The 72,089-nt window shown below is 46.2% G+C and overlaps 3 long non-coding RNA genes and 1 other non-coding gene across 4 annotated transcripts; 2 read left to right on the top strand and 2 right to left on the bottom strand.

Annotated features, from left to right (window-relative positions):
• Positions 1-12,206: 12,206 nt before the first annotated feature.
• On the top strand, positions 12,207-12,311 carry LOC131515669 (U6 spliceosomal RNA). The gene has a single exon (XR_009263705.1). It is a non-coding gene; the product is annotated as a U6 spliceosomal RNA (small nuclear RNA).
• Positions 12,312-25,745: 13,434 nt separating this feature from the next.
• On the bottom strand, positions 25,746-33,899 carry LOC131513756 (uncharacterized). The gene is made up of 2 exons (XR_009262768.1): positions 33,377-33,899; positions 25,746-26,346 (listed from the first exon to the last, which is right to left on the bottom strand). It is a non-coding gene; the product is annotated as an uncharacterized LOC131513756 (long non-coding RNA).
• Positions 33,900-42,097: 8,198 nt separating this feature from the next.
• Positions 42,098-57,982, bottom strand: LOC131513759 (uncharacterized). The gene is made up of 3 exons (XR_009262770.1): positions 56,495-57,982; positions 46,295-46,384; positions 42,098-42,979 (listed from the first exon to the last, which is right to left on the bottom strand). It is a non-coding gene; the product is annotated as an uncharacterized LOC131513759 (long non-coding RNA).
• On the top strand, positions 48,031-49,558 carry LOC131513757 (uncharacterized). The gene is made up of 3 exons (XR_009262769.1): positions 48,031-48,126; positions 48,364-48,589; positions 48,629-49,558. It is a non-coding gene; the product is annotated as an uncharacterized LOC131513757 (long non-coding RNA).
• Positions 57,983-72,089: the final 14,107 nt, after the last annotated feature.

The raw sequence follows: 72,089 nt of genomic DNA, 5'->3' as shown, positions 1-72,089 counted from the left end.
CTGGGGCGCCTGGGTGGCTCAGTCGGTTGAGCGTCCGACTTCGGCTCAGGTCACGATCTCGCGGTCCGTGAGTTCAAGCCCCGCATCGGGCTCTGGGCTGATGGCTCAGAGCCTGGAGCCTGTTTCAGATTCTGTGTCTCCCTCTCTCTCTGCCCCTCCCCCATTCATGCTTTGTCTCTCTCTGTCTCAAAAATAAATAAACGTTAAAAAAAAAAAATTAGAAAAAAAAAAAAAAAAAAAAAAAGAAACCCACCCTGCCCACACTTGGCTCTCTGACTTCCAGCCTCCAGAGCTGTGAGGCAATAAATTTCTGTTGCCTGAGTCCCCCTGCCCCGCCGTCTGTGGTAACTTTTGTTATGGCTGCCTCAGGAAACGAATGCACCAATTGAAGCAGAATTTCTGGGAATGAGACCCAAACATCAGTATTTATGAAAGTTTTCCTAGAGTGTTGACTCTGTGTTGTAGAACTCACTCTTCTAGATTACAAATTCCCCTCAGTCTGCTAAATCCAGGGCTGACTCTTAGATGGCTTCTCCAAGAAGCCACCATGCATGAAACTTAGTGTGACTTCCTTCCTTTCTCCCTCCCACCCTCCCTTCCTTTCCTTCTCCCTCTCTTTCTCCCTGCTTTCTTCCTCCCTCCCTCCTTCCTTCCTTCATTCCTTTCTTCTTTCCTTCCTGGACAACAGAAAAAACAGGACAAGCCACGGCCCTCATCTCAGCCTCAAGCTCGACAGACACGAAGTCAAGTCCCGCCTAACATCTTCTGTTAAAATCCGAACCACTGAGCGGCCCCTAAGAAAATCTTTAATAAAGCCAAGGACCTTGAAAAGGCTCTAATCTGATGAACGACTGACTCCAGGGGACAGACAGACCCTGCTGCAAAGGCTCACAGGGAAAACTGAAGGCAATGCCTTCCCTCTCTGGGGCGTGCCCCTGTCAGACAGAATCTTTTTTCTTCTTCTTCTTTAACTCGTGCCTCATTCAGCTTTTTTTTTAATTTTTTTTTTAACGTTTATTTATTTTTGAGACAGAGAGAGACAGAGCATGAACGGGGGAGGGTCAGAGAGAGAGGGAGACACAGAATCTGAAACAGGCTCCAGGCTCTGAGCCGTCAGCACACAGCCCGACGCGGGGCTCGAACTCACGGACCGCGAGATCGTGACCTGAGCCAAAGTCGGCTGCTTAACCGACCGAGCCACCCAGGCGCCCCTCATTCAGCTTTTTCAGTGGCCCATTGTCCACGGCAACCTCTTCCTAGGACCTAATGGCTACGACGAGTGCAGGAGGAAACCCACACAAATCTATGGGAACGGCCAGGCCTCATTTTTCTGCTAATGGTTGGTTCGAGATAAGCCACCAGCGGTGACCTGGTCCCTGCACGTCTTTGAATAATGACAGCAAGGTGGGCTTGAGAGTTTGCCAGCCTCCTCTCCTTCCCCGTGTCTCTGTTTCCCCACCTGTACCACGGACGTGGGAGATCCGGACATCTGAGCACCGCTCGGGTGGAGGTGAACGGGTACAGCTTTAATCAGCCTCCTTTTCAGCATCCGAACGTATCCACATATGTTTCCCCAGCCGCTTGCCGGCCATCCCCTCCCCCTCTTTTTTTATTCATCCCTGAAAGCTTCTATTATCGATCACTGCATGGGGTAAATTTTCAAATCAGCAGTCAGAGTTTTTAAGCTGCATGACTTCTATTACAGCCAAAGGAGGCAGGTGACCAACACCGATACGGTCTCAAAAATCCACTCAGCAGCTTCCCTTCTTGTGTTCGTTCACTCGTTTTTCAGGGCCTGTCTCCAGGCTGGTTTTAACATAGCCTTCTCTGAGGAGGGGTCTGTCCTTCACAGATCCGGGGGGAAAGTCAGGGGACACACTGAGCTGGAAGAGAGGAAGGAAGGCGAGTAGGCTTGCAGAGCGCTTTTCTTAGGGATGGGATCACGTTTACCGGAACCAGCGAGGGTAGGAAGGGTCACGTGTTAAGACGGGGTGTCTGAAGCTCTCTCTGCCATTCTAACTTCCCCTTCCCAATCGTGCAAGTGTCCCAGAGCAATGCCTTCCACCCACTGGCCAGGCCATCGTTAGACAAAAAGCGGAGCCCTCTTGGCTCTGCCTCTGTCCACTGCGGGGGTGGCATCTCGGCCCCCTCTACTCTGGCCTCCTGGTTCTTCTTCGCGCTCAGCCATTGGGACCAAACACGCACTCGCATTCGTCTGGTGTCTGAGGCCATCTTTGCATCCAGACACTGCCTTTAACGTGGCATCCAGAGGTTGAGTAAGACCTCCCGGTCCCTCAGAGATATGGGCAACCTCTGGCTCACCCCGTCCAATTCCAGGCCACCGAATGTCCAAAGTCTTTGCTACAATTTCAGCCTGCTGCTTCTGGTTCCCACACCTTCACGTACCAATTTCTGGGCTGCATCACACGGCGACCCTCCCACACCCTGTGTCCAACACCACTCCTGCAAAGCCGTTAATGGGGACTAGAGACAGGGGGACAGACGGAGGATTCGCATCGGGCACAAATTAAGAATCCATGATATGTGCTCTTGAGTTCCTCTTGGCCACCCCCTAATCTGGAGGAGGGGGAATCCTCTTTTCCCTCCTCAGACCCAGCACCCGGCCTCTCGAGAGCTTCCCTCAGAAAGTTTAATCTTCTTCCCTCCGTTGCGCAAAGATTTACAGACACAAGTGCCCCTCACCGATGTCTCCTCTTTCCGAGAAAGGCCCGTAGCCTTTCTCTGAAGAATGGGCTCACCGCAGGTGACGCTTCATGCAAAGGTCAAGAGCATCTAGCAGCCTCCACCCCCTCATCTGATGTGAGGAGCAGCCCCTGAGTCCAGCAAGAGCGGGCCGGTGGCCCCCGACAAGATGGGGCAGGACGAGGCAACGTCCATGTGGTGTGGAAACCAACCAGACCCCCGGAGACCTTCTCCTGGGCCGGGTGATGAGAGTCAGACTCCGCCAAGGGCAGCGGCCGGTGTAGCCGCAAGGAATCTGAGAGACGTCACAGGAAGCAGCCGGCGGGCAGAAGCCCGGGGGGCACAGGCCGGAGCAGGAATCGTGTGGTGTGAAACAGGAGGCGGGGGGTGGTGGCAGTTGACGCAGGGCAACAGAGAGGCTGTCCCACAAGGCCAGTCAAGGCCCTTGGGAACGAGAGGAAACACCATGCTCCCCACGTGGCCTCAGCAGGCCTCAGTGTTCCCTGCCTGCTTGCTTAATCCCCATGTGTGCGACAAACCCCCAACGCCTCAGAGCTTCAGAGGCCTTCTCTGCTCCACGCTCACCGGGCCCCCCACCCCTTGCCCTGGGGGTCAGAGGTCAGTCTTCCTCAGATGCATAAACTGGCGTTCGCAGCCGCTAGCACAGAGGCGAAGAGTGATTTCCTTCTTCCTGCCTTCCTTCCTTCACTCCGAAGAGTGATTTCCTTCCAGCCCAGCCCTCTACATTATGCCCGGGACATTAGCCTGGTTTCCTTAATTCCTCATATGGCGTTACACAAAAATAAACACTATATAAAAATATATGTCCAAGGGGTGCCTGGGTGGCTCAGTCGGTTAAGGGTCCGACTCTAGGTCTCAGCTCCGGTCATGATCTCACAGTTCGTGAGTTCGAGCCTCACGTTGGGCTCCGCGCTGACAGGCGGGGGGGGCCTGCGTGGGATTCTCTCCCTCCCTCTCTCTCCGCCCCTCCCCCACCTCAAAACAAATAAATAAACTTAATATATGTTTATTAATATACGCCCAAGCATGAGACCTTCAACTTCCTGCTTCCAGGTTGACAAGCCAACTGCAAGGGGCAGTTGGAAACGGAACAACTGCCTGGGCCCGTGGAAAGAAAGCCGAGAAAGACCTTGAGGTAAAAACAAGAGCTGTGAGTTTACCTCTCCCGACACCCAGGCAGCCATCCCGCCTCAGTGGCCCCAACCACAGAGCCATGGGACTATCGGGTGTTGATTCAGATCAACTGTGGAAGGGTCGAGCTTGAAAGTCCGCAAGTGAAGTACAAATGGCCCAGTTCTATTTCACCATCGCGATTCTCCACACACACACAAAATCTATGGAGGAGTTGATTCTGTAACACTCAGAGAGCAAGAGAACCAATCAATGAAAGCTATGGAGTGAGGAAAAGAATCTGCAGGGGTGGCCCTTTCTGCTGAGTGCAGACGATGCCTCAGGAAAAACATGGCAGCCTTTTCCTCCCGTCAGAAATGGCTACCTGTACCAAAAGGGCAGACTTTAGCTATTTTCTCCGATGGAGGCCTTTCTTCTCTGCTTTCTTGCTGAAAATTTCTGACTCAGTTAATAACCTATGTCTGAATATAGCTTATAGAGGTTCCCTTTATGTGGCATTTAAATACATAATAATAACAATCTCACTGGAGTCTCCACCTCAGAAACTCAGATTGTGATGGGGGATTAAAGTATACAGACCCCATACTCTACTATCATCCTCTTTCCCTACTCACCAGTAACTGGAGTGGTCTAATGGGCCTCTCTCCAGTGGAAAACAACCATATCCTCTGAAGGTGTGAGTAGCACAGGCACGACTTGTGACCGCAAGCCTCCAGGTTTCTTCTGACCTACTTCCCAACCCAGATGATGCTCACACCAATATGGCCCCATAAGCATGCCCACGGCCCAGATGCATACCTACCCATTTCTCTCCCACTCAAGAAAGGATATCAGAATGCAAGAACCTAAGAACAACACCCTTATGGGGGCTCTTTCTGGAATGCATTATAATTTATCAATAAAGAAAATTATTCAAGCCTTTACTATTTCAACTCTTTTTAACACATTCCTTCTTACGTGCGGTGTGGACACCATGGTTGAGAACACGGACTTCTCAGACACCCTAAGATGCCTACCACTGGAATTGTTGACATCAGACAACTGAGCACAAAGAATAACTGCCACTGTTAACTGACTCATAGAAGATTCCAGCACCTTGAAGGGAACCAAGGCACCTCTGCCTTTCTTAAAATGCACTCACCAAATTTCCATAATCTCCAATGACAATAACAATTGTGTAATACCCAATAAAGGCCCTATTACCCTTGAAACAAAGGAAATGATAAAACATGACAAGTTTATCATCATTACGGATGATTACTATTTTGTGTTGTTGCATATACTTCCTAATTCCCTAAAAGTGAACATCCACCATTTTTTAATAGGATATTGTTCAAAATATTATGTAAAAAATGTATTTTCAACACTAGGGGTGAAAAGTCATGGGATCTGAGGAGATTCTCCAGGGCACAGGCTAATCCCCATAAAACATTTATTTAAGAACCTTCTTAGGGCAATGAGGAGAGGGGGACATTTTCTAAAATATCTCCAAAGGGAGAGGGGGAGAAAGGTAGATGGCTATCACAGTTTCACTAAAAGTTTTCTCCTTTTGTTAATGTTTATTTATTTATTTTTGAGAGAGAAAGAGAGAGAGAGGGAGACAGAGAGAGAGTGCATGAGTTGGGGAGAAGCAGAAAGAGAGGGAGACCCAGAATTCGAAGCAGGCTCCAGGCTCCAAGCTGTCAGCACAGAGCCTGATGAGGGGCTCGAACTCACAGACCGTGAACCTGAACCGAAGTCAGATGCTCAACCGACTGAGAGGAGAAAAGCAGCTCCACACTGTCAGCACAGAGCCCAATGAGGGGCTCAAACTCACAAACCCTGAGATCATGACTTGAGCCAAAATCAAGAGTCAGATGTGGGGCGCCTGGGTGACTCAGTCAGTCAAGCGTCCGACTTCGACTCAGGGCATGATCTTGCAGTTCACGAGTTTGAGTCCCACATCTGGCTCTTTGCTGACAGCTCAGAGCCTGGAGCCTGCTTCGGATTCTGTGTCTCCCTCTCTCTCTCTCTCTCTCTCTCTCTCTGCCCCTCCCCCACTCATGCTCGCTCTCTCTCTCTCTCTCTCTCTCTCAAAAATAAGTAAAAACATTTCCAAAAAAAATTTTTTTTTAAAGTTCAGACGCTTAACTGACTGAGCCACCCAGGCCTCCCCTTTACTGAAAGATTTCTTGACTGCCTCCCATTGTGATAGGGATTATAACACCACTCCTACCTTCTCAACGAACAATTAGAAGACAACTCTTTCTAAGTGTCTGTGAGACATGACCTCTAGGATCTGTTACATCAAATAGACGTTATATCAAGTCATCTGTCCGCTAAGCTTCTATGAGTGAGAGACCTTGGTCTCTGGAAGAGGAGTGTCCCAGAAATGGAAATGAAAATGGATCAATCGTGCGTATCCCACTAACCAACACCAAAACTTACTTGATCACTGGGAAGACAAGGGCTTGGGCTTATTTCTTTCCACCTGTCTGGGCAGGTGAACCGAGATCAGGGGTTATGACGCTGAAAATCCAGAGGACCACCGGACAGCTTTTCTATATAGCTCACCATGTCTCTAGCCGAAAAGCGTGAGCTTTGAGGGAGGGTGAGGAGAGAGGGGGGCGCCTACCAGGGCCGTGGAGAGACCGTTACACAGGGGGTGGGTAGTCCCTACAGGAAGAAGGACACAAATCAAGAGGAAGAAAAAGAAAAGGGGTCCGGGAGGAGAGAGGTAAAAAAATGAAGCCAAGGTAGGCCAGCGTTCTTCACCACCAATATGGGGGAGACGATGGAGGTTTGCTCTTTTTTTTTTAACGTTTATTTATTTTTTGAGACAGAGAGAGACAGAGCATGAACGGGGGAGGGTCAGAGAGAGAGGGAGACACAGAATCGGAAGCAGGCTCCAGGCTCCGAGCTGTCAGCACAGAGCCCCACGCGGGGCTCGAACTCGTGAACCACAAGATCAAGACCTGAGCCGAAGTTGGACACTTAACCGACTGAGCCACCCAGGCGCCCCGAGGTTTGCTCTTTGAGCTCATCAGGAGTGCAAGCGATAGTTCACGAATGTCAAAGGACAGGGAGAGACCCCCCGGGTGACCTTGGCTTTGCAACGAAAACACACCAGGGAAGCAGAGGGTGCAGACGTTTGTGCAACAGAGCTGGGGGGGGGGGGGTGGGGGGTGCCTCCATCATGCTTCTGGGTCTCAGTCCTGGCAAATGACCAATGTCTCTTTAATGTGAAAACAGCGTCGGAGGCAGTACCAGAAGCCAAAACTCCGGTGACATTGATTTTGCACGTTCGTGGGGTTGCTTCTAAAGGGGAACTCCCACGGCAGCCGGACAGTTTCTTCACCTAAAACACCGCAATTGTGCAGCCCCTCAGAGGCCAACGGGAACAAATCCATTCAGCCCTTTCGACAGCGCCACGTTGACACTTCAATTACCTGATAACCGCGGCAACGTGTTTCTAGCCGAGCAGGAAGACTCCAAAAGAGCTTAACCTCTTTTCCCCTTCGGCTTCCTCGAAACTTCCACCTGCTTCTGTTCTCTCACGGCTCAATTTCCGTGGCCAGGTTGTGATCAGCGCACGAAGGGAGTACCGAAGAAGGGTCCCGGACCTGGATTCAAATCCTGGCTCTGCTGTTTACCGGTGGCGTGAACTTGGGCAAGTCGCCTAGATCCTATCAGCTTCGGTTGCCTTGCCTATAAAATAGCGGTTGCTATGGAAAATCAAATCGGGTGATACCTGTTTGGAAGGTGCTGTGATGGTTGTTGTAATGCCAACAGTAATAAGTAAATAGGGATTCGGCTTACTCGAAAAACTAACGTGGAGGGGTGCCTGGGTGGCTCAGTCAGTTAAGCGTCCAACTCTTGGTTTCGGCTCAAGGTCACGGTCTCACTCACGGTTTGTGAGTTCAAGCCCCCCGTTGGGCTCTGCGCTGACAGTGTGGAGCCCGCTCGGGATTCTCAGCCTCTCTTCCTCTCTCGCTCACTCTCTTTCTCTCAAAACTAAATAAATAGACTTAAAAAAAAAAAAAAAACTAATGTGAAAAGTACACTTCTTCTCACAAAAATGCTCTTGAGCACCTCATGAGCAGGTGGTAAAGTAGCCAATCTGTCTTCAGTTTCACGTAAGGATATTCCGCTCCAATTATACCGAAAGCTTCTCAAGAGAAAATTAGCGTTTGACCTGATAACATCATCCTCTGATATAAGAAAAAACACACACACACAAATTTTGTGCATCTGGGCGATAATTCTGGGTGATTAATATGATGACAGTTTTTAGTTAATGATAAAGAAAAATATGCGACAGTCAACACCCCAAATTCACTTATAAAAGTTTTTTTTTGTTTTTTCAGTCTAAAGATGGCAGCAGAGAATATTGTAGATGGCTCTGGGCTCCAGATCTATACAGATTTCTACTAAACTAACGGGAGTCCCTTTACGGTATTGATTTGTGTGTCCCTCACTGGAAGGGGACTACCACGTTAGCCTTCTATGGGCACCGGGTGCTGCTACATAGTGGGCTTAAGACGGATAAGCAGATGGCCAGTCTGCCTACGATAACAGGCCAAGCAAGACACAATCTTAAAAAGAAAGCTATTCGGTAAGTTGACATTATACTTGTATTGGTTAACACGAAGCTCGGCAGCCTCCATCGATACCCTAACGAAAAGGACTTAATCAATACAAGTGTGTATTTCTCTTGCACACAGATGTCTAGAGGGAGTCTGTCCACGGCTCCCATGTGCCTGCTCTACTATGTGCGGCTTTCGTTCCCAAGTTTACATCTTGGTCCAAGACGGCTCTGAAGCTCCAGTCATTATCGCCACGATCCAGGGAACAGGAAGGTTAAGAGAACGGTAGGGGTGGGTATTTGAGGAACAAAATGGGTGGCCTGTGTCAGAGGATGCTATGTTCCTCTCGATATCGATCTCTCCACTTTTCAGTACCAGAACCTCAATTTTTATGCCAGTTTATTGCCACCCATAATAAATACTATATCCCCCCGCCCACCTTGCAGCTAGCTAAGTGTGAACATATGACTAGGTTTTAGACAATGAAACATAAGCAGAAATATTACGTAGAATTTCTGGGAAGTTCCTCCTCTTTAAAAGAAACACAGGCATGATGGCTGGAGCTCTAGCAACCACCTTGGATCATAAAGACCATAAAGACAAAAACTGCATCATTTGAATGACAGACGAATGAACTAGAGGGAAACTCTGTACCTGCAAACCTCATAGAGGAACCATACCAGCCCTGGACTGCCCACTCTGAACATCTTTTATGCGACAGAGAAATTAACTTTTATCTTTACTTATGCCACTGTTACATTGCTGGCCCCTATAAAACTGAATCTAGTCCTAAGCAGGACACAACTGAAGTAGTGAATATTTTTCCCCCTCCTGTCTATTTATCAGTTACCAGCAGCACTATTCTCCACTAACATGGCCATTCCTGAACCTTCTTTCTCTGTCTCAACCTTGCTCACAGGCAGTAGCAAATAAAGGACACAAAGCCCATAACTTTTAGTTTTGCAAACTATGAACATTTGATAACAAAAGGAAATAAAACATGAGCCATCCACAATTCCCTGCCCAGCTATGGTGAAATTAAAAAGTTAAGAGAATCCCCCTCCAAAATCCCAGAAGCACTTCCGTCACTGCTCGACATCTATGGCCGTGTTCCCAGCCTGTACTAGGTGAGACAACATATCGTTAGGTAAATGGTGCCTCATTCACTTATGTACTTAAAAATAATAAAGGCAGCAGAAAAGAAATAGTTATTGTTCTATATCAAACAGGCAGATCGAGACCTCTTTCCCATTTGGCCTGAAACTTAGCTAAACAAGATTACCCCATTTTCCTTCTTACAAATCCCTACTATATGTGTGTGTATGTGTGTGTGTGTATATTATACATATATTATATATATGTCTATATAATATATATAATATATATAATATATGTATAATATATATAATATATATAATATATATAATATATGTATAATATACAATATATATAATATAATATATATAATATAATATAATATATATAATATATGTATAATATACAATATATATAATATAATATATATAATGTAATATATAATATATATAGTATAATATATATAATATATAATATATAATATATAATATATAATATTTATAATATATAATATATATAATATATAATATATAATATTTATAATATATAATATATAATATATAATATATATAACATATAATATATAATATGTAATATATAATATATATTGTATATAATATATAACATATAATATATAATATATATTATATATAATATATATAACATATAATATATATAATATATAATATATATAACATATAATATATATAATATATATATAACATATATATTATATATATATATAAAAGTTTCGAGCCACATACATTATCAAAGCAACTTTACAAACAAGCTGTTGCCAACACACCCATGAATACTAAAAATATTTTCCTGGCTAATGGTTGTCTTCTCTAAGATTGCATTACCACTTGGCCTCTTCCGATAGCCTCAATTCTTGAGAAATTCATTGAGAAATGAGTTCACTGTACCCCCCAAAATAAAATCAAGTCTTTTACCAATCGACACCCATGGAGAGATCAAGATTAGTAAGTTGATGAAGAGGGCATGTGGGTAGCGTCTTGGAATCTCTCTGCAAGGTGGTAGCTGGATGCCAATGATCACGACAGACCCCGTGACCCGGAAGAAAAGATCGGTGGACAAAGCCTACTTTGAAGACCTGGGCTCCTGTCCCAGCTCCCGTTTCCAACACGTAGTGTAAATTTGGGCAAGCGTCTTAGTCTCTCCGGCCTCCTTTCTGTTAATTGGGAATAAGACCAACTTTAAATCACTGGGGTGAGGTTCAACACTATACGAAAGCAGTTTATAATGGTAAAGAGTTGCGTAAATGTACTGTCTGCATGTTTGTATGAAATAGTAGTGTTTGGGTTCTGAGTAATAGAAACTAAACTGTGGACTTTAAGTATTTGTGTGTATGTATGTATGTGCCTCAAGGATACAGAACATTCTGGAAGAAAAGGAAATGAACTGTTAAACAATGGTTACCTTTTGGGATAGGGTAAATATTTTTTTACTTTAAACATGGTCAGTGGTGGCTGTATATTAGTTTTAAAATTAAGAAAAAATGTGTACTCTGACTAAAGTTCTTTCCACGATGAAAAGGGAAGAGGCCAAAGTTAACGGACTTGAAAAGAGTAGGATATTCTTGTAACCATGAGTCCCCTAAATCAGTCCTGAAGGCCCTTACCCTGATGACCCACAAACTGCGTCCTTCAAATGGACACTAATGCTAGGCTGGCCCTAGCAATGAAGCATCAAGATTTAGAAAACAGAAATACTTAAAATTGCTTCAATATTCAATACATGGGTGTTTCCCGCATTAAGAGCCAGCTCTAAACTCACACCCTAGCACCTCTGTTTCTAAGGAGTATCTTTTTCATTCAAATAGCACCCTTGTCCCCACAATTGACCAGGCAAAAAAGTGTATGGGTTCCACAATTACCTTATCTCCCGTCATTTCCCTTCCTCTTCTTTACCATCTGTCCTATAATTATTCTAAGTCTTATACCTAAAGCCTGAAAAAAGATTTGGAGGTGATAGGGCGAACAAGTATTGGGTCTCCAAATACCCGGCAATCAAGAACCTCCTTGCCTCCCCCCCAGATGAAAGCACACATTATTTGTCTTTGGCCAAATCCCACTCTCTTTATTGGCGTCTCCAAATACCCACCACGATTGCCTTGTCTCCAGCCCACCTGCCTCATTGGGACTAAATTCTCTAGACAGGCCCACATAGAGTCCTGACCTCCATCCTAACATGGCCACCGCCTCAATCCACACACCAGGCTCCTACCAATGCCATCTGGGAGGCTAGTCAGGAGGAAACAGTCCGGGTGAAAAGGACACCAGAATGGTGGGGCCATTATGAAAACTAGTATGAAGGTTTCTCAAAGAAATTAAAGATGGGGGGCGCCTGGGTGGCTCAGTCGGTCAGATGTCCGACTTCAGCTCAGGTCATGATGGAGCCCCACATGGGGCTCTGTGCTGACAGCTCAGAGCCTGGAGCCTGTTTTGGATTCTGTGTCTCCCTCTCTCTCTGCCCCTCCCCCACTCACATTCTGTCTCTCAAAAAGGAATCAGCGGGAAAAAAAAATTTTTTTTAAAGATAGCACTCCCATGGGATCTAAGACTGTTCACAACAGCCAAAAGGCAGAAGTGACTCAAGTGTCCGTTGACAGATGAACAGATCAACAAACTGTGGTACATACATTATTACTCAACATACACAATATTATGCGCCGGCTTCGGCCGCACATATACTAAATTTGGAACAACACAGAGAAGATCAGCATGGCCCCTGTGCAAGGACGACACGCAAATTCGTGAAGCGTTCCATATTTTCATATACACAATAGAACACTACTTGGCAATGAGAAAGGATGAAATCTGGTCTCTTGTAGCAACATGGATGGAACTGGAGAGTGTGATGCTAAGTGAAATAAGTCTTACAGAGAGAGATACCATGTTTTCACTCTCAGGTGGATCCTGAGAAACTTAACAGAAGACCCTGGGGGAGGGGAAGGAAAAAAAAAACTTAGGGAGGGAGGGAGGCAAACCATAAAAGACTCTTAAAAACTGAGAATAAACTGAGGGTTGACGGGGGGTGGGAAGGAGGGGAAGGTGGGTGACGGGCATGGAGGAGGGCACCTGTTGGGATGAGCACTGGGTGTTGTATGGAAACCAATTGGACAATAAATTTCATATTAAAAAAATAATAAAATAATATATATGTACAATATTATCCAGGCTTAGAAAGCAAGAAAATTCTGGCACAGGCTACGATATGGATGAAACCTCAGGACATGATGCCCGGTGAAATAAGCCAGTCACAAAAACACAAATACTAAAGAATTCCACGTACATGAAGTCATTAGAGCAGTAAAATTCCTAGAGACAGAAAGTTGAATGGTGTTTCCCAGGGGCTGGGGGGAAAGAGGAAGGGAGTGTTATTGTTTCATGGGAACAGGGTTTCAATTTGCAAGAGGAAAAGAGTTCTGGAGAACGGTTGCACACCTAACTGGCTAAGATGGCCAGTTTTATAGCGTGTCTATCTTTACCGTAACGTTTTAAAAAGGGAAGCCAAAGCTTCGAGCAGTGGTGGCAAAGCAGCCAATGAGGTTTATCCGGGACACGACTGGTGCTAATTAAAAAGCGACGCCAATATCTCCTATGTCCTCCCCTTCAGCCAAAAGCATCACACACGCCAGCCCACCTGGACCTCCTAAAGTCCAGCCTTAGAAGGCCAGCCTGGGTCATGTTAAAACCCTGCCATGAGCAAATCCCTTCCAGCTAATGGGAAACTTTCCATCTCTGCATTGCTGTAGCCCCGTAATCAAGACTAAATCTCAGTCCCAGACTGTGCTGCAGAAGAATGGTTTTACATGTAATGGGGTCACCACATAGGGAGAAATTCAAAAAAGCTTCCAGCTGTAGTAATATTATTTCTTGATCTGGGTGGTGGTTACATAAGTATGTTTACTCTCTGATAATTCATCGAGCTATACAATTAGGATTTGTGCACTTTTCTGAATGTAAATTAGGCTTTGATTTTTTTTTTAAGTTATTGAAAATTTTTCCAGCCCTGCTTTGTTATTGCTTCGTTCGTTTGTACGGTCGTTGGCCTCTCACAAGATGATGAGTTCCCGAAAGCCTCGGAGAGCCTAGCAGAGTGCTAGACTTTTATTACAAGCTTCATATTTGCCTAGTGACTTCATGGAAGTGTGGAGATCCAGGGGTTATCAGAGGGAAGAAGGTAGTGGGATCGTTTTCTGAAATCCTTTGACATCAGTAAAACGAAAGCTTCCTGACCCCAAAGCTGGAGCTCAAGAATACAGCCACGGCAATCAGCACAGGCTTATAGAGCAAACTCAGCTGTCCTCATGATAACCCACACTCTGGGAAGGTAACAATTTTGATATTAAACATAGATAGATAGATAGATAGATGCTAGAGAATAAGATGATAGATAGATAGATAGATAGATAGATAGAAGATAGATAGGAGACAGATGATAGAGATATATATTAAGATATTTTAAAAATATGTATGTACATATATGTATATACATGTACACACACACACACAAACACACACCCTCCAAAAGTGTCAATAAAGCCTAAACCCAGCTTCCCCACAAGAATTAACACGATGGGGTGAAAACTAGAGCCTATATTGAAAAATGGCTTAAACCAAAATAGATTTGCACGTGGCAAGCTCTGTTGACAAGGTCTGTGATGGCAGATTCTTAAGGAAAGTCAAAATTTCAGCCAAAGCTCCTTGATCTTGAAAATGCTGAGGATTACCAATACTCAACCGATATTACTCAACCAATACCAAGAAGTAGAGGGTTGACCCTGAAGGAGAAGGGCTAGAAACAAGGTACCTCCACGGGGGTGAGGTAGAGCCCCCCCCCCCCAACCACTGATAGGAGGTGCTCAGTTTGACGCCTTTCGCCGGAGAAGACTTTCGAACCTGGAGACACTCAGCCGTAATACAATCTCACGTACAAGGTTGTGGGGAGCGGGTGGTGTTTGCACTTCAGCTATTTGTACGCAGGCCCAGGAAGAGTCCCGCCTGGCAGAGCTGGGCCAGCAGCACATACAGCGTAGCCTTGCCCCCCCCCCCCAAAGGAGCCGGAACCCTCCCGTGCTCCACCGCTGCCCTCTGTCCTGGGCAAAGAGGGCGGCACGGACCAGAGGGAAGCCAGGGGAGGGTTTGGTGCCAGGGAGATGACTGAGGTCCGACGCCAACACCACACTTGTGTGGGACCCATGAGATGAACAGAACTGGAGGCCAACGGCGTTCTAGTCATGACACAGAGAAGCCCTTCCGCTCCCGACAATCATTAGAGAAAATGTAAACGCAGCGTGTGGGTCAGTTTCCAATGGGGAACCAAGAAGCCCTCAGTTCTCTTTCTTCCCCCCCCTCTCTCTTTCCGGTTTTCTCTTGTTTGACAAATCAAACGGAATCCCAAAGGAAAAGCACGGGAGGAGGGAACGGTCTTCCTTCTCCAGGCAGATTTATGGCATTCTGGATGCAGCTTGCGTCTGTCAGGCCAAAATGGTTAGGGTGGGCTAATCCAGTAGAATTACAGCTTCCTATAATGGGGAAAGTTAAATAGACAAGCTCGCCTACCCCGAGGAGAACGAAGCAGAGGTCAGTGCTTGCTGGCTTTGAACATGAATGGCCCCTTCCCCTCCGTCCCCTTTCACATGTGGCCCGGCAACAGTAGCAGACAGATGCGACACAAAGACAGACACACCTGATTAACCATGAATACAACAGCTGTCGCTTCCCCACCGCCACCACTAACCACAGCCTGGCTCTTTCCGCTCACTTTTTTCCCTTTCTTTCAGCTAGCGCGAGGAAATTAAACCCACCATTAAAACCCAAGTTAGTGGGAGGGTGTCAGCAGCCAGGCCTTTGTCTCTGTGCTCACAGCCTTGTAATAGGTACCTTCTGATTTGTGCTTTCATGTGAGGAAGAGTTGCAGACTACTGCCGAGGGCCCAGTCAACTCAAAACCTGAGACCCCGAGAAAGGCCAGCGGTGGGTGAGGCAAGATGTCACCAACTCAGATGGGGAAGGAGAAAGTAGACAGAGCAGCACACTGGGTGTGCACCTGAGAGTTTCCCCCTCTTCCCCTCCCTCCTCCTGTTCATTCTCTGGCCTCCGGTCAACCAGAATTCCCTGCTGCTAAAAACACCCACCCTGAAAACAAACTGGCAGTCATGAATTCACTGACGGGAAGTGGAACTCAAGGCAGCATTGTCTTTCTGTGAGAACTTATTTATTTTTGCCCCATTTGGAGCTCGCCTTCACAAAGAAGAATGAGGGCAAGTGTTGTTTTTTGGGTTTTGTTGTCCTCTCTTAAGTAGCCAAATCCTTGAGTTCAATTTAACTTCCCAGACCTTGAGCATCAAGTGCAGGGGGGAAATGTGAGTGTTGAAATGCAAATAACTTCGAAGGAGGTAAATAAAGGGTAATGGGATTGTGCCAAGCCTCCAGAAACCTACAGAATGGGTAATTGGAGCCCTAAGTGTGAACTCTGATTTTTCTTGGGGGGGGGGGGAGGTTCTTTGTCCCGCCACCCCCCGCCATTTTGGTCAATTTGAGTTAATCATTTGACCTCTGTCAGCCTGCATTTCTATTTGCTTAAAACGGCTCTCTTGGTTGTGAAAAAGTCTCTTAAGTAGTGACCAAGAGAGACTAACAAAAACGATCAGAAATCACCCAGCCAACACGAAGCCTTCTAACACAATAAGGGGTTGACAACTGAGCGATTTAAGTCAATCTCGCAAAAATTCAACAAATACCCCTTACTTCCTCAAGAGTGGAAGAGTAACGGAATAATTCAAACCTGTCATCTGAAGGCTGTTTCTAACGAAGCTTCAGCTCGACGGTATACCTCTGACTTCCACCAAGACCTCATGGACATATCTCCATCAAGATAATTAAAAAGAAGTCTAACTGAAATGCCTAGAAGGTTTTGTTTCAGACAGCATAGTAGAAGTCCCAAGAGCCTCGTTTGTGTAGGACATTGGGATTCGTTCCAGAACACAAAGGTAGCCTGCCACAGTTGGTAATTTTAGACTCCCCTTTCATCCACTTGATGAATAGCCATATTCACTATCAAATCAACCTAGGGGTCCCGCCTCAGAGCGATGTGAAAAGACCTCCCTCATTTTGCCACGCAAACCTTCTCCACAATTCTTACAGTATCCAAGTGTCTCTTTTTCTTGCTTCACAGAACCCACAGTTTAAGCAGAGTAAGCCTGTCTGTTTTCAATTCTTAACTTTTCACACATGGCAAACGAGTAGAACTTTTGAACACTGCGATCATCTGGCTGATGAGCAAGCTGTTTTCCATTTCTGGCAACAAATACTTCTGGCTTATCTTGACGGGAGGAAAAGGGATGAAAATACACTCTGGTTGGATATCGTTGATAACATTTGTCATCTCTGCAGCTAAAAAAATAAATAAATAAAATCAAATAGCTTAGAAAAAGTCTCCCTCGGTGTTGCAGAAAATGGCAAAAGATGGGACACCACCACGGAGATGCCAATTAAATTGAATTCATAAATGAATCCCATGTCCTTTCCATGACAAATGCAATATAGCATCATGAAGCATAATGAGGGCTGGACTAGACAGGAATAAGGGTCTTTGGGTCCTGGGGTCTGGAGTGCTATTGTTGGACACGGTACCTTTAAAGGCTTGCTTCACATGTCTGAACCTGTCCCCCTCCATATAAGTCTGCTGGGGCTGCTGTAACAGAGCAGCGTGGTCCGGGGGGCCTTCAACAACACAAATGTGTTGTCTCATGGTTCTGAAGGCTAAAAGTCTATGATCAAGGTGTTGGCAGGCTCCGTTTCTCCTGAGGCCCCTCTTGGCTTGTGGATGCCCATCTTCTCCGTGTGACCTCACGTGGCTTCCCTCTGCGTGTCTGTGTCCTAATCTCCTTTTGTAAGGACGCCAGTCATATTGAATTAGGGCCAACCCTACTGACTGTATTTTAAATTAATTACTTCTTTAAAGACCCTCATTCTAAATACAGGCCCATTCCGAGGTATTGGGGGTTAAGGCTTCAACATACAAATTTGGGGGGAACACGCTTCAGCCCATAATACCCCCAGAGGGATCCATTTGACTGAATTAGCTTAGATCTATCTCATTTCTAGCACATTCTGCGCCTATGGCCTGGATCCATAAACAGAGTGCATCCATCTTGCCATGATGCTCTCACGACAAACATGAAGGAAACAAAGTGGACGGACACATCATTTGAAAGCAGGTAAGTCGATCTCACGGATTCCAGGGGCCACGGCCATGATGATGCCACCTCTGAAAAGAATCAGAAAGACCGAGAAACAGGATTGCTTCCCCTTTCGGCGAAGCACGTTTCATGCCTGCGTACTCTCACCCCCATTGACCAATGCCCTTAATAAAAGGTATTTTGCCCCCATCTAACATTTAGAAACGGCAAAAAGCAAAGGAATGAATCAGCACACAGGCAGAACACTCTTCCTGTGACTCTTACCTGAGCAAAAACATTACTTCCTGAAAGAGTAGAAAGAGAGAAAGTGTCAGGAATGACTAACAAAGGTGACAAGCTGACGCAAAGAAGCCCAGGACAGCACGAACGTTCGAAACAGGCAAGGTTATGTGCTGAAATGCAGGTGGGTGGACACATTCCCTCTGGGAAATAAGGCTTGGGTGGGGGATTGCGAATAAAAGGCTTCCAAAAAAAGACATGTGTGTGTAATTTACTTAATAGTTCCACCAACGTGCAGCAGTGGGTCGGGTATGATGATTCTAAACACCCTGTGACACATGTTTACAAAGGAACTGGGTGACTCTATTTTAAATGACACCTTCTTATTCATCACCCCCTCTGAACGGCCTGTTTGCAGCACTGCTAATCACCGGGGTTCTTCTGGAAGCAGCACTGTTTAGTCATGAGCCCTGTGCTGGCAGTAGCTGGGACATGACAGGAAGGACAGCAGCTCATGACTACAAAGATCCATGGGTGGGAGGGGCGGGGGGAGTAGCTCCGCATGATGGCGAATGTTATGGGGTGACTTACATCTCCCAAAAAGATATGTTGAAATTCTAGCCCCTAACACCTCAGAATGAGACCTTATTTGGAAGTAGGGTCGTCACAGATTTAATTAGTTACGATGAGAATACTGCTGTAGGGTGGGCCCTCAATCCAATATGACTAGTATCTTTGTAAGAAGAGGAAGATTTGGACACAGAAATAGAGACACAGGAAGAACGTCACGTGATGACAGAAACAGAGATTGTAGTGACAATCTCTCCAAGCCAAGGAACTCCAAGCGTTGCTGACAAAGGACAGAAGCTAAGAGAGGCAAGGAAGGAATCTCTCCCGCAGGTTTCAGAGGGAGTGTGGCCCTGCTGACACCTTGATGTCAGATCCCCAAGCCTCCAGCACTGTGAGAATCGGTTCCTGTTGTTTAAGGCATCCCGCCTGTGGTACTTTGTTACACGGAAGATCCAGGCCGTGACGCGCCTTGTGGTCAACCCCACGAGCTTCCCGCCAGGTGTTCTGCTCCATGACTTCTTTTTTTCCTTAAGTTGATTGATTTGTTTTGAGAGAGAGAAGGAAAGAGAAAGTTCCAAGCAGGCTCCACCCTGTCAGCTCAGAACCCATGCGGGTCTCGATCCCACGAACCGTGAGCTGATAACCAAGAGTTGGATGCTTAACCTACTGGGCCACCCAGGGGCCCCTCCATGACTTCTAAAATGATACACTCTTCCAAAGGTCTTCACTTTCAGCGATTTGGCCTTTTTTCTGATTCTGAAAAACCCATACAAGACCCTTATTGGCCTTCCTGCCCCTCACCCCAACATGTTGCCCAAAGACTCAGCAGATCAGAGACTGACCCTCTACCCTTTCAGTGGTGACTTCCTCTACAATTTTACCTTTTCCCCGACCAGCGTGACTGCAGACAGGTCTCTAGATCTCTGTCTCTTCATTAGAAGATGAAGGGCTTGAGCTACAGTAATTTCTAGCCTGAAACATTGGAGACCACAACGCTTCTTTTTTCTTCATCAATGTTTCGGACACCAAGATGATGAGTAAGAAAGGGAGGAAAGCTGTAGTACATTTTCTGTGTCTCAGATCTTGTTACAAAAATTAAATGGAAAATATTTGTTGAATAAACTTCAGCAAGTACCAAGAGGAAAGATAAAGGATATCAATTCAAAGGAAATATATCAAACCATAGTCAGAGCAATCAATTAATCAATCAGCCAGTATTTACTGACACTCTACTGAGAGACTGAATATAGAAATGGTCAGTGGCCAGGTCGTATATAAAACTAGACTTCTGACCTGCAAGCTGCAGTGAACAACCCAGGCACACAACCCAGTTTCCATAAGAACCAGCCCAGGAAGCCAGCCTGATATAAGTCAGACTTGTAGGAAGTCACATTACTATCTCCAGCAACAATCCAGGAAGCCAAACAACCCCTGTAACAACTGGCCCAGAGTCTCCAGGATTTAATTAACAGCTGAAAGCTTTTCTAAGTTTTGTTTCCACATCCAACTTTGACCCACCAGAGAAAGCCGAGTATGGACCCCTAACCAATTCCGTGGGATACTTGCTTCTGGTTAGCCCATCACCAGCTTCCTCATACCAACAGTCTCCAATCAAGGCATACCTGAAGCCTTCCCCTTTTTCCACTACAAATCTTTCCCCCTCCTCCTCCTGCCTTTAAGTCTTTGCCAAAACATAAGTTATGGCAGCTGACTATAGCAGGTTCTGAAAAATAACCTTTTCTTGTTCTTACTTGGTCGGTCTTCATTTGTTTCCCTACTACCAAACACGAGTAAATTCTACGCTAGGTTCTTGGAAGGTAGGAAAAAAAGTACGCGGAGGTATAAGACAGAGTCCTGATACTCAATAAACTTAAAATCTACAGGATTTGAGATAAAATGCACAAAGATCAGGAATAACTACCACAACAACGAAGCAAGTGATAAAACCAGTCAGGAATAAAAAGCCTCGTGTGCAATTCCAGGCAATGGGTATAGAAGTTTATAGGCGAGGGATGACTTTTGGCCAGGGAGGTCAGATACAAACTGGATTTCAGTACACAGAAGAACATAATTCTAGTCATTCCTGAGATTCCCCTCTTCACACGGTCATTTAAATTTGAAAGTTTGTGGGAACCAAAAGGAGCCCTGGCAGAAAACGCATTTGTTCCATGACTACTTTCACTGTCACTTGAAGACAGAGTGATTTCTTGGGAAGGTCCCTCCTTTCTCTTCATGAGCCCCAAGTGAGTCAGAATGTTCCCTGAGTCATTCAGACTGTAGACAAGACACCCTTGCCCAATTAGCCTCTCAGTTAAGTTCATCTGTGTTCGTATTCCCAGCCCTCTCCCTCAAATTCTTGGCTACCCACCAAGAGTAGATCTTTATCCACACCAGGCCGTTGCTGGAGGCCAAGCAGGGAGCCCTCCCTGATGCCGGGGTTTTCGGGCACAATAAATAGTACCCCCTTCCCTGCCCAATTTCTAAACCAATTAAGAGGCATAAGAATTAGACGGTTAGAGGTAAAAACATCACTATTTTTTAAAAGGACAAAGTCTTGGGGCGCCTGGGTGGCGCAGTCGGTTAAGCGTCCGGCTTCAGCCAGGTCACGATCTCACGGTCCGTGAGTTCGAGCCCCGCGTCAGGCTCTGGGCTGATGGCTCAGAGCCTGGAGCCTGTTTCCGATTCTGTGTCTCCCTCTCTCTCTGTCCCTCCCCCGTTCATGCTCTGTCTCTCTCTGTCCCAAAAATAAATAAACGTTGAAAAAAAAAAAATTAAAAAAAAAAAAAAAAAAAGGACAAAGTCTTGGCTGAAGACCGTGACTTCAGGTCTATAGGCTTGTTAATATGGTACCACTGAAGTCATGTAGCAGGTACTATATGCTGGATGGTATATATATATATCCACACATTTCTGTGCTGGATGACAGAAAACTGCCACATTGGTCGCTGCCCCTTAAAACTTCAGATTTGAAGAAGCAGAGAATGTTCACTTTCTCCAGGCAGTTCTCAGAGAGAGAAGAGAAGGTGAGGCATGCACGTTCAATGACTCCATCCAGACTGACCACTCTCCTCTTCCTCCAACGCAGTGGAAGAGAGGATGGAAAGAGCCCAAGGGCCTTACTCAATGGCAGCATGTCCCCATGGAAACAATAGGAGTTGGAACAAATGTTCCCGTATAACACCCACCACAGGCGGAGCTTAGTCTCCTCAGGATTGAGGTTGGTGGTTCAGGTTTTGGAGATCGTTGTGTTCATCTTCCAATCAGTTTTCTAGGTGTGTAGGATGGTTTAGTGTTGGTCTGGCTGCGTTTCATGGACGCGAGACACACAAAAAGCTTCCATGCTCTTCCATCATCCTCAGGGTCGAGGTCTGGAACATACACACACACACACACACACACACACACACACACACACACAATATACGCTCTCGCACATGACTGCCAATACCAGGGTCATGCTTTGTAGCTCTAAGATTTATGATAAATTTGAAGTCTGAGGGAAACAAATGCACTCATGGAAAAATTTCCCCAGTGAGGAATTGCCCTCAGCATGGACTAGTGTTAGAAGCGTAGACCCCCTAAGTCACGCGTCCTGAATTTCTGTCCTAGTACTGGCATTAAGTGGCTCAATAATTATTCAAGGTCACTTGCCCTCCAGGTTCTCTGTCCCCAACTACGCACTGGGAACTGGCACCTTTCTTGCCACATGTATAAAGTGGGAGATAAGTTGGGGAAAGGGGTCACCATATCACTCAACTCCACTCCGCAGGTACCAAGGTGGTCCCATATTAAGAGAAAATAGTAACACCTTTCTTGAAAAATGGAATAAATGTGGAGCAGCCTTCTGTCACCACACAGAACTGTTTCAGCACTAGGGAGCTCATCCAAGAGAGGACCCATGAAAGTGAAACAGAAGGGCAGGAGGGAAGGGTAAGGAAGGTCCCTAAACCTGTGAGCCAAAGGGCTGCGTGTTACTGACTCAATTTGGCCAACACATAGCCAGGGGCTTAACAACTCATTTGTGACTCATTACATTGATAACTCTGAGAGCTTTAACCCTCAGCTTTAACCTCTCCCTAAATTATCCCTTAGGAACAAAAAACCGGAACACCCCACTCCCAGAATTATTCATCAGAGAAAGGTAGGAACTTGAAAGGGCGTCCGATATTTTCCCCTGCAGCTTCTTGAGGAACAACTGTTGTTGGCTTATCCCTTGGTCATGGCTGTTCTGTCATTCTCTTGGCAACATGTTCACCTTTGACCAAGTTTGGGGAAGAAAGGGAAGGAGAAAGAAAAAGTTATGAGAAAGTTGAACTGAGGAAGAAGAGAGGAAAAGGGGGTTCGTCCTGCAAATAGAAGACTAGGGAGAAAATTAAGTGCGAAATTCTTTCAACTCCTGATTGGAATTCCCCAAGACCCTCTCTACCCCACCCTCCAATCCCAAGACCTCAACGTCAGAGCTTTGTTTATTGGTAGATATACAGAAAGGCTCAATAGGAAATGTAACGCCAGTCGGAAGGGTGTGATTTCATTTTGCCCATAAGGGTCTCATTCCATTTTTTTCTGCCTATTACCCTCTCTACTATCTGCTTCGCTTTCACGTGTACTCATTCACCACATCCTAGGAACCAGGTGCTGTGACAGGTGTTGCACACGCAGAGAAATGAGACACCACATCCTACCCTCAGGGAGATCCCGGTCAAGTGGGAGAGACCCTGGAACTGTTGTCTGTCACAATACAATGAGAGCAGTGCTCAAGCACAGACAAAGGCAGTGAAGGAGCTCGGAGAAGAGGGCTCTAACTTGGGGAGTGAGGTGAGCTGTCATGGGGGGGTCTTCATTGAGCTCCCCAAGAAACAGACTTGGAGACCGTCTGCGAGAGGCTTCCTGGAGAGAACTCACAAGGGAGAGAGGAACAGGACTGAACAGGGAAAGAAGTTTAACTGTGATGCAGTTGCCAAAGGGGCTTTGGCTCACCCCTCAGGGAGATAGAAAGCTGAGATGGCCTTTCAGAGAGCTATGGCGGACTGAGGCTCGGTGCCTTGCCTTGACCCCTCATTGGATGTGGGTTGTCCCACAGGACCTCGCCCAAGTGGAGGCCAGGGGAGGGATTCATCTGTGAGCCGGCAGCGGGCACCCCCTGCCCTCACGCTTGGGGAATGAGCACATCGGCCATGAAGGGGAGAGGGGAGATGGGGCAAACACCACAGCCTCCACTCTGGGAGGTTTTCCAGAAGAAAGGAGAGGTGGAGTTGAGTTTCAGAGCCTGCAAATACTGACAAGGAGAGAAGCGTGTTCTAGGCAGAAAGAACAGCAACGAGCCAAGGCAAGGAACCTTCAGAAAGCATCACACGTTTGGAAAACCACCAGGCATCCGGCAGACTCATGAGGCATGTTGGAAGACAGGACCTAAGGAGAGGAGCAGGGAAAAAATGAGCCAGGAGAGCGGGCAGCCAGATCATTAAGAAGCCCATTTGCTGTGCTAACGAGTCTGGATTTTAGCTTGGAAATAAGGGAAAAGCCAGAGAAGGATTTTCAATACTGTTTGTAGGGTGTTTTTTTGTTTTTTGGTTTTTTTTTTTCTGATTTATACTATGAGTTTGGGAAATGGATTAAGTACAAAGAAAAAATAAAATAATCTCAAAATCCCACCATCCAGAGATAACCGTAATTATCATTTTGACGGTTTTCCTTCCGGTATTTTTCTATTTATAGCCAGACGTATTTAGACAGAGAGAAAGGAGTTTTCAAAATATCGGAAAGATTATGCCATAGATGCAGGTTTCTATCTTGTCTTATGATTCGGATCATAAATGTCTCCATGCCCCTAAATGTTTTTCAAACACGTGATTTAAATAACCACATGGAAGTCTTTTAATTGGATTTAACTAATGTTTTCCTTATTGTTGGACAGGAAGATTTCCTTCTGGATCTTGGCCTGTAACTTTTATTATATCGCGAAGATAAATTCTCAATAAGGGAATGATTGGGTTAAGAGATATAAACATTTTGAGGTTGAAAAAGTTGAAGAGCTAAGTCTGGCTCCATAGAAATGTATTTTATTTCCTTTATTTTCCGTTAACTCGCCTCTCGGTCTTCCGTGAAGAACAGGGACAGAGGTCCAAGCAACTGAGGAGTGTTTCGGTTAACCAAAGGCTGATTCTGAGGTTCTGACACGGACCCACGGGGATCACACGGATGTTCTGACACCGTCAGCGTTGCAAGGAGCATGTGAGATAGTGGCCATGCGCCACGTCTAAAACGGAGTCTGTCCTGACCCTCTACCACTTGGAGCATCCAGACTTCATCTTTTCCTTCCTGTTGGAAAAGAGTCAAACATCCAAAGCCTAGCACTGGGTGACTTGTAAGATTCCATTTCCCCGCGGAAATTCTCGAATTGCATCTCGGTGAATGTTCCTTACCTCATTCGCTGGGCTTTCAGCATACTGCTTCTCCCCTAAGGCGGACAGAAGGAAGAAGCTTTAAGCCTTCTATTGACACAGAAATTGTCCCAAATGCTCTTAAATTTACCTTTCTTTGTGCTGCTGTCTGAAAATTACTTTCTCATGGGATATGGTTTGAATTACAGAAACAGTCCATGCCTTTCCCCATTGGTTGCCAGCCCTTCCCCGGGGTCACGGAATACTCTTTTTTGATGTTCACATCCTAATTTTAATCCAACTGCATGTTCTGTCAATGGTCTCTGGAGTCTATATCAGACATCATTCTCAAACAACAGGAAGTTAGCTAATGTGACCAGTTCCGTTCGTTAGGACCCTTCTAGGACCACCTGTCTACACAGCCTTCCTGACATGTGTTTGCAATCACATGGGGTTATCTCTACTGCAGCTTGAGTTGCCTTCCGTCTGAAGTGACCCTTCGGGTAGTGCTCATTCATCTAGCATACCTCTGGTTCTGTTGTCGTTGCTTTAATCTGGCATCTCAGGAGGCAGCATGGTCTAATGAAAAGGCAAACAAACTCCTAACAAGAAGTCTAGATTCCCGGCATAGTTCTGCCCCCAGCAATTCAGGTGACAGAGGGGAATTTACTTCCTACCAACCCATCTCTCAGAGTGGTCATGAGGAAAAACCCAAGTAATATTCATCAAAAGAGAAAACAATGTGCACAGTTGCATACGAACGTGGTAATTTATTGCAGTAATCTTTGTATGAGTGTAGCAAGTAGTAATATAGTGAATAAAGAAAAATATAGTCATTCAAAATATGTTTATTAAGCCCACCAGGGACAACAGCGGGTACTCGGAGAACAAAGGAAAACAGAATACACTCAGAGGATTCCAAGACTGGTTGGAAAGCAGACACAGGAACAAAAACTCGCAGCAACGAAAAGAGCTTTAATGGGCATGCATATAATGTGATAAGGGAGCATAGAAGAGGAAGCAGCCCATCCTGCCTAGGAAAGTCAGAAAAAATCAACAGGTGATCCCTGAACAGTCTTGAAGGAAGAAAAGACACTGTCCAGGCAGCTAAGCCAGGAAAGAAATCATCAGTTACAGAATCTCCAAGAAGAAAAAGAACACCTTGCGTCCAGGAAACCACACGTCCGCCAGGGTGCGGAAAGCGTGTCTCAAGATGTGGCAAGGGTGGAATCTTGCTCCCCTCCTGTGGGATGTTGCTTCCTCCTCTGGGCAAGGTAGAGTCAGTGACGTGTTTACAGCCCGGCTGTATCAGTCATGGTGCAGGCAAGAAACACTGAGATGGGTAATTCGAGAAGAGTTGACGATGGGGTTATGTTCAAAGGTATAGGCAGGGCGTCGGGAAACCACAAGGGGTCCTGTTGCCATCCTTGGGCCTGGAAGGGTGAGGAGAGAGACAGTTATTAAAACTTGGAAGGCAGCCATGTGAGAATTCTCCTAATGGGGGCATCGACTGAGGGACGCCGGGTGCAAGGACCTCCAGGGAAGGAGTGAGGGAGACGAATGGCCCCTCTCCTTGCTCCCACACCTCCCACCTCATCTTACCCATGCCCCCATTGCCAAACCCAACCAGAAGCCAGAGGGAGAAGGAGCTTTGGAGGAAAAAGGCCAGGTGTAGAAGGATGGCTTTGCAGGGACAAACAAAAGCAATCTAGCACCAGGCACGAAACGCCCAACTGGAATTTCAGGCAGCTCCTCAGGCAGCAATATGGAGAAAGGAGGCTGGGGAGAATAGGGACAAGTAAGTCATAATCCAGGTGACAAATGATGGGGATTTGGTAAGGCGGTGGAGACATCAAGGAAGGGGTACAAAAGATTCAAGAACGCTTAGAGATACAATCTAAAGAACTTGACGGTCACTCACTGGTATATCTCAGAAGCTCTTTCCCATACATGTACGTTGCATGGGGCAATCAATAAAGCAAGAAACGAGATGATTCTGTGGGATCGAGTCTGTCCTTTCTGGAACCTGCAACTCGTCTTTTTGTAAGCAGTTCATTTTGGTGATAACGCCAATCCTTGGGTTGGAAGCCAAGAACTGATGACAGGAAGTTGCATCCTTGTCAGATACGTCCATACCCACCATCTGAGAAAAAAAATGAGGCCATCATAGTGGGCTGAGTGGTGACCTTCGAAAAAAATTGTGTTCACATCCCAGAACCTGTGAAGGTAACTTTATGTGGGGACAGGGTCTTTGCAGCTGCACTTAAGTTAAGGATTTTGAGATGAGATCATCCTGGATTGTCTGGAGGGTCCTAATCCAATGACCAGTGTCCTTATGAGAGACAGAAAAGGACAGCACGTGGAGACAGAGACATGGAGAGAAGAAGGCCATGTGGAGACAGAGGCAGAGATTGGAGTTGAACAGCCACAAGCCAAGGAATTACTAGAAGCTGGAAAAGGTGAGGAAGGACTTCTAAAGGCATCTTCCCTAGAGCCTTCAGACAGACATGACGAGAACCTGGGTCCTTATGATCATCACTGAGCCACTGGATGGACCTCTTCTGAGTCAATATATGTCCTTATCACTTAGGCCACTTTCCCGTGTCCTAGTAGCTGCCGCCATAAGCACCCTGACCTCTATACGTGTCTTCTGAGGCTTTGCTCTGCAACCACACCACCCCAGACCTCCCCCGGTGACACTCCCGTCGCTTGTCCGTTGTCGCGTCTCAGTGACAAATGAGACAACATGGATCAAAGCCCCTCGCACGGGGCTTAGTGCATAGTAGGCGCTGGCTAAACTTTCTTGCCGTTGCTCTGTCCCACTTCTCAGCTTCAAGCACCCTCGCTCTCTCTCAGATCCCCACCATTGTTTCTGAAATGCTTGGTGTGATAAAAGCCAGGCCCCAGCAGGCCTCTGGATGGTTGTGTGCTTAGAGGCCCCACTGCCTGGCAGGATATAACTGGAAACTCCACGACCCAGAAGCACCAGCAAATGAACTACTGTCCTTATTAGACTGCCACCGTGGCTAGTCACGGATGCTCTCACTCTTTACAGGATTCAAATATGGTGGCAGGCATAAACACCAACACCACAACAAGCTCGGTGAAATCTGGTTTTCGGTCATTCAGAGCCAAGACGTTTCACGCCTGAGTCATCATTACCAGTATCAGTCTTCACGTTGCAGATGTGCAGAAAGACTGATTAATGCAGAATTCTGATTACTGCAATGTTCACAGTATTACTAAAGGCGAGCCCAAGAACTCTGATCAGCAACTTTTTTTTAAAGGGAGACCACTGGATTTCCCCTCCTTTTTACCCTGAATGCCCTGGTTCTCGTTCTTGGCCTCGTTCTCGTTTGGAGCGGTTGCGACAAATCCTCATTGATAGCCATGTGCCAAACTTTCTTGAGCTACAACCCTGCCTCGGGATGGACTTTTCTAGAACGCCTCCGAAGAAACCTTCCAATGGTGGTTTTGTTTTTTCCTTTTCAGCTTTTTGGGTTAAAAGTCGTTCAAAACTTTCATGTGAATCTGAGAGTCATCTCACGAGACTTACTTGGGATATGGTAAAAACAAATGCTGAAAACACCAGTCTGAGAACATCAGCCTGGGTGGAAAGCGTCATCCCCATTTGCCAGTGACTCACTTTGGTGACTCAGAGCTCGTCACACAATGCAGAGATCCACAGGGTCTATCCACCTTCCTCTGCCTACCTGGAAGGAAATTAGGGCTTCAGTAGATAAAGCTACAAAGTGCTTTCAGTTCATCCTGATACAGTTTACATGAATAGGAGGCATTCTAATCTCCCAGGTGTTCCGGAGCATTCAAATTTAGGGGAGGGAAGCGGTGGGGAGGTGGGGGAGGGATAAGGAGTGGGATCTTACTTTCTCGAATGTGTTAACCACAACTGAATGTCCCCAAGACCTAGAAACTTTATAAAAGAGAGAAGGCTCTGATGACAGTTTTAAAGGACCAAAACTTTAAATTTCCTGCAAACTTTAAGGAACCCCTCCCCCCCAAAAAATCTTAATGTGCCAGTCCAAACTTGTGTTTCACATGTGTTAAATCCCCTTTCGCTCTGAAAGACTCTCAAGTGTCCGCTAACATTTGAATATTCACACTTTTATTCCTCTGCCATATAATCACCTCAACTGGGACATTATGCAAATATGTGAAATCTTCAAACATAAAATGAAGCCGCGTTACTCACAGCAGGGAAACCCTATGTCATCCTTCATTGACGCATGCCAAAAATGTCAGGCCAATCCACTCATTTACTAGAACCAAGATGAACCTACCCACCAGCGTCCAGGAGTTCCCTCTCAAACACATGCAGAGCTAACAAAATACTGAACCTTAAACTCATTTGGAAAATAAGCCTACGAATTTTTTCCTTTAGTAAATGCCACTGGGTGACCCCACCTTCGAGTCAAACGCAGCTTGCCTTGTTTCCCTTGAGTACTGAGTTCTAAAGGCCACTGGTTTCAATCTGTTTTGCCAGAAATAACTTGAAGGCTTTCCTGAACAGGCACCAAAGCCCTTGTAACCATGTAGTCATTTAAAATTAACATCCTAACTTAAAATAACGAGACCTCATTTTTGTTTGTGATCAAAATTTATATTGGAACACCGCTGTGATATGATAGAATGGCATAGAACTCCTCCCATGCCGTGTACCAACACCCATTTCCTGGTTCTGATATCGTACTCTAATTATGTACAATGTGACCGTGGGGGAGACTGGGAAAAGGGTACGGGGTCTGGGCTATCTTTGCTCTCATTGCTACTTTTTACACATCCATGATTATTCAAAATTAAAAAAAATAATAAATAAAGAATGATCAAAAAAATCATGAGAAGGGAACGAAAGGAAAGAAAGAAAAAGAAACAACTTGGGGTGACTACTGACCACCCCAGAGATGAAAGATGACCGGGAGTATCTGGAGGAAGGGACAGACAGCAAGACTAAATAGCAAAGGTTACAGTCAGGCAAGCCAACAACCAGAAACTGTTTGGATTGTAAGTTGTACATGAACTCAGTGGACAGAGAAGGGGAAAGATCACTGCACGGTTACCCCTTGAATGACAAGGATCAAAATGAAGCCCAGAGAGAAGGAGGACATGGAATTACTGGGCAGCCGTAGCTACTGGAAGGTCTGGTGGGGAGGGAGCAGGTGCACGGGGAGGGGATGGCATATGGCAGCTGATATGCCTTAGGAGGTGACATACATCAAATCAGAGGAAGAATGGCGAGGGGACAGGTCTGACCTAGAAAGAAATATTGAAAAGGAAGATGCACCACAGAAACCAATAAGTTGAGAAAGAGGGGGCAAAATTCTTGGGCTTGAGCAGAATCACCAATCAAATAGTGACGAGGTGATCAAAGAATATCACAGGTGAGTCAGAAGGAGAAGAGAAAAGTGACAGAAATCAGGAAGACAAATGATGAGCAGGGAAATGCAATGGCCTCTGAGAAGGCGCTCCTTACATGGGTCTAAAACCCAACATATGCTGAGCTTTCCAGATGTATTTAACAAACATCTTGGATAGTCTGGTACATGTCAAGTGTACGGCAAGCATGATTTTCACATCAGAAAACGTGACTCGTAGTGAGTACCATTCATGTGAAAATAACATAAAACTCCAAGAGGGTGGGTTACCGTCGAGGGGGAAAGAATTTTCACAAGACATCTTGTGAGCAAACATCTTGGAGTTCCCAAGGGCCGTATGCAGGAGACTCTCCAGTGTTTCCAAGAGGATAAGCAACCAATAATATTAAAATCTGAAAATTAACACAGTAATTCTAAGATCTTAGAGTCTGAGATTTAGTGTGGTCATAAAGGAATTCGCATCACAAGGAAAGCCAAAGTTCACGATCCCCATGAGAGACGGTGGGGAAATTCCAAGGAGGGTAGCCCCTAAAAAAGAGAAGGAAAGAAAGGTGGTTGGCCACTCCCCATGGATGGAGAAATTACAGAACAGAAGGTCATTTTTCTCTCCCAGCTACTGGAGTAAATATCACCTCAGAATTCTTTGCGAACACTCAACAGTGAGGAAAGGACTGATGTCATCCTCTAAAAGTGATCAGACAGGAGTCGATTTATCTCCACGGCCACCAAGCCCAACCTCTAGCTTTGGAGAAGTCAGCAAGTAACCTAAAAACTAAGAAATCCGAAGCAGATGGTAAATGTTGCCAGACATTGATTGCTCCCTTATAAATTATGTCCCTGTGGCGCTGCAAAGAAAATCTCATTTTCCTTAGCAGTTTTACATGAATCCCTTGCAAGAAGCAGAGATGTGCATTTTAAGGAGGAATGCTCTGATAAAACCTAATCTAAGGCTGAGTGCCCACGGTGCTGTGGGTGGCTGGTGCGAAGGACTGAGAGAGGTGAGAAATAGCTAAATTTTTCTGCAAAAGAATCATGGGGATGGGGGTTAGAATTCGCTAACTCGTAGACTTTGAGAAATGACTCTGTGGAAGGCTTAAAAGATACAAAGGCCAACAGCTGAGAATAAAATTGAGAAGAGAGAGCTTGACAGCAAATTGAGAAGTGAAGTCTGAACGTTGTGAGATGTAAATCCCCTCTTCAGTTTTCCTTATAAAATCTTCAGTACAGCTTATCTTGACAAGCGCTGGGAAACGTAGAGGATTGTCCAATCACTCCATTTGGCACCGAAACTAATATGACATGGTAGGTTAATTACACTGAAATTAACATTAAAATTTAAAAATACAGGGGTGCTTGGCTGGCTCAGTCCATGGAGCAGGGAAACTCTTGATCTCTGGGTCGTGAGTTCAAGCCCCACGTTGGGTGTAGAGATTACTTAAAAATAAAATATTTTTTAAAAATTAGAACTTAAAAATAATAAAAATAAATTAAATCTTCAGTACAATCTCTGTTGTGGAGTGAATTTTTGTTGAGGGAAACACACGGAAATGCAGAGCCTCACTTCAAGGTTGCCACAAGGGCAAAAGCATGAGTAGCAGTTACCTTTTTATTAACTATTAATTATTTAAGTTACAAAGAACCTGGGGACACAAAGCACAAGGGAAGGAGAGAGAGGAGGGGAATTTGTAGGTTGGATCCCTTCTTCTTTTACTAAATTTTTAAATTCTTGAGTCACTTACTCATTCTTGGTTACCAAACAGGCTCTGTGGGAGAAGTATGATCACCTTAGTTTTATTATATGGGTACGGTCTCATTTGTTCCTTCCCAACCTTCAAGCAGCTTTAAGGATCACAAAGATCCTTTGCAGCTCTGATATCCTTTTTCTCTCCCAGGATCTCAAAAGTCTTCTCATCCTCCTCAGACATAAGTCTTTAAAAGGATCACACATACTTCCATTGTTCTGTTGCTGTTTCTTTCTATGGGTTGTCATTGGATTAGAGTTCTTTTTGTAGAATATTATGGTTGACTATTTTACCAAATAACCAGATAATCTCTTTACCACTGCCTTAAATACTATTTTTTTCCAAAGGGGTTGGCCTTCCTAGAAGGTTAAAAGATCGAAGGGAGTCTATGTTTTGATCCCTTTGCAAATAAATCATATCACGGAGGCAGACTAGGTTATGCTGAATCCAGACAGTAAGTTTCTTTTTTGTACCAAACACTAAAATAGAGTACAGTGAAGGCACGTGAAAGCTATAGATTATCTGTGTGGTTTCATCAACAAGCACATCTGTGAAACTGGAGAGGCAGTTTGCAGAGTAGCTTTTCAGCTGGGAGACAGCCGCCGAGGCAGCGAATCAGGACAAGTCTTGGAGCAAGAAAGACCTGTTCTCCAGTCTTGGCTCTGCTCTTGCTGCTGGATACTCAATAAAGTTTCTTCACAGCTTGAAAAGCCATTAAAAATAAGAATGAAGTTTGCCATACAGAAACAGAAACAAAAGTACAAGGCAGATAGTTCCTTATCCCCAACCACACAAATAGTAATTATCAGAAAATTAAAAACAGAACGAAACAAAAAGAATGACACCCTACCCTCCAACTCATCCATTTTTTCTTTAAGTTACTTTTTTTTAATGTTGTCCTCTCTCTGTCCCAATCCTGCCCCTTATTTTTTTTTCCATACTTCCCTCCCCCAGTGAATAATTTTTCTTCCAGCTCTCAGAAGCAGCAGAGAAATAATAATTTGCTCCAATAATCATGAGTGTTTGAGGCACCCTAAGCTACCTGATGCTAGGTGATAGAGCGAGGAGGGATGGCAAGGTCAGGTGTTACCCGATGTGGATGCTTAGGCACGGCCGGCCCATCAGAGCGGATGGCTGATTTCCCCCCCACTTATCAGAGGGGCCTTAGTCCCTCTGTTCTCCCACACAACACCTCCAAAATAGTCTTGGTACAATACCTTTCATCATGCACTCCCTACTCAAAAATCTGTCAGTCATCCAGTCCACAAATACCTATTGATTGTTTCCCCCAGCCTCTCCCAGATCATCAATCAGGTTGATGTTTGCTTTACCTCAGCAATAAAAGACTAAGGCAGGTGCTGTGCCCACAAGCCTCCTTGCGTGTCAGAGAATGTTCTTCTCCGGTCTCGCCAGCCTCCTCCCGAGCTGTGGAGCAGAAGCCGCACTTTGCAAGAAGCCATCACAAAAGGTTATGGATGAAGAGAACCACTAGAAACATCCTTCCTACTATTTTGCTTTTCGATAGTTCTTGAGCCAAACTTTTTACACTCGTACCGTAGTCTCTCTCTGGCCTGTGGCCATTCCTCTCCTGTTCTATTTTTTCGCCAGATCTGACACGGTGTTGCATCTCCCACAGCTGTGAGCACGGCACTTTGCAAATACTTCAGCTCAATGGAGATGTACTGTCTTGATTTGACTTCTCCTAGGATTTCAGTAGCTTGACTGGCTTGGTTCTGAAGCCTTTGACTCACCTGATGGGTAGGGTTGCCAGATTTGGAATCGAAACGAAACGAAACAAAACAAAACAAAACAAAACAGGATGCTCAGTTAAATTTGCATTTCAGAGAAATGATGAGCATCTTTGCATGTTCTACGCGGTATTTGGAGCATATTTATACTACAAAAAATTATCGTGTATCTGAAATTCAAATATAACTTGGGCATTCTATAATTTATCCGGAAGCCCTCCTGGGGTGTCACCCAAAACGGAGCAAAGGAATATTCCGTAGGTTCAGTTGGTGACACTTGGCCAACAGAGATGGCTTCTGTGTAGCACAATCCTGATTATCACTGACTACAGAAACGACAGAAGGAGAAGGGAGGATATACCAACGCTGGCATCTTACATATATGAATAATTTGTCTGGCAAAGGAGGGCTTTGTTGCATTCTGAGTCAAAGTGCCGATGGTATTCTCGGTGGTTGGGCGGGGCGGGCGGGGCGGGTATGGAGGAAGAAAGCCCTGCAAGAGAGTAGCATATGGTAACTGCAGCCCTTCTAAGGAAGAACCGCATTCTTCCCCAAGGGCCCCCTCTACCTTGTAAACACGTCCTAAATCAAGGGTGAGAAGAGGCAGGGGATGTAGGTGAGTGGGGTCCCTGGAAAGTCATCACTACCCACTAAGCCGCCCCACTCGCCAGAGACCCAGCCTCGGGTATTTTCAGGCAACAAAAAATAAACCCCCTTGCCCGGAAGTCAGGAGCATCTCCAGAGCTTCCGGGCAACTCCCACTGGTTCCCAGAGTTGGCAGCCTATTTTCTACCTCGAGAATGAGGGTACTTTGTCCTTTGTAATGTGATTTCTTGGCTGGAGTGGAACCGTTAGGCACCCTGAGATGCTCTGTAGAAATGCGAGATGATATTGTATTGTATTAATGTCACTTAATGGTAGCTGTCAATGATAGTGATGGAATAAATATGGAAAAGGAAATTACTGTAATTGATTGACAGTCTGGAATCTTCGATATTCGACCTAATGAGAGAAACCTATGAGCAGCAGCTTCCAGCGCTGGCTATTAATGCAAATCGTATGCACCGCCCTGGCATGCTGAATTATGCAATGCCGTGTGAATGTCTAATCCATTTCGCCAGGCTTGTCTTTATCCAGAAAAAAAACATTTCCCTGACATGCTGATTAGTATATTAGGAGAGTTTAAGAAGTTTGGTGCTAAAGTAGGTGCCATCGTGGTGTTATTAATTTCGTTCTGAACAAGACAAACAGCTCTGTGCAGCCATCAAAATCACTACATAAGTCTACAAGATAACTTTGTCAAGACTGATGGGAATTTACAGAAAAGTCTTGTGATATGTGGAAGGAATTAGCAAATAGATAAGGAGCACATCATTTTTCTAGAAAACCTCTGTCAAGGACTCAGTACCCATGGAGAACCAGACACTTGCCAAGACATCTACAATGTCTGCCATGATCTCTTGCTCAGACGTTTGGAAACTTGTGGAAATTTAGAACAGAACCAGATGCGGGAGGTCAAGGGAACAACAGGTACAGATAAGGTTTAGGGCCTCCTCTGGGGCTTCCGAGGAGATTTAAGTACTGCCCGGGCATGATCAACAACAACAAAACACTCTCTGTGGAAATATACTTTATATGGGAAGAAGTCTGTTGGGCTGGCAAAGTTGCCAATTACCCGTTACTTACACATTCCAAGAACTCATAGCTTTGAGAATCCCATGGCCCTAAGCTCTTTACCCTGTTCCTATCAACTCTTAAAACTTGGACCAATAGAGGAAGTGTCTAGACTCCTAACTACGTATCCCAGAGCTATGACCAGGCTGCTCACAAGTACCCCTAGTGTCCCCAGATTGGAAAGCAGAGGGATGGAGAAAGAGAACATGCCGTGCATCGCAGTTTTCCGCTAGTTAGTCTTGACACACTCTTAGGTCAGTACATAGATGAACTTTTTATCTAATCGCACATGTTTCTGAATACCTTTTATGCACCAGGTGTGATGCTACAGCTTAGATGTGCAAGCACAGCTCCTGCCCACATGGAGCTTACAGTCTAGCAGAGGAGGCACATGTGAGGTGGTGATCACCTGGGGGAGAAAAGAGTGTCACAGAAGAGGAAACAAGTGTATGTGACAGGGGGACCGACTTAGTCGGAGTGGGGGTGCACTGGAGAAGGTGTGACTCAGGAGGGGTACTTAAGCCAGGACTCCGCGAATGTTTTTATTCTTTAAGCTGTAATGAACATGTACCGATACAACGTGTGTTGGAGACAACATGCTTGACAAAACTTATGGTCCGGTTGTCATTATATATACAGATGCACATTTTTGCCTTTTCTTTTTTTTTAATGAAAAAGTTTATTTATTTATTTTGAGAGAGAGAGTGTGTGTGATCATGAGTGGGGAAGGGGCAGAGGGCGAGAGAGAGAGAGAGAGAGAGAGAGAACCCCAAAGAGGCTCTACACTGTCAGGGCAGAGCCCCACGTGGGGCTCGATCCCACGAACCCATGAGATCACGACCTGAGCCGAAATCAAGAGCCAGACACTCAACTGACTGAGCCACCCCAGTGCCCCCATTTTTTCCTTTCCAAGTGAACCGTTTTAAATTAAAAAGTGAGCCAGCCGATTTAAAGACGACATTCAGCAAATAATAGTGCGATTGGTACTCAAACATATCACAAATTGTGAATTGGGGACATGATTGACTGAAGCTTGGGAAGTCTGTGTGAAGGAAAGGTGGTAAGAAAGGTGAGGGCCACCTGGGAGGGAAGGGTCTCGGGCAAGAGTTGAAATAACAAAATGAAGGAAAAGGAAGGCAAGACAGAAAGTTCCTCAATGTGCTTTCACATATATTATTGCACTCTTTCACCACACCGGTCCCCTGTGGTGTAATGTATTCCGTCGAATTTTCTATAGAATAATTGAGGCCCTTCCAAGGTTAAGTAAAACACTAGAGGTCACCCAGCAAATTAGCAGCAGAGATAGAGTTACAACACAGGCCATCTCTCGCCCCGTTGAGAACGTGTCTCTTGCCTCCAAAGTTCTGAGTGTGCAACAAGATGGAAAATGAAACTTTATATAAAGCAAACTAAGTAAAACAGAGGACTTCTAAGGGAAAAGTAAAGGCTGCAACTGGCTTGAAAAACATAGCAGTGTTTTCATGACTGGATGTCCTTTGAAATGACTCCATTTCAAGGTCCTTGTAGAAGCTCGTTGAATATCGTATATCTTTTCAAGGAAGAGACAAGCCTCTAAAAACCAACGATGGCCATACTGGGGAAGTCTAGGCCCCCTGCAGCCCAGTCCTGGCTCTCACAGAGACATGGAAGGGTATTCCACGGACGGTGGGCTTGTCCTTCTCGATGTCAACTCTGTAGCTGGGTTTTTGCCACCTGGCTCCCAATTACCCCAATAACCCATTAAAAGGCAACAAGTCAACCGTCACCCGTGAGTTCCTCTTAAACCATACAGGAGCTGGTTCTGTTTTCCAGGCTCCACCATTCTGGGGATAATGAACTCCACAAGCCTATTCCTTCCTGTATGAAGAAGCAAGGCTGTTCCACCGAAGGCTCTTCCAGGAATCTGTGCACTCTTGTTCCATGGCCTGAGAACATTCTGGAAAGTCTGGCTGCTGTTGAATTCTCTACCCTACCAACGCCTTCTCCCCTCTCTCCCCACACTTTACCAAACCCACCCTCTATCCCACCCTATTTTTTCCCCATCTCTTCCTTCCCCTCTCCTGACCCCCAGGCTTTCATGGATCTCCAGCTTCAGGGCTCATGATTGATTCATTCAACCAACATTTATACGTGAGCACCATCTACGTGCCAGGCTCTGCTGTAGATCCTGGGCATACAAACACAGTCCTTGTTGTCAGGAAGCTTATATTCTAGTGGGAGGAGACAAATAATCTCGTCGGTTTTCTAAAAAAATCAAATAGTGATAATGCTGTCAATGCAATGCTTTTTTCAAAGACTGATGAAATTGAGTGGACAAGTGGATTGTTTACAGTCTGGAGGGTCTATCTGAGAAGATCGCATCTAAGTCAAGATCTAAACCACACGGAGAGCAGGTAGGGAGCCTTCCAGGCAGAGGGAACGGCTCGTACAAAGGCCCCGAGCTGTTGGGAAGGGGGAAGGGTTTACAGAATTGAATGACAGCCAGCGTGTTGCAGTTATTCTCTGCGAGGCTTTGAGTGGCAATATTGTGTGGGATTCTTCCCTGCATTTAGGGATTTCTAGCATCCCTGGCTGCGCTGCCCATTACATGCCAGTAAAGCACCTGGTTCTAGCTACCAAAAACCCCTCCCCACCGTGCTGCCCCAATCGAGAAGCATTAATGCACAGTGGGTCGGGAGTAAGAATACTCCAGGGGGTTTGCCATCCGGTGTATTAACTTCCTGTTTAAAGAACGGAAAGTTATTCTCTCACAGTTCTGGAGGCTGCAAGTCAAGATCAAGGTGTCAGCAGGGTTTGGTTCCTTCTGGGGGCTGTGAGGGAGAAACCGTTCCAGGCCTTTCTCCTGCTTCTGGTGGCCTCAGGCATCCCTTGGCTTGTTGATGAAATTCTCCCTGTGTGTTCATTCTGTCTTCCCTCCATGCATGTCTGTCTCTTAGCCAAATTTCCCATTTAAAAGGACAGCGGTCATATTGGACTATGGCCCTACCCTACTAAGTGCATCTTGATCACTTGCAAAGATGTGGATTCCAAATAAGTCCTCCAAATAAGTTAGGACTTCAACATCATTTGGGGAGGGCACAGTTCAACCCGTAACATACCTTAAGAAATCTGGATGTGATTTGACTTGAGTTGACTTGATCTGCTGTAACCCTTTGGAGGATTTTAAGTAAGTGCATGATATGATCTGACTCCTGCTTTCAAAAGTTTGTGTAGACGGAAAGTGAATTATCTGGGGCAAGGGGAGAAGCAGGGACACCAGCTAGCACAGGAATTCAGGCAAGATGTGAGGCTGGCTGGGAAGCGGTCCTGATACGTGAAGCCAGGTAGATACAGCATGTAGCCAGGCGTGGCCTCTCAAAGAACTGACCCAGGAAGTGGGGTGACACTCACCTGGAGAACATCTGCTCTGTGAGCGAAAGCTGTCTGGACACAGTCCACCAGGAGAGGGAAATTGGAACTTAAAGACCATCAGCCTTCAGGTAGAGACAAGAAACTGACCAGGACAGGTTCTGAGTACACAGGACAGAACAGGATGATCTTTCGAGTGCCCTTCTACCTGCAGGGGTATATGGTGAGGACAGTTTCCACACCGTAAGTCAACACAAGATACGGCCACCTTCAGCGGGTCAGGCCATGAGAGGTCAATGGTGCCTACCTCCCCACTGCTTCCTTCCTCCCTCCTGTCCGTGATGGTGCACGCCAGGGCCCCGCATTACCGCTTCCTTTTCAGAGCTGTCCCGATACGCATCCCTTCCAATAAATGAATATTTCCATCTCGGTGAACAAAAACAAGTCAACGCACCAACAAAATGGGCTACCTTCCAGGGTTGGTCTGCTGACAGATTAAAAAGTGTGTCAACACAGCTTTATAGTAACAAACATTGCAGAGCAGAAGCCTTTGTTTGTTTTGTTTTGTTCTCCTGGTTTCACGGTAATGTCAGTGGACCCACGCCTACACCCGTGCAAAGGTAGACGGACCACGTTCTGCTGGCCTGGCCAGGACCTTGAGATGTCAAAGTGTCGGTGAGTTGCAGCGGTCAGTGTCTCACTCCTGCCAAATGAATTGGCCAGGACAGCGACAGCAAGGTGAGTGCATATGCAGTGTCTTTATCGTGCAACTTGGGGTGATGACATGGCAGTAATAAGAGGCACTTTTAAGTACGTAAATTTTAATGTTAATATCCAAGGATAGTGATGGAAGGGCTGAGGAACGAAAGAACCATATGACAATTTTCAAGAAAAGCTAAGAAAGAAAGAAAGAAAGAAAGAAAGAAAGAAAGAAAGAGAAAGAAAGAGGAGAAAGAAAGAAAAAGAAACAGAGGGAGGGAGGGAGGGAGGGAGAGAGGAAGGAAGGAAGAAGGAAGGAAGGAAGGGAGGAAGGAAGGAAGGAAGGAAAAGTGTCTTTTAATTCTTTGAAGAAGGCGCTACCTCTGGACCTTTTTTCATCCCCCATCCCCAGTGGCTGGCTATTTACAAATAATACTTCAGAGTTGACCTTGACCCAAGGTCACTGCACTGGCCAGGGTGCAGGGCTACTCTGGAGCAGGGGTCAACCAACCACGCACAGCCCTCCGATCAATTGTGGCCCATGACCTGCTTTGGGGCAGCCCACAAGCTAAGGCTGGTTCTCATATCTTTTAACGGTTGGGAAAAAAAAAAAAATCAAAGGAATCCTATTTTCTAACACAGAATCACACTCCATGACACACGAAAATTAAAATTATGTGAAATTCAAGTCTCAGTGTTTGCAGATAAAGTTGTATTGAAACCCAGCCGTGTTCCTTCGCTTGCATATTAACTACGGCCGCTTTCGGGCCACGGCAGCCACGTTAGGTAAGGTCAGAGAGCACATGGCCTGCAAAGTCTGAAACGTTGACCGTCTGCCCCTTTGCAAACAAGTTTGCCAACTCCTGCCCTAGAGGATTAAGGGAGAAGCACGCTGAATCTCGTTCCGTGGTCTCCGATCGTTCTCCCAACTCTTGGTGAATCACTGCTCCATTCACTTACGATATACGTGGAGCTCCTGTTCGGTGCCAGGTGCCGTGCGAGGTCCTGGAGAGACAGCTGTGAACGGCGACAGACCGTCCTGCTCTCAGCGCTCAGAGTCCAGGCGCAGAGCAGGTGTTAACCGGCCATGCAAACGCAGCGTGCTACAGAGGAAAACCGGGCCAAGTGCTCTGCACGGGAGGCGCAGGGAGCTATAAACCCACATCACAGGTGAATCGACCTCCTGCTCCACCATATCAAGGAAGATACGCCCAAGTTAGATTAATGATCAGGGATTTGCAGGAAATGGTGAGATTGGCGAGAAGGAAGAGAAGGGTCAGCTATTTCAAATTCTTGTGCACCCTCCTCTTTCTTTCTTCCACCCCTCACTGTACCTCTGCCTGGGCGAGAGCAGCAGAAGCACAGAATGTGAGGGGGGACAGCAGAAGGCAAGGGTGCATAGGACAGGTGGGGCTGGGGTTGCGGAGCCTCGCAGGCCACATGAAGAATTTTGTCCTTAAGGGAAGTCATACGGGGCGGGGGGGGGGGGGCGCCTCGGTGAAGCCGCCGACTCTTGATTTTGCCTCCGGTCATGATCTCTCGGTTCGCGCGTTCGAGCCCCCAGTGGGCTCTGTGCTGCCAGTGTGGCACCTGCTGGGTGCCTCTCTCTCCCTCTCTGCCTCTCCCCAGCTCGCTCTCTCTCTCTCTCTCTGTCTCTCTCTCTCTCTTTCAAAGTAAATTAAAAAAAACAAACAAAAAAGAGCAGTTGTACAAGGGTGTTCTCAGCAACACTGTCCCCTGAGCAAAATTCTGGAAGCAACCAAAGACACCCACTGGAGAAAAGATCGGTTATGGTATCTCCCACTGCGTGGAATATTACAGAATAATTAAAACAAGTCTATCCAAGCTACATGCAACAGCATGGATGTATCTCGACCGTCTCCTATTCAATGAAAAAAGCAAGTCTCAGAAGATGACACCCAGAATGATGAACTTTTCATAATGTTTAAGGTAGCTGAAATTTAACAGGACACTTTTCAGGAATACATTTATATAATAAAACCGTACTTAAATAGAGCAAGGCAAAATTAAATAGAAGGCTCAGAACAGTGAGTTTGGCAGCATTGTGGGATGGGGCTCAATGCACAAGGAGACGAATGGTCTCGTTAATGTTCCCGTGCTTGTGGGCAATGGATTCAGAGGTATTTATAATATTAAGAATTTTTAAACTTGCCACGAGAAGCCATTAGAGCAATTTATAAGAGAGGGTGACACAGCCTGATTTGCAATTCAAACGGTCTCTCCGGGCCGGCCGCACGGAGGAGACTGATTTGGAACGGGGCATGAGTGAGGCAAGCACACCAGCAAGGGGTGTGGTGAGCAAAGCAGCAAGACTATGCTCAAAGCAGGGAGTGGGTGGCAGAGATGGACGGTGTCGTCCCCGTACTCAGACTAACTTGCCGTCTGTTTTTCCATCGTAGGCACCAGTATTGAACAAACAGCAACACAACGCTGATGGTGGAAAAAGCGGAAGGGCCAGAAACTAAATCAGGACAGTGCCTTTTACGAACAGACTCCAAGCCTTTCCGTTAGAAAAAAAAAAAAAAGAGTTATCAGATGAGTAAACACAGCCTACCCCTGAATGAGGATTCAATGATCGTTAGAAGGGTTATCAGCCAGGCCAACTAGCCTAGGAGAGCTCATGGAAACCCCTCTTATCTCCTGGAAAAATAAATATGAGAAACACAATAAAGCTACTCTCAGACCCTACCGTGTCGTGTACCCTCCCTGAGAACTGTTCTCCCCTCACTTCTGCCGTAACTATACCTCCTGCCTCCACGAACGTGCTTGAAATTCTCTGAAGTACCAGTTCTGGGAAACTCATTTCCCAACTGGCATGTTTAGCTTGGCTAGCTGCTTCTGCGTGAATGCAGCTCGAGGTACAACGATCGAGGTTAAAGTCCAGCCAAGGCAAGTGATGAGTTTGCTACCTCTACTCAAGGGAATGCTTCGCAGAATCAATAAAGCTTTGTTAGGCAGCTTTGGGCTTCAAAAGGCAACGAGTTGAAGCCCTTTTCTATCTCTGACATATTCTTTACTGTGACCAGCTCAGTGAAGGGACCCTTAGTGGCTACGGGACTCTGGCAAGACCAGGCCCATGAAGACCCTCCATGAGCGTTGGTCACCCATCCCTAAGAAGCCATCTCAAAAACACACCTACTTACCTTAGGTATACCCTGTTCTCTGCACCATTATGAAATAGTCCAAAATAACTTCAGCTTCCATCCAACTGGTTCCATTTTCTGTATAGACTCAGAACCGAGAACAGAAACAGAAGTCAGTGAAAGATATTCTTGGAAATGATGAAGTCCTGTTTTTACACCCGGGTGCGTTGGCCACGGTCACCTGCCGAGTTGAGGACAGGTCTTATCCTCTGCAATGCTGGGTGCCTTCTTTTTGTTTTCCCTTCTGCTTGGTTTTTGTATCTGATTACTTCTTGGTTATTACACTTGTAAATCAAACGACCTAAAGAAAAAACAGAAGAAGGATAATGGGTCACTCACCCTTTCTTCCATCACATTCCATCAGCTCCATGGACGGACTCCCTCTCTTCTTCCCTCCCCCCCACCCCCATAAATAACAACGACAGTATTTACAGAACAGTTTTCTCTCACAGTGTCAAGCTTTAAAGCTTACAAATGAGTTTTCTGACTCTGGGGGATAGAAGATAAGAATCTGCCCCTCAAATGACAGGAATAATAATAATAATGGTAATCTTTCAAAACTGCAGGAACAACAAAGGATGTGAAAGCCCTACAGATTTTCAGAAATCCGGAGGGTGGCTCCTTCAGATAGCCTCACATGATGCTGGAGGATATGGTTCTCCCTCAAGAGCTTCCTGAGTACACGTTTAACATGCCTGGTAGACATAAGAATTATGCACCCTGGTAACCCTGGCGACATTACAGTTAACTTACTTATATTGAAAGTTGAACAGGGGCGCCCGGGTGGCTCAGTCGGTTAAGCGTCCGACTTCAGCTCAGGTCACGATCTCGCGGTCCGTGAGTTCGAGCCCCGCATCGGGCTCTGTGCTGACCGCTCAGAGCCTGGAGCCTGTTTCGGATTCTGGGTCTCCCTCTCTCTCTGACCCTCCCCCGTTCATGCTCTGTCTCTCTCTGTCTCAAAAATAAATAAATGTTAAAAAAAAAATTTTTTTTTTTAATAATAAAAAAAAAAAAGAAAGTTGAACAGATTTGCCCCAAGTAACAGATAAACATATCGACACAGATATGTTAAGTCACAGTGCTGCAGAGCCAGAAAGGGTCCAGAGACCAGATCACCAAACTTGCTCATGTTACAGAAAGGGAAACTGAGGCCCAGAAATCCCAAGTGACTGGCCCCGCTGCACCCAGTGGCAGAGCTGGGGCCCAGGTGTTGCCTTTCCAGCTTCTCAAGCAGTCCACTTTTCTTACGAGCCCCCGTTTGTGTCGGAATTCGAGTGGAACGATTCTGTTATCTTACAACAGACAGAAAGCAGTGAGGGAAACAAGATGGGAAAAAAAAAAAAAAGAAAAGAAATTGAAACAGAGAGGAAAGAATAGAAGAGATACAGAGTGACAGACATTACGGGAGGGACTCTCTGTCTGCCCCTATCTGTCTTTATCTTTCTCTGTATCTGTCTGATCCCATTCTCTTCTATAACCTGTCTCTATCCTGTCTCCCACATGCTGGCTCCTGAAAGAGCACAGCATTATTTAATTTATTCTAAATAGTTTCGAAGAAGGCTTGCAAGTGAGCAAAATGCTGGGGGCCTGGGAGCTGTCAGAAGGAATTTTCCAGAAATTCCGGGCTCAGGGCGGGCACCCTCCCCCCCTCCACTACCAGTGAGGAAGTGAGATCCCATCACGGAGGCCTTGTGGGCATCACCTGAAACTATTAAAAATGCAGAATCGAGGGCTCACCCCTCTACTTAATATGGAGACAGTCTGCATTTTAACAAGATGCCCTAATGATGGATCAGTTCACACGCACATTAAAGTTTGAGAAGGAACAATGTCCAGAACGTTGGAGATGCTTCCTCGCAAGGGTGCCTCCCTTGGTCACAAATTTTCTTTCAGGCCTGGGGAGGAAGACAGGTCAGTGATTTTGAAGATTGAATAAATTCAATGCTAAATGCTAAGTTAAATGCTAAAACCCATCCTTGAAGGGTCGTGGGGGAACACACACATCCATTTTAAATAGCTCACTCCATAGCAGTAATGAATCGGTCTTTCTTCTTCAGGCCAGTTGTCATCTGTGACAAATTCACAAGAATTCCTATAAGAGGCTGCGTTTGCGAAACCCAGAGGGATGTCCAATATTTCCAATATTTCCAGCCTCTCCTCGGTCAGAAGAGTGTCAACGGCAGGAAGGACTTAAATATTTTTGAACTTTGCCAAATTCCGTAGCAAAGCAAAGCTCCTTCCATGTGTTGCTGGAAAGGGGGGATTGGGATGGGACAAAGCTGGAAGATATGGATCGCTCCACGGCCTAGAAAAGGCAACTTTGCCACCAAGGTTTCTAATGAACACCCTCATGGCAAGATCACAATAAAAAACTTAGCAGGAGACAATGTTCAGATGTCAGACGCAATCGTGAAAAAATAGGCAAGCAAGAATGAGAAGCAATTTAGGTAAAAGCATTTCCACCTTTGAAGCTGGCAAAGGAATATCGACCTATATGCTTATTTCTCCCAAGTGTGATGTCATCTCGTGTGTCACGTGGACACTGACAAGGACTTCTTGTTAAATAATCCCTTTGCTGGGGCGCCTGGGTGGCGCAGTCGGTTAAGCGTCCGACTTCAGCCAGTCACGATCTCGCGGTCCGTGAGTTCGAGCCCCGCGTCAGGCTCTGGGCTGATGGCTCGGAGCCTGGAGCCTGTTTCCGATTCTGTGTCTCCCTCTCTCTCTGCCCCTCCCCCGTTCATGCTTTGTCTCTCTCTGTCCCAAAAATAAATAAAAAACGTTGAAAAAAAAATTTAAAAAAAAATAAATAATCCCTTTGCCAACATTGGGGACTAGCCTTGCCCTTTGATCTAAACAGATAGGATCTTGACGGTTACCCTGCTTACACATCTCCAGTTATGCTGCTCAAACATAAGATTTCTGAAGGAAGACCAAGGAGAAGAAAAGCACACATGAAAGTAGAATGAGCGAGCTCAGAAAAGGAAGAGAGAGCACAAATTCTAGAATGTGCATCCTATGAATAGACACTGCCAATGTGCAGTGTGTGTAAAGCACTCTACGCCATTCACAGATTTTCTTTAATCTGCAGATTTTGTCAATCATGTTCATATGTATGGCCGTATGCAACTCTTCATAATTCAAGACCTAAAACAGAGGCCAAAACTTCCACCCTGGAGAATCTGAATTGTGTGCCTTTCCCTTCTTTCTACACACAACACACACACACACACACACACACACACACACACACACCCCACCGCCATGAAACTCTCCCGGGCCCACACGATGTTAACATCGTGTCACGGGTGGGGGGAAATGGCAGGGGTGAGGGGTGGGAGAAGGACAGCTTCTCAGGACTGAACCAAAAGTCCAAAGTAACCACTTCACTCTTGGCGATGAAACCACACACACACACACACACACACACACACACATTCATGCCTGCGTATGTTTCCTCTGCCTTCAAAAGATACTTTTCTCTATTTTTATTGGACTTTGAAGCCATTACCGCAAGGCTGAAAGGCTGACCACTGTTCCAATCTGTTTCGTGTTTGAGCTGGCTCCAGCAACCCAAGCAAATTGTGGATCAGTTCCTGCTATAAAAAAATCAGCAAACCTGAACTTTAGTCTTCCTGTCGTAACGAGCAGGTCAATTGCAGTTGGGACCCGGTCCTCAAGATTTGAGATATTTTGTCTCTTCGGAAGTCTGGGGGACACAGGGAGGAAAAATACTTTATAATTTTTTTTTACATTTATTTATTTTTGAGAGAGCACAAGTGGAGGAGGGACAGTGAGAGAGGGAGACACAGAATTGAAAGCAGGCTCCGGGCTCTGAGCTGTCAGCACAGAACCCGACGCGGGGCTGGAACTCCCACACCGCGAGATCACAACCTGAGCTGAAGTCGGAGGCTTAACCGACTGAGGTCCCCAGGCGCCCCATGGGAGGAAAAATACTTTCGATGAGGAATCAGCCCCGTGAAATGCAAGGCAACGCCGGGAAGGGGGGGTTTTGGCTCACTGCCATCGTGCAAATGTGTTTTCAAAACCAATTACAACGCAGTGATCAGGCCGGATATCTGCTGCCCCACCAGGCCACTTACACCAATAAGCTGGGTGGGGCTTTCCTGGACTCACCTCTTCCTTGGAACCGAGGGGCGGTCTTCTGTGGAAGCCTCTTGTAGGAGAAAGGATTTCTTTTAAAAAGGACATCTTTTATTTTCCATCTGCTGCTTCTCACAGCAGCATTGGGGGTCAAACCAGGTCTTAGAACATTCTGCAGGATAATTTGGCACTTTCCTTCCATCAGCTTGAATATGGAGACAGAAAGGGCTTACTTCTATTTCTTTCACTGCAGAGCAGGGCAGGACTGAAGGGAACGATCCTCTCCCCACCTCCGTGTAAGAACCCGTGATTAATAGACAGGAGGGGGTGAATGACTTTTGAAAGGGGAGAAGAAGGACACCCCCAAAGAAAAGGGGGTTAATTAAGTTTGTTTTCAGAAGCTACAAATCCTTATATCTGCTTAAAACAAATGAGGCCTTAATGCCACGAAGACCCCTGTGCCTATTGCCTAGACGTCCCTAAACGGAGCACACGGCCACCATGTCTTGTGAAATGGTGAGGTTCAGCTCCTCAAGTTCAAGCTTCTGGGACACGGTGTGAGGTTCCTGTGGACCCTCGGTCACAAACAACCTGAAACTTTTACACGAATCCAAGGACAAAAGGAGGAAAAGAACGAGAAGCAAAAACAAAGAGACTTTTTTTTTCTTCCAGCTGCTGAACAAATGAACTGTCCCTGCCTTTCTCCACCGCTCGCACTAGCCAGCCACAGAGGGGGTGAGCTCCCTGAATGGAGAGGTAATCAAGCGGATGGTAGGCTGGCTGCCACGGAGAAGCCACCAGAGGAGCCATATGAACTCCATCACCGCCATCCCGTGCTCCCTGTCTGATCCCCAGCGGCTGATCTCCCCTCCCTCCCTCCCTCCCTCCCTCCCTCCTCCTCTGCAAAACTCAAAGGTACAGCAAGCAACACCACCTAGAAGCATAGTCCAGGTTTTTCTTCTCACATATAGTGCTAAAGAGAATGGAAAATGAAATCGTTCACCACAAAATGGCCCTTGTGAAGGAGTAACTAATTCTACATTTTTTTTTTTTTTTATTTATTTTTGGGACAGAGAGAGACAGAGCATGAACGGGGGAGGGGCAGAGAGAGAGGGAGACACAGAGTCGGAAACAGGCTCCAGGCTCCGAGCCATCAGCCCAGAGCCTGACGCGGGGCTCGAACTCACGGACCGCGAGATCGTGACCTGGCTGAAGTCGGACGCTTAACCGACTGCGCCACCCAGGCGCCCCAGGAGTAACTAATTCTATACGATGCCTTGTACCTCCAGGTAAAGGGGTAGGGGAAGTAGATGTAAAAGAGAGATAAGGATTTGCTTAAATGGAGAGGTAAGTTGTTTTTTTTTTTTCAACGTTTTTTATTTATTTATTTTTGGGACAGAGAGAGACAGAGCATGAACGGGGGAGGGGCAGAGAGAGAGGGAGACACAGTATCGGAAACAGGCTCCAGGCTCCGAGCCATCAGCCCAGAGCCTGACGCGGGGCTCGAACTCACGGACCGCGAGATCGTGACCTGGCTGAAGTCGGACGCTTAACCGACTGCGCCACCCAGGCGCCCCTGGAGAGGTAAGTTTTCCATACGGTGTCGAGGCAACCACCGTGCCGAAATTAAAAAGTTAAATTTTGAAAATTGAAATGATACGAAAATTTTAAATCCATATTACCCAATATCATAATTAGATGTGACAACTAATTACTAAGTTAATATAGTTAAAGAGCCTCATTTAAAAAATGGGTTAAGTATAGGGGCGCCTGGGTGGCTCAGTGGGTTAAGCATCCAACTTGGGCTCAGGTCATGAACTCAGGACCTGGTTCAGGACCTTGAGTTCAGGTCATGAACTCACTCTTGGTGAGTTCGAGCCCACCAAGGGGGTGCTGATCCCACCAAGAAGGGGGCTCCACAAGGCCTGGGGTTTCCTGAGGCCGGACCTGACTGAGGTCTGGGCACTGAGAACTTTCCAGGCTACCAGGGCAAAATTCAGATGTGGAAGCCCCAACCCTCAGTGTGGTGGTATTTGGAGGTGGGAATTTGGAGAGCTGATTAGTTCTAGCTTAGTTAATGAGAGGAGGACCTTCGTGATGATGGATTCGTGGTTTTATTTTTTTTTATTTGTTTTTTAATGTTTATTTATTTTTGACAGAGAGAGAGACAGAGCATGAGCAGGGGAGGGGCAGAGAGAGAGGGAGACACAGAATCGAAAGCAGGCTCCAGGCTCTGAGCTGCCAGCACAGAGCCCGATGCGGGGCCTGAACTCACAGACCGTGAGATCATGACCTGAGCCGAAGTCAGACGCTCAACCGACTGAGCCACCCAGGTGCCCCGGATTCGTGGTTTTACAGAGACGCCAGATTCTCTATCCTCTCCCCCTCGCCCCCACCACGTCCCCTCCACCACCAATGAAAGGCCATGTGAGGACACAGCTAAAGACAGCCGTCTCCAAACCAAGAAGCAAGCCCTCACCAGAACCCAGATCTGCCGGCACCTTAAGCTTGGACTTCCAGGCTCCAGACCCATGAAAAGCAAACCTCTCTTGTTTAAGCGCCCCAGTCTGTGCTACTTTGTTGTGGAGACTAAGACACATCCCACTCTGTCCCTCCCGCCAAAGCCAGCCAGCTTCTCCAGGAGGCCACCTTCCTCTCCTGCTAAAAATAATCCCTGTCTTAACCCGGCCAACTGATCTTCACTTCCTTCCTTCTGAAGATCATGGGATTAAGCCTTTGACTTCTGGGAGGGAAATACAGAAGCGAATTGTGTGTGTGTGTGTGTACATTGCGCAGAGAATATCCTCTCTTTCAAAGAGGGGATACCAACTAGAAAAATACAACACTGTAGGCGGGTTTTCCAGAACATCATTCCAGAGAGAGGTGTGCTCTTTGCTTCCTTCCAACTGTGCGTGGCCTCCTTGCGTGTTATCTCTCCATCATGTGCACTGTGCCTGGTTCTTATAAATACCCTCTTGAAGAGGGTGAAAAGGTCATCCTGATTCACATCGGCAAAAACAAGGGGGCATTTGATGGAGCTTGTCTCCATCGGCGATGTATTTTCACAACCTCCTAGCAACCGCAAGCCTTTGGTAGCGGAGGGAAATGCTTTTGAAACACGGAGACACCAAAAACACACAAAGTCTGAGCACACCCAGACACACAAACCTCTTGCACTTGACCGTGCAGTGAGGGTAGACGGCAGAAGGACAGACCCCAGGCTGAGATGCAATTTTCATACCGCGTTTCCCTCTACCTGCCCCTAAATGTGGCCCATCCCCAAACAACCCACAGAGCTTAGCTCTAGACTACACCAAGGGATAAGCTTTGCTTTCCCCAAGCCTTCCCAAAGGTCAAAAGCGTCATGAAAGGGTGTTATTACGATTAAACCAACAGCTGTCATCTCCCACAGGCTGCAGGAGAACGTGAACATACGAAAAAAAAGGAAATGGGATGGCAGAGGAGGTGGCTTAGAGAAAATTCTGGAGAAGAGTCAAGGGCTGAGGAACGTGGGGGTGGACACAGGCTCCTGCCCTCCAGCGGAAGAAAGGAGAAGGCTTTCTAGGCAGATGGGGAGCCTGGTGGGAGACTACAAATTACCCTGAACAGACTTGGGCCATCCCAAGGGTCAGGAATGTGCACCGGAGGCGAAAGGGAGAAGGTGGACTTCCACAAACAAGTAAACATCTTCCGCGTCCTTCCAGATGGTCGTACCCGTGGACAGGAGGGCCCACAGGCAAGGCCTGAAGAGTGTCAAGTCCCAGCCGTTGTTTGGTCTGTACGTTCTCTTGCATGGCGTTCGTTGTTCTTTGGTGTATGCGTACGTTGAACTTGCACACGTGGTCGGTGTTTCCTTTTATTCTGTTTCGTACTTTTTTTCACCTGCATTATTTTTTTTTTAATTTTTTTTTCAACGTTTTTTATTTATTTTTGGGACAGAGAGAGACAGAGCATGAACGGGGGAGGGGCAGAGAGAGAGGGAGACACAGAATCGGAAACAGGCTCCAGGCTCCGAGCCATCAGCCCAGAGCCTGACGCGGGGCTCGAACTCACGGACCGCGAGATCGTGACCTGGCTGAAGTCGGAGGCTTAACCGACTGCGCCACCCAGGCGCCCCACACCTGCATTATTTTTTTAAGAGACGCCATGATGCTTGGCACATTTAGCGCATTGCTTTAAATTACTGCATGGCTCGTACATAGATGACCTCCATCTACCATGTGTTAACTGGTAATTCTGCTGGAAGACAGAAGTCTCTTACTCCCTGTCAGCCCAATAGTATAGCGACGCACGCACGCAGACTTCCTCACGTATTTATTTCCCTGTCCGGACTACGTAAAACTTTCTCTGGGGCGTACGTGTCGCTATGGAATATCTGTGACACAGTTTCGGCAGGTACCTAATGTACAGAGCAGCACCAGGTTACTCATGAAAACAGCTCCGTGGAAGTCTAGGCTCAATCAGCAGAGCACGAGGGAATTCCAGACAAGCCGTATCACCACCATCAGTTGACGTAACTGGGTTTTCTGATTCTTTTCCAGTCTAAGTTGGAGTAAAGCAAAACTTCATCGTTCGTATTTGCGTTTCTCTGGTTGTTAGTACAATACGAGCCTCTCTCGACGTGTTCGCCGTCCTTTAGGTTGTCTCCTTCCTAAAATGTCTGTTTATATCTTTTGTTCGTTTTTTCCACGGGAGCTGATTTGTAGGCCATCTTTCCATGGTCTACAGAGTAATCCTTTGTCCATTTTAGATACTGGGAACATCTCCCACTGAAGATCGTATCCATGAGTTTTCTATTGCTTCCCATTTGGTCTATGTGTCCGTTTCTGAATACTATTTGTATGACTATGATTTGGTTGTATGTTTTAGTATCTGAATAGATACACCCCCCTTTCACTTTTGTGGTCCTTTTTTCATATTATTCACTTAGCTATTTGTAAATCATAACACACACACACACACACACACACACACACACACACATTTATTGCGTTCCTGGGAAAAAAGTCCAACTGGAATTTTGACTGAGAGTGCGTGGAGATTATAAATTAATTTGGGAAGAATTTCAATCTTCATAATATTAAATTCTTTATCCAAGAACACGATAGTCACTGATACTATTTTCTTTGTCTTTTATTAGAGTTTTCAAGCTTCTCCCCATGGAGGTCTGAGGTGATCTGGGTTAAATCAACTCCAAAATAGCATTGTTTGGTTGCTCCTATTGGCATGGCATCTTATTTTGTATTATATTTTCTGGAGAGTATAGCACAGCAGGAACTGAAGTTATAACTGTGTCTCACTTAATTCTTCTTCCTTATTAAGAAGGGAAGGCGGTCATCCCGAGCTGCGCCTTTGCAAGAAGAATGCCCCATGTGGAAGTTGCTTCTCTCTCTCCAACACTCCACTTCTTCTGGACTCTTGTTGTTCAAGTCTCCCAACGTGGAACGTCCACTCTGAACCCAAAGAGGGGCTCTACCACTTTCCCTTCTTGTTTCTTGCAAATTTGCAATTCCGGCTATTACGAGCAGAGGTTGGGGGGCATGGGTGGGGCAGGGGATGAGCTCCAGTACCGTGAATGAGAACAAAACCGGGTCCCGAATTCTAGTTTAATCCTTTCGTTGCCGCCAAGAAGCACGCTGGCTAACTCCCAGCTGCTTTCCTTAGTAATTGCAAAGAACGCCTTGCCAAGCCAAGCATTAATTTTCCTTGAAGACATTACAATATTATTTCAACATGGAGAAAGGACGTCCCTATAGTAAATGTGACTTTGACCTTGCTCCTCTCAAAATAGTGAACTTTGGCATGATGGTGTGATGAAGTCTTTTATTCTTCTTTCCTGGGCTTACATGCGTATACCCAACAGTCATTACAACAGCCATCAATGGCTCTCTTCCCACCATGCTCAAATGGATGGCACCAGCTCGGATGACATTGCTGGTTTGTTTTGTTTTGATGTCAGAGTCCTTTAATAAGTGGGATAAGTGCTAAGGAACAGGGGGAGGTTGGTTAGCCTACCAGAATCCCTCTCCTGACGCTGGTAGTGACACCATGGAAACCATGGGACCCACCACTTCCTTTCTCTCTGCTGTTCCAGGATCAACCTGAACAAGACCAAGTATCCTATTGATGACCTTCTACAGGCTGAGAGGGGGCAAGTGGTGAGAATACAAAGCATCCCAGGGCCCACGCTGTCAAAATGAGCTTTCGTTGCAAGGGAATTTGATTGGTCCCAGTTTTACCAAATCCCCAGATGTTTAGATGGGAGTTGGGATCACTCGGTGCCTGGAGAGCACTTCGACCGCAGAAGTCTTTAGCTCGGTTCCTTCGCATAGCTGTCTCGTGATCTTGTGCTTTCAGTCAGACGTTTCTCCTTGTTTCCCCCTCTTTAAACCAGCGACTCCCAGCCTTCAGCACACCCACCACCCCTGGCCTTACCTCTTCGCTTGAATCTGTTCACACTTCACCCCTGCGCTTAGGCTCCAAAGCCAGACTGTGGGCTCCATATGGAGGGACTATACGTGGTTGACGTCTCCTGGTCTCTCCCAACACAGGGGTCCGGCCTTCAGAGTTCTTCATATTAATACCTATTGAATTAACACGCCAGCTCAATGTTTTAAACTCCCATGCAGTTCTAGGGCTTGAAGGCAACCCTGCAATTCAAACCTAGGTTCTTGAGCCAGCCATTTCATTAATCAGCAGGGAGAAACCAGAGGCGTGGGGACTGTTTACATGTGTATGTTAAGTCAGTGCGTCTGTACATTTCCTGTCTCCCCTGGGTTTTGCCTTTTCTCTTTGAAGAGGGGGATTTCTGTTTCACATTTCGCTGTCACATAAGAATTTACTCGCATCCAAGTGGGAGGTGGGGAACAGGCTGTAGCCTCCATAACGTGTGCCCAAGGACCGGATATTGTAGCCCCGAGGATTTTTAAGCCCCCTGATGAACATACCATGTCGCATTCACAACGGAGAGGCGCATTGTTATGTTTTCAGCAGCCTGCGAGCGAGATGCCCTGCTGAGCAGGATGGAGAAAGTGCTTGCGATTAATTGGTAGAGTCGGATTGTTAACATTCCCTCAGTGTTCCCCAGCACAGGGCTCTTGACTGGCCTGCTGGAGAAAATAACCGGTGTAAGGGAGGGGGAGCGTAGGGTGGAGTAAAGGAGAAAAATCTCTCATTAAAACTCCAATCAAGCCATTTTAGCGCGCTTTTTTTTCCCCCACAAGGCATTTGCTCTGAGCCCCAAATGTTACACTTGTTGAACGCTTTATCTTAAGAGATCCCTGCTCTTTCCTAAAAACCTCAATCATTTGCTTTCGTCGGGAAATTTTTGGGTGGGGTGTGTGTCTCGAGAAGCTCACAGAAGCAGGATCCTTAAGAGATCATATGGTCACGCTACAGTGTCCCTGACAATATGTGTTTTCTAGGCACGGGCACACATATGTTATGTACAGCACGGGACAGAGGTGTGTGTGTTACAACACGATACATTCCAACTTCTGTCCTTTTCTTTTCTTTTCTTTTCTTTTCTTTCCTTTCCTTTCCTTTCCTTTCCTTTCTTTCTGTGTGTTGGCATAAAAAAAAAAAATACTGGCTCTTTCTCGAAAGTGGGCCTTAGGTTAGTGCCTAAAAAGCCTTTTCTTCCCTAAGGATTGCTGGACGAACAGGTGCCTATTAGAGTCTAGGTGCCGTCCTCCTTTCTGGAACTGCCCTCCACCCTTCTGCCTTGGTCACAGGGAACTCACGGGAGCTATGTCTGCTCAACGAGGTCCTTTACCCCCCAGCCAAGTTGACCGGAACAAGAGTAGGCATGGGATCCACTGCAGAACAGTAAGATTCCAAATCCCAGACCCCCGGACTTTGGAGTAGGGATTAAGGGGTGGACATCAGGGTGTAGCTGTGTTTTCTGCCTTGTGAACTGGGGCCAAGGTAACATCATCTTGCTGCAAAAAGAAAATACTACAAGGGTGCGAAAAGAAGGGGAAAAGTGAGATGGAGGGAGGTTGTGTCTGGATGCCCAGTGGCCCAGCAAATGAGCATCCTGTTCGCTGGGGCCGACTTGTCCAGCTGACCTCTGCATTCATGGAGTGAAGGCCCTTCCACTGACCCTCAGGGCCAAGGAAGAAAGGTCAGGATAGAAAACCCCACTGAGGCTCCTAAGAAGAAGAAACATTCCCATGCCTCTTACATGACTTTCACCTCCCCTGGCAGTGAACCTCTGGCAACAAAGCATATCATCGAACACATCTTATTCAAGGTAAAAGTATCAGCATACTGTTGTCACGATGAAATGTGACCCATATCAAAATAGCTACTCAGAAATTCCATGTGCTGTATACTTATCTGCTCACGTTTCTGATAAACCCAAAAATACAAAGCCTGGGAGGAAAGGCTAACTTTGCTTATAAACATACCTAAGACATCCCTAAATACTGACACTTCCATAGACGAAGGAATTTGAGTGGCATCAAAAGAACTGTCTAGTCCCAAATATCCCCCACCCTTTCTAGCTGGTATTTTGCTACCTGTAAATTCCATTATTACAATCATTCCCCTATATTACTATGAACACTGTTTGCAGAAATTTCTTCTTAAGATGTCAATACCATGTGGAAAATGTTACACACTAAACTACACATTAGCATCAATTCAGTCATCAGATTCATTCATTGATATTTTAAAGCTTAAGGACCTACCGTGTCCTATGGTCATCGTTAATGAGGGAAAAAGCAGATTTCCCTTATGCTGGGGAAAATTATTGAGTCTCCACTCTATGTCTGAGATTCTCTCAGTGACATCTAATGAACATGACCCTGTTCCTTCCTCAAGAAGGTCTGAATGATAAAGTCTCTTAATATATACCAAGGAATTTGGATATTTTTGTTATACGTACACCCCCGGAATGTTCACGAACTCCAACGGCCCACCTGCCAGCCAAGGTCAAATATGCAGAGCCAAGAGGAAACATTGAGAGGGTTACTTCTAAATTCTCAAAAGGAGTGTAAACAGAGGCCTGCCCAAGGGAAACCCAATGTCTTCTTTCAGCTTTTCCAAGTCCTGGTCCCCAAACTCTAAGATCACAAGTGCTTCTTAGGAGTTTTGTTTGCCTTTTGTTTTGGTTATTGACAGGGGTTGTCACAGCTATGCATGGCTCTTTATTTACAGTACTTACAGCCCTATTTCCAAAATGGACTGATATTTGGGTAGTTTTATGGTTAATACCCAGGGATTTCTCTTTCTTAAGGCTCAACTGATGAACCCATTTAGGCACGCTGAGGTCCACGTACGTGTGATACTGTATGGCGAAGTTTACGCTAGGGTGAAAAGCTATACACTTTTGCTCATAATCAAAGGATCGTTTAGGGCCATTGAAAACCAATCCCTGTAATACATTTTAGAGAAGGGAAGAAAATATACACATATATTTTCAAGACAAAGGACATCATGGATAAAGTTAACAGACTAACATATTGGAAGGAGATATTTGCAATGTCAAATCTGACGAGGGACTACCATCTAGAATATATAGAAGGAACTCCTGCCAACTTACAAGGTCCAGGCAGCCGTTCTGGAGAGAATCTGGCAGTACTCAGCCAATGTAAAGACATGTGTATGCTATCACCCAGCATTCCTGCCTCTGAGTCCCAGGTGATATACGTCAGGAATCCCTGAGGACTGTCCTATCGGTCAAGAAGGGGGCGAGTTTGAGGGTACTCACCACAACACTTGCGGCAATGGGGAGCTGGAGACCGTCTAGCGCTCATCACTGGAACAGAGGCGTCAAACGGGGATGCTGCGCACAGCCACACAGATGCCCGTGCCCAGGCAGAGCAGAAAAAGGAAGCAACACCATGAGGTTTCCGGTATGCCATTTGCATAAACTGAAAACACATGTTCCCCAAAGAGAAATACATGTTTTACAGGAATACAGGCAAAGAACACAACGCACACAAACAGGTTAAACTGGTTGCCTGCAGAGAGGACCAAAAATGAGGGGGCAAATGAAAGGGGAAAAAGGAAAACATTCCATCAATCAAGAGAAGAGCCTTGAAGAGGTCCGTAGTCGTGGCTTACCATGAACGGGCCTTGTGCACTGGAGGTGTAAAAACAAACCAAAACGGGGGCAGGAGAAGCCACTGGGTCTTCAGGTCCTGGGGGAGAAGAGGCAACAGATCCCTTTCTGAATGGCCAACGGCACCAAGCCCCGTGTCCTATCCTTGGGCCACGCCTACCATTTGCCCGATAGATATCTGACCGATGGATGGGTGAACAAATGGCTCAAAAAAAGGAAAAATACCACCTCGTGGAGGGTGGCCGGGAGCCATGGAGCTGCCCCGTAAATAAGGAATTCCTGATGCTCTTTTATGCGCCAGGTACCGTGCTAGACCTTGGGAACGAAATGAGTGAAGAGGGAGACAGTCACTGTCCCCGTGGAGTTCAGCTGAGAGAGAAATCGAGGAGTCAGGTAGCAATGTTGACACACTGTGTCACCGGCTATGACGCAGATCAGTACAGGGTGCCCGGGGGACCCCGAAGAAGGGCTCTGAATCCGACTGCGGAAGTTCAGGAAGAGCATCCCAGGAGACGCCGGTGCAAGTAAAAGTCACATAAGCAAGGAGAGAGGTGGGGCGTGCAACAGAAGCAGGAGACATCGCATATGCAATGGAGCCCGAGGTCAGAACTTTACCGTAATAACTCTGATACCTACTTCAGAAGAGCTTGTCTTCCTAGCCTGAAGATAGAGCAGTTGCTTTAACAGGTGGAGCTGCACGGCATTTATTAGTGTTCTGGAGGCATCTCTCTCAAACAAAGGAGCGATCCCTGGGTAAAAGAAAAAAAAAAAAAAAATCCTTCAGCTCAAGCCTGCACATCCCAGCCGATATTGCCTGGAGCAGGTGAACAGGAGTCGAGAACTTATCAGTGTCCTGTGAAATCGCTGCAGTTCGACTGAAGAGGGATAAAGAACCTTGAACGAAAAGGCTTTGAGCCTGCCGGTCCAGTTCACCTTTCTGTAGTTTTCCTGACATCGCATGATTCTTCTAATTCTGCGTTTGCATTTGGGCAACGACACACTTTGCGGCTGACACACTTTGGAGATGCTCTCCTGTGTGTGTAGGGCTTTGGGTCTGCCGTGTCCTGAGGAGCCGAAGGGCAGGGTCATACAAGCATAGGTGCTAGCAACTCATTCCAGGGGGTCTCAACCTTGAACCTGCAGCAGCCCCCTTTGGAGGGCTGACTCAGAAAGCCTCAGCCGGGGGTGGAGGGGCGGGGGGCGGGGGGGGGGGGGTCAGGTTGAGAATTTGCATTTCTAACAAGTTCCCAGATGGTGCCCAGGCTGCTGGTCTGGGGACCGCACTTTTGAGACCCACTGAACTACTCCTAATTCTGCTGATGGAGAAACTCAAACTCAGAGAATGTAGAGAAAACCTACACTTCTCCTGTGTGTCTTACTCAACTGCGACCCTCACAGTGTCTGGAGCACAGATATGGGGAAGGGGTCCCCACCAAGCGATCCTCTGTGACACCAGCTGGGTGCCCTACAATGTAACTCAATCGCGACACTCTCATATCAGTCCCTCCAGACTGCTCCCCTCCTCCTCCCTTCAGATGCCAATTACAAGTCCTGGCAGTCACATGGGCGACTGACCCATGGGCTGGCAGCACATCGGAGGTTTCCACAACCCCCCTCTTCATGTTTGATTAATTTCCTACAGTAACTCACAGAACCCAAGAAAACAGTTTACTTACTGTTGACTAGCTTATAAAAGGATATGATTAAAAAAAAAATCGAGGTAGAAGAGATGTGCAAGGCAAGGAATGTGGGAAGGGGCACAGAGCTTCCATACTCTTTCTGGACACCTCTCTACCAGCGCCAACCCAGAAGCTCTCTGGACCCCATGTTTTGGAGGTTTCTCTGGAGCCTCCATCACACAGGCTTGATCAGTCATTAACGTCATCTCCAGCCCCCCCTCCCCTCGCTGGAGAATGGGAGCAGGGCTGAAAATTCCAAGCATCTAATCCTGGCTTGGTCTTTCAGGTGACCAGCCCCCATCCCGGAGCCATCTGAGAGCCCACCCAGAGTCGCCTCAGCAGAACAAAAGATATGGCTATCACCCAAGAAATTCCAAGAGAGGTAGGAGCTCTGTGTCAGGAACAGGGGTCAAAGACCAGATATAAGAACGAAAGATTCTTCAAGGACTGATCACTTAGGGAGTTTCAAGCATTTTTAAAAAGGCGGGGGGGAGTGCCTGATGGCTCAGCCAGTGAAGCACTGGACTCCTGACTTCGGCTCAGGTCATGATCTCATGAGATCTCATGAGATCAAGCCCCACGTCAGGCTCTGTGCTGAGTGTGGAGCCTCCTTGGGATTCTCTTTCTTTCCTTCTGTCCCTGCTCTGCTTGCTGTCTCTGAGAAAGAAAGAAAGAAAGAAAGAAAGAAAGAAAGAAAGAAAGAAAGAAAGAAAGAAAGAGGAAGGAAGGAAGGAAGGAAGGAAGGAAGGAAGGAAGGAAGGGAGAGAGGGAGGGAGGGAGGGAGGGAAAGAAAGAAAGAAAGAAAGAAAGAAAGAAAGAAAGAAAGAAAGAAAGAAAGAAAGAAAGAAAGAAAGAAAGAAAGAAAGAAAGAAAGAAAGAAATTACAAGGCTTTTATGAGTTCTGTGCCAAGAACTGAGGGCAGAACCCAATATACACTATTTCTATTATCTCACAACAAGTGGCTTCTGTAAAAATGGTAGAAAGTCTCGGTGATCCAACGCAGGTTTGGGGGGAATAAAGTGAGCAGGGAAGAAACAAAGAGCTATGAAGATTTTTGAACCAAGGTCCTCACAAGTAGTGGCCTCACAGATAAATAGGAGACATCTTACCCGGTTCTTACAACCCTCTCCCTTCCCTGCACCCCCCCCCCCCGTGTCCCCCATCCCCCGGTCCCAGCCTGAGAAGTGCCACCAAGGTACGGCGGGGGGAGCTGCACCAGCAGCAAAGGAGGTGAAGGCAGGCGCTGAGCATCATCAAAGTCCTGGAGGTCCTTGAAAATCAGATGCAGGCAATTCTCGGCGCCGTGTCTCCACGCTCCAGGCGCGGTGCCCCAGCCAGAGGTCGGGACCGTGGGAACAAGTGAGCACTCTGCCCCAGCCTCCTTGACCTATGCTCCCTGCAAAGATACGTTACGTTCCTGCAGATGGCCTCTCCAAAGGGCCCGCTCCACCTGTCAGCCCTCACTACCTACGCGGGGGTGGCCGCTTCGGTGGAACCAACTGAGGCCCAGAGGAGTCGCTGCCGGCCTCCCTCTCCTGCTGGCTCCCCCGCGGTGCGGGTTGTACCCTGGGAGGACGAGGGCTGCAGCGGTTGTGAGACTTTGCAAGGCTTTGAGCACGTGGGGGAGGGAGGACAACCAAGCAAAGGCAACCGCCTGCCTGGCGAGCGGAGAGGGCGCCATGGGTTTCATGAGAAAGAGCAGGATGCCTGTGCTTTCGTTCTGCCTTGTCAGCGCGGTGGGGAAGAGTCGAGCTAGATGAAGCCGCTGGCTGGCCGTCCTTGGTTGCTGTCCACACCGCCCCCGGCCCCGTCTTTTTCCAAGGAATTTGACGGGAGAAGAGAAAGAAGCCACCCACTGGGGCCCTCGCCATCCACGATGGCAGTGACTGAGCTGGAGATGAGTTGCTTGGACGTTAAGAGTTCTGAGGTCAAGTCCCTCTGACTGTTTATCACACCTGGGGCCCAGAACACTCCAGACGCCTGCAATCACTGAGAAGTCATTACAGAATGATTCCCGACGGGCCTCCTAAAGATCTGCTCGTACAAAGATGGAAACTGCTTTGCCGGAAGCACGATTTTGAATTGCGCTAAAAAAAAAAAAAAAAAAAAAGAATAGTTCTGTCCTTCCGGTCAACGGGGTGTCCCAAGATGACGATCGCAGACGGGCCGAACAAGCGGTGTCACTTTCGAGCCACAAGTTCCAAGTTTGCTCCAGGTTCTCTTTCAAAACCACAGAGATGGGTGACTCATGGCCACAATGTGACTTGAGAGGAAAGTAAGACATTGCATTTCAGTGAGTCCAGGCTTTAGCAGAGTAACCGGTAGCTGACCAAGACATAGAACAATAAACATTTCATCTTCGCATATAGCAGCTATCTTGGGAAATATTCATAGACTACTATTTGAACCAATTCTCAACCGATTTTTGAAACCTGAGTGCTGGCAGATAATCACGGCCTTCTGGCCACTAGCCTGAGCTAGGGCTCACCTGACTCCTGATGGCTGCTGGTTAGAGGACGCGGGCCCGCAAAGGTCTTAGTTAAAAAGGTGTCGGAAGCCAGGCCTTCCCGAGCTGGGTCCCGCGGGGCAAATTCTCTTTGCCTTGCCTTTATTTCTGATCTTAATAGCCCGATTCGGAATTTTGCAAAGCAGAGGCTCGCCCAACAGCCGCACGCGCCACGCGGAACCTCTGCCTTGTGCGAGGCTATAAAGAGAGTTAAAACCTCTCCCCCAGATTAAGTCCATTCTTGTGGTGTGCACCCTTCCCTTGCCCTCCCCTCCCACGACAAAATGCACACAGGCGGGACTGTGACGTGGTCGTAGGTTTCCAAGGGTCATCACCTAACCACCCAAGACTTGTGTAAAAATGCCCCTTATAAAACTCTTCACACGTTTGTCGTTTAAGTGGCGAGAATGGCTGATTTACTTCCAAAGAATGTTTGGAGATCTTCCGAGCTGTGCCGGGATCCATAATTATCAACAATTGCTAAGGCAGCTTAGCCTTTATGTAAAATATTGTGCCTACAAATGGGTTTATTTTGAACCAGTTCACGCTGTTAAATTGGAGTCTGGTACAGGGTTTATCCCAAGGCAGTGTTCAATAATAGCACAGTAGCAAACACCTTGGCTATCTGTCTTTCTATTTGGTTGGCTCGTTTTATATCTTTGCATGTTTAAATAGGCAATGGGAGTGCTAATTAAAATGCAATCATGCAGGTAAATTAGACCATGTTTCTAAAAGGTAAAATGAAAACCCTTTTGAGTTCAAAATCTTTGTGATATTCAAGGCAAAAGCCCAGTGTGATACCGAGCACAGAGAAAAATCTTTCATGATGATGGCATGTTTAAAACCAAAATTCGTTCGTTTGGTTTTGTTTTTAGAGATACGGAACATGCCACAAATTAATTACGAGTCATTTCTTATGGGAATCGAGACTCAGGGTTTCTAGGAAAATGTTCAAGTTGGAGGTCAGTCTGAATAATTTGTACCGTCCACGTTCTGCCTGTGAAATGAGAAGGATGATGCATATTTCAAAGCCTACTTCAGTCTAGGCACAAGGGTAACCCCAAAACCTATGGTCAAGGCTCACCCAGTGGATTCTCCAGTCTACCCACTGCTCATCCATTCTCAGGTGAACTTCACCGCCAGCAACCAAAGACAGAGACAATATGCTGATGTCCTGAAAAACGTTTCCTCTCTCTGAGCTTCACTTCCTGCCCTCTGCAAAATGAGCTTCAGTCCGGCACTGTGGGCTACTGTTGATATTATAAACTGTTTTGAGAATTTGATAAAAAGCCATTTCCACTGTTCCAAAAACCAACAAAACAGACGAACACAAAGCAGTAGGCGTGCGTATCCCCCACGTGCATCCGCTGTTCCTCTGATACGTATCCACGAACCTCCAGTTAAAAACTCCAGTGTGTGACCCAGCGATCCCACTTCTGGGTGCATATGCAAAGAAGATGAGAACTCCAGGTCCCTACGACAATAAGAATGCATGTCTTCATCTAGGACTTTGTGCTGGGCCCCAGCCCGTTCCCCTCGGCTCGAGCTGTGCACTACAAATTAGTCTTTGCGAAACAAAACCCCCCAAAAAATCACATAAAAATTCATCTCTGCTTCGGCACGAGAGTATCCTGCTGCCTAGACCATTTGCAAGCCAGGAAATAACCAGAAGCCATTTAAGCAATACAACCAGTTTCGTGTCCTTGAAAGCATTAGACATTCTAGGAGTTACTGTTTGCCCACCCCCTCCTTTTAGAAAGTGTGTGCTTTATTTCAAGGTCACAGTTTCTCCCACAGATCCCCACTGCCTTATAGTTTCTAGTCTCCGATTCATATGTGCTCTAAGAGTTGTCACCCTGAACTACCCTCACTCCTCTCCCCTGATGTGTTCTAAGACAACATTTCCCCAGAAATGTGCCAGAAAACAAGGTGTTCCATGGACGAAAGAGTCTGGGAAATTCTGCACCTCTGATACTCCCAAAGCACCTTGTCATGTTAAAGGCACTGAGAAGCCTTTCCTAAACAAATCAATTTGATTTTGTTTTCCCAATGTTTTAAAAACTTATGTGATCTTGGAATCATTTTTTTTAAACAATTTTTAATGTTCATGTATTTTCTCGAGGAAATGATGCACTGGACAGAAGAGCCGAACGAGGAGTTAGGAAGCTGACCCTGAGTGATTTTCCCACTACGAGAAGGCGACCTCATCGAGCTTCAATCGCATCATTGACTACGTGGCAGGAGGTGAGACGATTACCTTCCCATCTCTCCCAGCTCCACACTTTAGGATTCTGTGATTCTAAGTTCTTTCCTTGAATGGCTCTGCCTTCATATCTTCAGGATCCCTTTTTATAGGTTAGCATACAACCCTCTACCCTTGGTCAGACGTTTTCCGATCCATAATCACCTAGTTTTTGGAGTGGATCCTCTTTGTCCTAGCAAGGTCCTTAGATAAATCTTCTCAGTACTCTCAAATGAAAGGCTCTTTAAAAAAAAACAAAAAAAACCAAAAAGCAAAAAACTAGGTGTCCACAGCTGCTCATCTGATCTCGAATAAATATGAACATCCCCCTGTTTTCCTGGAATCCCAAGGTAAGTTCCCTCATACTCCACCAGCATCTATTCGTTCTATCTCCCGGCAAGACCTAGGGCTCCCAGGGAAGCCAGAGTCACACGGTGACGTCTAGACTCGTCCACCGGGGGAGTCTGTCCGGCTTCCGCAACAACAAATCACAGTGTCATTAGCCTCAGATTATGATGACAGGGTCTCTTGACTCAAGTCTGTGATAGTGCTTTTAAATCACAACAACTACTAAATCGCTTCATTTAGTTCAAGAATGTCCACTGCCCCCGGGGCCTCTGGGCATGGGTACAAAACGCTGCTATCGAGAAATGTCCTACAGCAGTTGCCAGTAATCATGTAGCTGCTCATTATTACACTTTTACCAGTAACGCTAAGTACATCAACAAGGATGAACTATAAGAAACATATGATTCTTGTTCACACTTACATAAAATAGTGACAGTGCTGTTAGTAATTAGTTACCAGATCCTCGATTGCTTTGTTCTCTGGCATTAGTAATATGCCCCTTGAAGTTTTACACCCAATTAACATTACCCGCATTCAGCGGTTTCCGAGCCCCTCGAAAATGTGCTTTCCCTCTTCAGGAGCAAAGACATGGGCCTGACAGTAAGACGTGTACTTTGCATTGTTTGCTTACGGCCCCCAAGAGCGTGCGGAGAATGAACCACTCTGGTGCGGGAACATTCTGCTCTGACATCGTCAGCAGTTGTCCACGGCTATGAAAGATTCCTTCGCTATTTGAAGTGAACTCACCTGTCTGGGAAATAAGTGTTATTAACACAGAGCCCTCGTCAAACCATCAAGCCTAGCAGATTAAGGGAAGGGAAAGCAAATTCCGAATACAATTGAGACACTTACTCGGTCAAGACTGATGCTGGTTCCACAGTCCGCTTGCAGACCGGAAACTTAATGCCAGAATCTTAGGGATTAAAGAACTTTGTAATCAATGCTGGTAACACCCTTAAATTGAGTTTCTATTTTTCTTTTTTTTTTTTTTTTTTTAAATTTTTTTTTCAACGTTTTTTATTTATTTTTGGGACAGAGAGAGACAGAGCATGAACGGGGGAGGGGCAGAGAGAGAGGGAGACACAGAATTGGAAACAGGCTCCAGGCTCCGAGCCATCAGCCCAGAGCCTGACGCGGGGCTCGAACTCAGGGACCGCGAGATCGTGACCTGGCTGAAGTCGGACGCTTAACCGACTGCGCCACCCAGGCGCCCCGAGTTTCTATTTTTCGATCTGTAGGAAGTTAATGGCATCTGTTGATACCTAAATGAAGAAGATGAGTGGGGTTGTAAAATATATAAACCACTTCCATTTTAAAGGGGGGAAAAATGCTTCTGGAATAAAGAGGATTGGTGTAGACCAGGCAGAATCCCAGAACCGGGCTCCAAATTCTGTTGCCCAGAAGTGGGTCTCTCATTCCATATGGAGTAACGATCACCACCTTTGTCTCGTGGGTGACCCTGTGGAAAATGTTTCTACGGTGCCTAGGGATTTTGTTTGGTTTTGTTTTCCACTGACATTATAAATCAAATGTTTTTAACCACCACTGTCGCTAGAAAACTGGATCTAAATCTTCTCACTGGTTAACACTTCCAAATCCATCTGAAACTCCCAGATCTTTGACTACCCACTTCCAACTGAACTATGAAAGTGTCAATTAGCTATCTGGCTGAGACAGTGCGCACTGAATCCAGAAACTCCAGATTTTGCCACAGGATTAAATATTTTATATGCTGTAAGTGCAGCTCCTAGAATTATATTTAATCTTTTTCTTTCCCACATCTACTTGAATCACATGCAACGTGGTGCTTGTTGTTCTCAATCATGAGAACACGATTGGTTCATGGTGCTGTCCTTCATGTACGGGAGTTCCGATTCATTAATAGAAAAACATGCTTCTGAGGGTTTCGACCAGGAAAGAGAGACTCCATTGTTATCACCCCCATTTCACCAAATTCCTTTTGCAACCATATGAAAGACAAGTGGTTGGACTAAAGGGGCCCCTCTGTTAAACTAGAAGAGAGGTGGGTTTTTTGGTTTGGTTTTTTTTTTTTTTTTGCCTTAAGTAACATGAAAGAAATTTAAGTTCGTGATCTTTGATTCTTAATATCACGGTCTAATAAACTGAACTAACCATCTCAGATATTGTAAGAACGTGACTGAACATTTATGGGGAAGTAGTACCTGAAGACTTTAGTCAAAGAACGTATTCTAGACTCTAATAAGTTTTTACTATGTTGGCAAACCAAAAAAAAAAAAAAAACAACTCTATAGGATTAGTAACAAATGTTTTGCTCCTGCAAGTAATTATTTCACTTAAAACAAAATACTTGACTTTTTTTTTTCTTCCACAATGTGAATTCTTCGATCCTTTTGGATAAAAGGCTTAGATGATCTGTTGTCTCTAGCCAGAATGACTGCATATGTTCAATAATATATCAGTTTCATCAGTCGCCATAGAATAGGCACAAATGACAATAAATCATTTTGGGAACTTCCTGAATCCCAGCCAAGTTGTAGACAATAAAAGATCCTGCTTGTAAAGGCAGCTATAAAAGTTAATTTCATACAGGTTCCCCAGCACACATGCTACGGTTCAGTTCCAAACAGATGTGATCTTGGAACAGCGATGGAAAATGGCACGAAGCATTTTCACTAACTTTCCGTATCCAGGAGATTCAAATATTTCGTGTTGTGTGTAACCTTTCGTCATTAACACATCGCAGCAGGTATGACAAATGAATTCTTCAAGCTTTTCTAATGCCTAAGATACTGTTGTTCCAGTCTAAAATATCCCTCCACATTGGAAAGATTATCCATCAAGCCAGACATGCAGAGACTGAGAAAATCCTCGCAGAACAAAATAACAAAGACGAAAGTGGACGTGTGGGGCCGCATTCTGGAAGAATCTCTTGAAACAAGAACTTCTGTTAATTTCCTTACTTGCTAGCAGACTGCTATGGCGACAGTGAGCTACTCACCCATGGCACGGACGGGAAGAAGGGATTCGAAGGAAGGAGCCACCAAGATTGAGCTCACACCGCATACACCCCGTCACACGAATTGCTTTAAAATTCTTCTCTTTGCCAACGATCACACTTTGTCCTTGCTCACTAAGGCCCTTATAAACTCTTCCCCTGCCCCTGCCAAGGACCCACGGCGCATCCTCATTCATTCCCAAGATTCCCCTGGGGTTGGTGGGGCTACAATCGTGGTGCTGCCTGTTTTCAACAAGAGTTGGGTCCCTGGGACGTTGCGCGTCCAAACTGCATGTTTGCAACGTGAGCCGTTCTCGACGTACTAGCCGAGCTCCCTTTCACGCTTCTCTGGAATCACTTCGCAGCCACAATTATCAATCCTTTGGTTTATCTGTGGCTGGCGTGGGGATTTGCACACGGTGGTAAAGAGACACTCTCTCTACAAAAGCCCCGCTCAGTTTGAGAGCACAGAGCGCGACTGAAGCCCCAGAAATTGCAGAACAATGAAGTCCTGAGGGCTGAGGGCGCCACTAACATATTAATTGTACACCTGGAATTAATTAAAGCCAACCGAAGGATTAAGGTGCTCCAGGCCAAAAGACAGAAAAACACGGATAGGTGATGTTACGCGGTAGATATCTGTATAATCGCATCTCACACCAGCAGACTGCTTTAAAATTACAGATGACGCTTTCCACCCATTAGTTCATAATGAACATTAAGCCAACCTCATGCATTGGTGAGGGATTCTTATTCTGAAGGTTGGAGGAAACAGGCTCGGGGACACCGGGTGGCAATCCTGAGACAGAGGAAAAGGGGAAAGGCCACAATCCCAGGGGCATGGCCTTGAAAGGGAGGTGTGGGACACCACCCCAAGGGTGCCACTCATACTGCGCCTGGGATTGTGCTCCCGGGGGATTCCGTTGGACCTCCCTTTTCTCACCTTTAAAGGTGAAGAGGATAGACTAGAAAATGAGCCCTAAAGTCCCTTCCATATCCGACCTTCTACGTAGGCCAGGGTGCCGGGGGCCGAGTTAACCTGTTTTTCAAGGGCCAAAGTCACGAAGACACAAGCTTTGTGAGCCTTGGGTTGAAGGTACTCCTGCCCCTTCGCTATATGTTATCACAAGTGTTTTTGCATTTTCAAGAACTAAGTACAGGTAGGTCAAACCTTTGGTGGGGTGACCTCAAAGCCAGAGGATATTTGCTCTTGTGCCAGAGTAAAAGAGCAGAACCCAGGGCAGGAAAGTCAGGGAGCAAAAAGGCAAGAAATAAGGTCAGTCTCACGAGCCCCTGGACAACTTTTGGTCAGTTTCACCTGAAAGCTGAAGTGGTTCTCAGTTTGGGGGTTGGTTTTCTTGGAACTAAGAGCGTGTGGTTTCTGCTTCACCAAGCAGGGCAGAAACCAAATATCTGTACTATGACCAGCTTGACCTTTGCCTGAAGATCAAAGCCGATTGTGGTGTCTCTCTCCAGACTCCTACAACCTCTACCTTCGACTACCTGGGCTAATGCCACAGCAGGAAGGGATCTCACCATCCGGTTCTCTCTCTAGTATCCTTCCCTCCCTCCACCATTGTACAGTTCAGAACATAGAAGGTCTTCCCTGGCAGTCTCTTAGTTGAGTGGGTTTTTTTTTTTTTGGGGGGGGGGGTTGGTTTATTTATTTATTTTGAGGGAAAGAGAGACAGAGGGAGAGAGCCACAAATGGGGAGGGGCAGACAGGGGGAGCCGCGGAGAGAATCCCAAGCAGACGCTTCGCTGTTAGCACAGAGCCAGACTCTAGGACTCCGTCTCACAAACTGTGACATCATGACCCAAGGAGAAATCAGGAGCTGGATGCTTAACCAACGGAGTCACCCAGGCGCCCCCTATCAGTTGAGTATTAAAGATCCCAACTGTTTAAAAAATAATCTGTGACATTCAATAGAAGTAGGACTGATATGATGTCCAGACTCTACAATGAGAATGATTCCTTCATTTAGCAATCCCGTGAAAACCGTAGTCCGGTGTTTATAATAACTAGAACATCCATAGCTCCTAGCAATTTCTATCAGTCCTTGTCTGCTGTCCTCAGAACAGATCCATTTGCAAGATAATAGAGCTGACTTGGTTTTATTTTACTTCATGGGTCAGCTCTTTGGAAACAAACTGGGTATTCTGTAAGGGCATAAATAGTATTCCAGTGGCAGGAAGAGTTCTCCTCTGGCTCCAAGGTTCCTACCAGACAGGATATGGATCATTGGTTTTCAGTCTATATTACTTTCCAGAAAGTGTGAGCTGCAAAGGAGCTCTTTGGTGTATATTCCAGGGTTTGAAATAAGTCTCTTTCAGCCCACCAAGGAGTGTACTTCTCTGCGGTATCTAAACCAAGATCAGGTGGGGGCACTGGGTGGCTCAGTCGGTTAAGCATCCGACTTCTGCTCAGGTCACGATCCCGCGGTTTGTGGGTTCGAGCCCCGCGTCGGGCTCTGTGATGACAGCTTGGAGCCTGGAGCCTGCTTTGGATTCTGGGTCTCCCTCTCTCTCTGTCCCTCCCTTGCTCTCTCTCTCTCTCTCTCTCTCTCTTTCTTTCTATCTCAAAAATAAACAGACAATAAGCCAAGACCAGGTGGAATTAAACCACCTCCATCCCTGAATGTCTCTCTAGCCCCCACACAGCGTGGCCTGGTGAGTTAAGAATCCAGCAGTGGGCTTCCCATTAACAAATAAAGCATCTCACACCAAGAAGAGAGGAGTCATTTGTCCAGGGATACACTCGAGGCTTTCAGACTCTTGTCCCTCTCCCTTACCAGCTCTGGGTGAATAGTCATAAGAAGAGTTCAAAGGAGGGGCCTTTTGTTATGATTTTTGTATTGGCCATAGGTTTCTTCTCATCTCGGAATTATTCTGTACATAACGTAACAATGTGGTGGGCAACGCCTCTAAGTCAGTCAATCTTGATAACTTGATAATCCGTTTTGAAACATTGCCACCCAAATACAAGATTTCTACCAGTTGGCCCCTTATTGGGGGAAAAGGAGGAAGTCACACCCAGGTACTGTTAGCCAGGAATCTTCCCTGGTATTTTCACCATCACTGGGCAGAGATTCCCCGCCCCCCCCCCCAGTTATAAAATGTATTTTATTACAAAAAACCTCTTACGTCTTATACCTTGAGAAAGAGCATAACCCATGAAGACATCTAAAGACAATTCCAAATACTTTAGAAAGCTTGGGCTACACCAAAAGGAGACTGGGCAGAGACTTTTTATAGTCCCTATCCAACCATTACAATTATTTTTGTAGTTTTATGTAATTAGTGGTTAAGCTTCAAGATGGCCAGGTTGATACGCCATTCAAAGTTATTTAAAGGAAACTGACACTTAGTAATAGAAGAGGCGTACAAAATCTAACATCCGTACAATGCTGGACCGCTGATGGAATGTTCTCACACATTGCCTTATAATCCCCACGACCTGGCTAAATTGGCTACTATTATCCTCCTTGTATAGAGTAACACTGTGGCTGAACAAACTCCATTATGGGATTCACACTCAAGTCGCTTGAAAATCTAACTCAAAATCTAAAGCTCCTTCAGAAATCTCAGCAACGTCAGATCAATTTACGATACATATCGGGGAATCGCAAGTTGAATAAAGAGTAATTTTATATTTAAAACTGTGCATGAACCAGTTTTAAAATGGGTAAAACTTCATCGTAAAAACCAAGAGGATTAAGTACTGAATACATTTGGTATTCAATACTGATTAAATACTGATGCATTTGGCGGCTCTCCTGAAGCTTCGATGCTTTGTGCAATTGTGTGTCCATTTATAATGTTTCCCAGCCACCAATCAAGAAGACTTCGGTTCTCTGGGGCAAACAGCTTTCGACTCTCTGATGGTTTGCCTCTGTATCCCTCGGCGGATTTCGTCATCTCGCTCCGTCTCTGTCTCTAATATGCCTCCAGAGGAAGAGAGTTCGGATTCTGGGCGTGGCTCTAAACAGTCAACATCTACAGCGTTACAGGTGGTTTGCAAATAGTATTCAGCAACCACTGCTTCTGTTTTCTGAAACCTCCTTGGAAGAAAATGAATCACCTCACTGATCACCATGCCAATGCCACTTAGAGCTGCCCTGTTGTGGGCAAGGGAAGGCCAGGAATAGACTTGGCCCGGAGAACAAAGATGTTTGGCCAGTAATTGGCCATGAATCATTTGTCTCTTCAACTAGACTTTTAAAATCTTGGTTCATGGTTGTTTTCCCCAACTCCTGGAATAGTACCTGGTAAGTAATAGGGTTAAATTAATGTCTGTTATAAGGGGAGGAAAGGAGAGCGGGAAGGAGGGAGAGAGAGGAGGAGGGAGAGACAGAGGGAGAGAGAGGGAGGATGGGAAGAGACAGAGACTAGGCGTCTAAGACTCCTTCCAGGAAAACAGATCAGAGATAAACAGATGCAAATGCGTAGGCTTTTCTTTTTCTTCTTCTTTTTTTAAGGTTTGTTTATCCATTTTAAGAAAGAGGAGAGAGACAGTGAAGGAGGGAGTGCAGAGCCCAGCTTGGGGCTCGATCTCAGGAACCACGAGATCACGACCCGAACCGAAATCAAAAGTCAGATGCTCAACTAACTGAGCCACTCAGACGCACCAAGTGATCTAAGTTTTGAAAACCAGCTTTACCCCAATGTGCTGCTCCTGGGGACTTGCCCCCATGTCCCTCCTCCTGCACGGTTGGCACATCCAGCCTAGAAGCAAAGATCTCCCTCTACATTCATCTCTCACCGTGTCCAGTTTCCCCAGGCTCCCTGCCTTGGTCTCTGAGGGGGCCCTTCCATCTTCCCTGAGAGTTCACCCTTTCCGTTCTGCCTGCCAGCCCGTGCCCTGGAGCCATGCCTGGCCTGTCTTTCCCACCTTGGATTTGCTTGACCTCCATAGCCCTGGCTGGGCCAGCTCAGAAAACCTAGCCTGCTTCCTCCAGAGGCCACATGTTTTGTGTCTCGTACCCCAACCTGTATCGGATGGGGTGTCTTTCCAGTTTAAAACAGGCTTCTTCCCTGACATTCTTAGCCATTCTGCACCCCCCCCCCGCCCCCATACACACACATCTCCTCAAGGGCTTAGGTTACCACGTGCTTCAGCTCCCCAGACACATGCTGTTTGACCTCAGCTCTTGATCATCAAACTCGACAGGTTGGTGTCACTTAAAGATGTATTCTTTGCAGAGAGAAGAAAATGTCTCTTGTGCTATGGCCTTGTTCCCAGCAACTCTGGCTGGCTCTGTCCCTGCCCTGTGTTTAATTTTTTTTTAATGTTTATTTATTTTTGAGAGAGAGAGAGAGAGCAAGAGGGGGAGGGGGACAGACAGAGGGAGACACAGAATCCGAAGCAGGCTCTAGTCTCCGAGATATCAGCACGGAGCCCAACGTGGGGCTTGAACTCATGGATCGTAACATCATGACTGGAGCCAAAATACAACCCTTAACTGACTGAGCCACCCATGCACCCCTT

The sequence above is a fragment of the Neofelis nebulosa genome, chromosome 6 (assembly GCF_028018385.1).
Source record: "Neofelis nebulosa isolate mNeoNeb1 chromosome 6, mNeoNeb1.pri, whole genome shotgun sequence".
Classification (NCBI taxonomy): Eukaryota; Metazoa; Chordata; class Mammalia; order Carnivora; family Felidae; genus Neofelis; species Neofelis nebulosa.
Note: the sequence above shows the minus strand (reverse complement) of the source record. Positions and strands in the feature narration are given on the sequence as shown.